Source organism: Sphaeramia orbicularis, chromosome 12 (assembly GCF_902148855.1).
Source record: "Sphaeramia orbicularis chromosome 12, fSphaOr1.1, whole genome shotgun sequence".
NCBI classification, from domain to species: domain Eukaryota; kingdom Metazoa; phylum Chordata; class Actinopteri; order Kurtiformes; family Apogonidae; genus Sphaeramia; species Sphaeramia orbicularis.
The window spans coordinates 17,046,072-17,114,045 of record NC_043968.1 but is presented as its reverse complement, the minus strand read 5'-3'; the positions used below and the strand labels follow the sequence as shown (position 1 = coordinate 17,114,045).

Below are 67,974 nucleotides of genomic sequence, written 5' to 3'. Positions count from 1 at the left end.
TGTCAGTGTGAGTCATGTGAGTAAACCACAAATGATTTATGAGCAGGTACCTAAGTAGAAGAGGACTGTTTATGTAAGATATGTTGTTGCAAATGTGAGCTAGTGGTTCCAACTCAATATGTATTCTAACAGAGGACAACATACGGATTTTCTTAAAACCAGTCCTCTTAACTCTTGCAACCTCAGTGGATTGCACTGGCTGTGAATATTAAAAAGAAAGGTCACAATGCGTTGTATGGAAGCAAAAACTGTTTCAAAGTTGTTATATATTGTTGTCTACACTACAACTCTTCTAATTCATGGCTTTAACTTAAATATTACTTTCCCATGAACTTCCCATTTCCATCATCATTCACAGCATCAGTTGCAGGAGAGTATCACTGGAGAAGCCTCTTAACCTTGAGAAGGCTCAAATGTTCAGTCAATATGCATTCACAGATACAATGCAGTGTACAAAGAAAAGAGGGCATATTTAGATTTGCCTCCTTAGTAACATATGTGTGTGTGCAAATGCATGTGTGCTATGTTTCATACTCCAGCGTAGACACACTGGACCCATCTCTCTCCATTCTGCAGATAGGCCTCTTCACATCTAATCATAATTACAGTACATTACAAAGAGGAGCAAGACAAATAGCCCGAGGCACTGAAGCCGACACTTTCATGACACTGTGCTAGACTGTAACCTGGATGGTCATAAATCCATGGATCCAGTTACTTTATATAATCTGCTTTCATGATAACTGTCTCTGCATCCTATAGAGAATGTCTACTGTTTGAGGGAAGTGTAGCAGACATCATAGTGTCACATTCAATATAAAGGAACAGATGTTTTTGCCTTGTTACACCTGAGCCAGTTCTATTATTTCTTTTAAACTAAAACCAGAACTAGAGGCTGCTGTAAAAGGTGTATGAAAAGGACTTTAGCTAATTCTGGTATTCCTGATTAGCAGCCCATGGAAGCATGAGTTGTCATTGGAGTACAACATTTATTCAGGTAACTCTTTATTTTCATGGAATTTTCCCTCGTTTGCAGTGATGTCATGATAAAAACAATTAAAACAAGAAAAGCACTCGGAGAGCGCAGACCTCCGCCAAGACAGATCTGCCCCCCCCCGATCACCACCAAAATTTAATAATTTCTTCCTTGTGCAGGTATCAACATTTCCTGAAAATTTCATGAAAATCCATCCATAACTTTTTGAGTTATCTTACTAACAATCAAACACGCATGCAAACAAACAAACACATACGCAAACACACAAAGCAAAGCGATCACAGCTAGAAAAGCATTGGGAGAGCACACAGACAAACAAAAAAATCCCCCCTCCCCGATCACCACCAAAATTTAATCATTTGTTCCTTTTGGCAGTATCAATATTTCTTGAAGATTTCATCAAAATCCTTCCATAACTTTTTGAGTTATCTTGCTAACACAGACAAATAAAAATCCCCCCCCCCCACCCGATCACCACCAAAATTTAATCATTTGTTCCATCTGCCAGTATTAACATTTCCTGAAAATTTCATCCAAATCTGTCCATAACTTTTTGAGTTATCTTGCTAACAGCCAGAGAGGCAGACAAACAAACCCTGATGAAAACATAACCTCCTTGGCGGACGTAATAAATATTTAAGCAGGTACCCAAATCTATCTGCTGCAGTACTGTTTCTGAGAAAATGCTGTAATGGTAAAACTGGCTACTGTAGTCATGATGTATAGTCATCCAGTGAGTCTGGCATTTATAGCTTGTAGGAGATGTCTCTGGCACTTGCTGGATATAATTGGAAGGATCAAACATAAAAATACAGCTAGTGTATACAGTAAAACTGAGAATTATTCCATTGTCCTGCATTCTCCAGTGACCGAAGTGTTTGTCTACCTCAGTGAGCAGAAAACAGGAATTACTGTGAGCTGGTGATGGCTGTGGTTGGTTGGTACACACATTGTCTGTACGCTAACTACAGCAAAAGCAGCTCCTATGGATTTGACTGAGGAGTGCAGGACAAAGGACAATCCTATCCTAGTTTTAAAGGAACTAATGGCTGCTTGTTAAAGACATAATTAAGAGAAGGATTCCTTGGCTTTAACCTGTCAACTCAATCCAGATGAAAATGCTGAGACAAGGATTTACTGTAGCAGGCAGATTCACCACCCGAGGAATTCCCAGCTGTGACTCATATGATGGTTTACTCTTGTGTGAGACATTCAGGAGTGGGAGGGAAATCCGCCTTGCAGGAATTTTTCTTTCCCGTTACCGCTCACATGCCTTGTATCTGAGCGAGGAATCCTCAGTTATATGCAAATCAGATCTGATCAATGTCAAGTAAAGAAAGGATGACAATGAACAAAGGCATTAATCACCTCACTATTTCATAACACTTTCACCCATCATCCAAACATGTTGCTGTGAATTTATACCCCAGGTCTTTCTAACTATTTCTAACAATATGTCCTGATTTTCTATGCCCTGATTGTGATATAACACAGCATGTATAGTCAGTTAATTATGTTATAATGCATTTAAATTATTTCATTCGAAAAAAAGAAAGGGTGGGGGTGGCTTGGGATGATGCTGTCTCAGCTGTCAAAGTGCATTGTAAATACTCTTAATCTTAGGATATTGTGAATTGACTGCTGAAGCATATAGAAACGCACTCATGGTCCGGATAACCCAGCTGCTACTTGGGAATATAAAGTATATCCATTTTATTTCTGGTCTGAAGATACCCTGTGGCATTTAAGGGTATGTTGAGCATGTTACCTTTGATGAACTTCAGTGATTCTGGCAAAACACTGCTTTAAATGACAGTGCATTTTGGATGGTACAATAAGACAACAAGCCATGTCGCTATCGTTAAAGCTTCTATTTAGAACCTTTGTGAAATGGTGCTCAGACCAATGCATTCAATGTCAGAAAAAGTTATAACACTGTGTAAAGTCTAAATAAAAAAAGAATGAAATGAATAACAATTCTCATAAACTAATATGTTATCCCCAAAAGGACATCTAAAACATTTCAAACGTCTATATTGAAAATATAAACTTTTTTTTTTATTTTTTATTTTTTTAAATTAAAGACATTTTTAACTAAATGGCAGCAACATATCTATCTATATGCTTTGGAGCAACAAAAAGATGGAAAAGTGGTACTGGAAAAAAAAACAGCGGTACGAATGTTTTTAAACTAATTAGGTTAATTGGCACCAGGTCAAAAATAATACTGTTTATTAAAAAGAGCATTAAAAGAGATTCACCGATCTGCAAATGGTGGATTAATTTTGGAATAATATTCCTAAATGCAAAAATTGAAAAACTTTGTGTATCTCATTATATACAGTAAATGATGTAATCAAAAGTTTTAAAGAATCTAGAGAAATCTCTGGGCGTGAGGGATGAGGCAGAGAATCAGTATTGGATAAGTAATCTTTGGGCCCTCAGGTGGCACTGCATTAAAACCAGGCATGATTCTATAAGGCTCCTGGTCAGGATGCCTCCTGGACGCCTCCTTGGTGAGGTGTTCCAGGCATGTCCAACTGGGAGGAGACCCCGTGGCAGACACGATGGAGGGATTACATCTCTTGGCTGACCTGGGAACGCTTTGGAATCCCCCCGGAAGAACTAGAAGAGGTGGCCAGGGGAGAGGGAAGTCTGGGCTTCTCTGCTCAGGCTGGTGCCACCGTGACCCAGACCCAGATAAGCAAACAAAGGTGGATGGATGGATTCTATAAGGGCTCAGAATACACTTCAACAAATCATCACCTGTGAGCACAGATTATGCCATCCACAAATAAAAGTTAAAACTCTAATATGCAAAGAAGACAGATGTGAACAGAGGTGAAGTGGGAAACTGTGGTTAGACAAGCTGAAATTTGACATTCTTTTGGAAAACCATGGATAATGCATCCTGCAGACCAAAGAGAAGAGAGACCACCTGGCTTGTTATATACTTACAATTTCGTTGTACATATGTATAATGACAATAAAGGCATTCTATTCTATTCTGTTCTATTCTATTCTATTCTATTCTATTCTATTCTATTCTATTCTCTTCTCTTCTATTCTATTCTATTCTATTCTATTCTATTCTATTCTATTCTATTCTATTCTATAAGCCTGCATCTTTGATGGTATGGGGCTGCATTAGCGCCCCTGGAATGGGCTGCTTGTACATCTGGAAAGGCACCATCAGAGCAGAAAGATACATATACAGGTTTGAGAGTAACATATTCTCCTATCCACACTGTCTTTTTCAAGAAAGACCTTGTTTATTTTAGCAGAACAAGGTCAGAGTGCATCTATTACAACGGCATGGCTTAGTCATAGAAGAGTATGGGTGCTGAACTGGCCTGCCTTCAGACCAGACCTGTCACCAATTAAAAACATTTGGTGCATCAGGAAATGAAAATCCAACACTGAAGACCCAGAGCTCTTGAGCAACTGGAATTCTGTGTCAGACAAGAATAGGATGATATTTCTCTCCTAAAACTCCAGGTCTGGATGTCTCCTCAGTTCTCAGATGGTTACAGGCTGTTGCTAAAAGAGGAGTGAATGCAATACAGTGGAACATAAGGCCCTGTCTCAACTTTTTGGGGATGTCTTGTCATAAAATTCAAAATGATCTTTCTTTTTGTTAAAAGAGTATATTTTCCCATCCCAGTCTTTTGGAAGTGGAGTTCAAGTACCTTAAGGTGCTCTGTGAACAATTAGAGGTGCTATATTGAACCATATTCAAACGTGACTACAGCCATCCTCCCAGTGTTTTATAGAACAGTTATATATGCCATATACCTTTGTCCAACCACACTGTATAGAACTAGGAAAGGTGCTAGTATCTTTGTTAAATGGTGCTACGCAGAACCAGCAGAGGCACCATACAGCACATTTCTCAAATAGTGTAAAACCTCAGAATGACAGTGAAATAGCAGTGAGATAATGCAGATTTTCACCTCAGATTCATTTAAACTGTAATGAGTCATTGCCCAAATCAGTTTTGCAATTCATCCTTTCTCCAGTGACAGTGAGGGTTATGATAATGATTCTGGTGTTTAATAATTTGTCCTTTCACTGTCAGCGTACATTATTCACAGATAACTGTTTTTTTGTTTGTTTGTTTTTTTTTAAAATTTTCCCTCAGTCACAGTGACAACAGATAAAAAATAAATGACATTGATACTAAACTGGAAATTGGCCAAGTGTGACTGCAGGATGCTGTTACTCTTCTGTTCCTCCTTCTGGAGTTGTGAAGTTCTGATGTAGATTCATTATCTTTGTTTTAGACGATGAATCTCCATTAGAACTTAGCATTATGATTGGAAATATATTACGCATTAATACCGACCTCTTTGCATCTCTTCAATTACAATAAACATATGCATAAAAACCTCTCATACTACACACAGTTGTCTGTAATCAGACTTAGCCATTTATGATTTTCTCACAGTAGCTATCTAACCAGTCTAAGTGCTCTTAGAGGACAATGCCTGAAAAGAAAATGTACATAATGAATTGACAAGTGTCTTACTTTTCATGAGCTCCTTAACCTAGTGTTATTTATTGCTATGTTTTCTGCCCTCAGTTTGTTTACCAGCCTACCACTGATAAATATTTGCTCTCTCTTCTTTGGCCTCCACCTTAGGTTCACTTGTATCACCTTACCTTGGAAAATAAATCAGCCATAGATCCTGGGAAGAGACATCAATACCTCATATAGTGCTGCTGTCACTCTGAACTCCATATTTCACCCTTAGGTGCCCAGCATTCTTAACAAAGCTTTTCCCGAATAGCGTCTTGCTAAAGATTTGACTCAAAGCAGTGTTTGAGCCTGATGTTTAATTATCATTGATATTCAGTAGTGCTTCTAATTGATGCTCTTATATTTGTGAAGTGATTACAGATCATTATCAGATGTTAGGGAGAAATAGACAGGGGATAAAAGAAAAAGAAAGAGAAAATGATTCCAATTGTTTTTTTAAGCCTCTCAAAAAGATGGTGAGAAGCTGCTGCAGATTTGAGTGAAAAAAGGCTGCAGTGTTCTTGCAGGTTTATGAACACACCCCATAAAAGGAAACAGCCATGTCGGTCATTGCTAAAGCTCTGCAGTTCAGATACACAAAAGCAACTGACTATGTCTCAATGAGCCATATACTCCATGTTTACATTCATTCAGATTATAGATGGTATGTACAGTTGAAGTTGTTAAAGTTGAACACACTGTCTTCTTTCTTTATTTTTTACTACTTTTACTCATCTCTTTACCCAACCTCTGGCTGACAGGAAGGGGGGAAAGCAATTAACATCACTGTCACTATCCATCTATTATCTTCTATCCTAATGGAGAGTGACAAATTATGGAGCGCATTATGGGATGCTATGGCCAACCTCCTACAGCCTCCTGTGTGTATTTGTGTGGAAAAAATGGGTGGAAAAGAGAGAACCAAAAAGAGAATTGTGAAAAGTAGTTTCCCCTTTATGCCCTGATAGTGATAAATGGATGAAAACTACAACTAAAGCTGTGTAATTTTTGTTGCTATAAGGCATTAGAAGGACATGATGGCTGATACCTCAGGACCCCAGGAGACTACAGATACCAAAATGCCTGTGTGAAATTGTATCAGTGTAACCAGAAATAAACCTGCCAAAAATGTAACAGTTGCCATTGTAAATGGTTGAATCATCCATAAACAAAATAATAAACAACAACGGGGGGTGACCAGTGTTCATTAACATGTCCCAAATTACTCAGTTTCCCCACATATGTGTCACAAATCAATTGCTACAGTTTACAACAGCTGCTACTGTCAGTTCAAAGAAATTCTAATAGGGAAACATGGATGAAACTTCAGGACAATCAACACAGAGAGGATCCTTCAGGCAATGTGTGTGTATCATACCAAAAGACCAAACTATAATGTCCACAATTAGACTTGCTTGTATACTGATATACATATAACATGCCCATCCAGGATGACAGGTATGGAACTTCCCTATATTCAGTTTTGATGAACATCTGACCATCCTATCTTCTATAAGATCACTCTATTTGATCTCTGCACATACTTACATGCAGTGTTGTGCAAGACACTTCCAAACAGAAATACATTACAGATTACTTGTTACTGTTATTTAAAAGTAACTCCTTACTTTACAATATTACTGTCTCACAATTGTAATGTGTTACATGACTCCTGTATTACTTTTGAGTTACATACAGACACTCATCATAAATGGCGCATACGCAGTAGAATCCAACTCCGCCCCCAATACAAAAGTTAGGAGAGCCTTGGGACATAAATTTGCGCTTCAAAGTACATGTGGATGGATAGCTCAGTAAGAAACGTTACGGTCTATGATGTTTGAATCTCAGCAGGAACACTTGCATTTTACATGTTCAAACAACGATGCAGAGGGTGCCAGTAGATAAATCCGCAGTTGATAAAGAATTCTAACTAATCATAGAAACTTTAGCTTACTTTGTCATTGCTGATCATAGGGATCATGCTAACTAGCTTCTGTAAAGTAGGGTTAGGGTTAGTAATGAGCATATGTCCATGTGGACAATGGACTGTCTTCTGCCGTCTTTATCCATTGGCTTTTGATTCCTTAAGGTCTTGCGGTCTTGCTATTTTTTTTTTTTTTTTTAGCAATTTCATTATGGGAAAAGTATGTTGTAATGCAAGGGGTGTTGAACATATAGTGAGCAAAATATTAATGAAAATTGATAAGTAATGCCTTACACTACTGCAATGTTTTTCAACCTTAGGGTCATCTGGAATTCAAATTGCGTCACCTGAAATATATGCGTTATATACATTATATAGCCTTAATGTCATCTAAAATTAACATTTATTTGTAACATAGTACAACAAACTATTACATGATCAAAAACAAATTAATTTTAGCAAAAAAATGTCTCCGTTTTGAATGTCTGGAGTCGCCATATATTTGTGATGTTAAAATGGGGTCACGAGCCAAAAAAGGCTGGGAACCACTGCACTACTGCATCACAGCAAAAAGTAATCTGTACTGTAAAGTATTACTTTTGTAACATGTTACTCCCAACACTACTCACATATATGCCTGGATGCTTTTGCACCAGAGATAAACTGACAGTCAGAGTTCATTTGTCTCCTAATAGAAATGTCTACCTCAGATTTACCTTAGGCACACTGTAGTTCCTGGTGCGGACCACATATGCTGCTTTTCATTCTGGGAACCATCAGCCTCCAGGTATCCAGCCCCCAATGCCCCCTCCCCCCTTTATAGTTCCCTCTTTTCTTTTGCTTTTCCTTACATTTCACACTTCTTTAGATAAATATCCAGAAGGGACTGTATGTGCAATCTATTTCCCCCAAGTTTTATGAATGACCATTTGTACTATATACCATTCAGCTCTTTTTTATTCCATAGGTCAAGTCAGTAACCTTAGAGTGAGTACATGCTGCGTTGACTGATGTACCCTGGCTATACCACCGCCCACTCTTGCCTCATTGCATTACTTTGCACATGACAAGTCTTACTCCGCATGCACGACAGCACCTATACACCCACGAACCTACACACATACACACAGATGTCATTTGCAATGCTTGAAATTAGAGCACAGTTTGCTAGGAGGAGAGACTCTCAAAGTAGGGATTTCACCTTTTACTTTTGTCATTTTCCTTTGATCGGGAGAGAAAGCCAAAAGATAAGAGGGGGTTAAAGCCCTGAAGCAACCTCCTTCATCTTCAGGTTCATGCCATACAGGACAGTTTGGTCCTTGGTTCTATCACTACTTTATGTAAGGCTCGAAGTACAATATCAGCTGATAAATAAATAGAAACTATGACAATCAGACAGGTTTAAAATAAGCAAACACACAAAATCGTGAGTATTTGCGTCATTCATCTCCAAGGAGCCAAATGGCGTGACATTTTGGCATTTGCGGGTGGTTTGCAGAGAAAAGTATTTGCTCTCCTTGGGGTTTGGAGATGCAGCACATAAAAGATCAAAGGGGTGAAGGCTGTTGTCATGGAACTCTCCAGGTTTGAGAAAATGAATAGAATTCAAAAATAGCATTTTCACTGGCTCATTGACTGTTTTTATTTTATCCTCCACTGTGGTCATTGTAGCTCAGATGTAACCGCTGATCAAAAGCATTCATTATGTTGGTGCTGTATTTCAATTTCAGACATAAAAAAAAAAAGTGTTACAAGAAAAACGCTGAGGCTGCTATTATTACTATCACTGTGATGACTAAAACATTAAGATACATCCACATTTTCAGCTCTTTTACCAGCAAGCAAAAAAACCTCCTGATGTACACCAGACTGAATTCATACCACAGACATTTGACAACATTTAGAAATATTTGCCACATTTGAGTTTTTTCCTCTGCCTCAGACTCCTCCTACGTTTCATAGAACCACCCATCCTAAATGATTCTCCTCCTCTCATCCTCCTGCAGCCTCCTCCTCCTCTCCAACCCTTCACCCTGTGCGTTAAGAATTCTAATTAACCTTACTTTAACCTACTGGGCTATTTCAGAGGCTATCTGTCTTGTTACTTAACACCATTCAACAGTATCTCAACCCTCACAAGCTCTTTATAAGACACTGGAAACACAAGTCACACATGAGCCCACTATTTACCTGAATGAACAGCAATTATACATTTAATATCATTACGTGCTATTGGGGCCATAGTTTTAATAGAATGTATGAATGAAAATATCACTGACAGAGATGTGCAAGTTACTCAAAAATGAACTTATTACTCAATGACAATGTAATAGTACTCATTATTCATACTCAAAATAAATATACAGCCCCACACTTTAACATTTTGTCAGTCTACTTAGATCTGATGTATTTCAATCCATGACTGTAAATGAAAAAAATTCACTGATGTTCAGACCTGGACATTCATATTTAGGTTCCACTGACCACGTTTTATGGACATATAATGATACTGAACTTAGACCTGAACATACTGAACCAACCCCAGACCATAACACTGCCCCCATAGGCTTTTACTGTAGGGACTAGGCATGATGGGTAATCACTTCATCCACCTCTTTACATCAGGATGGAATAGGGTCAGTCTTGGCTCATCAACCCACAGGAGCTTCTTCCATTGAAACACAGCTAAATGTTTATGGTGCCTTGCTACGTAAGCCATATTTTAATGATTATCCTCACTGATAATTGATTTTCTTGAGGCTGCACATGTGTCTAGTCCCAGTCCCTTGAATTCTCTACTCATTATGCATGACAAAATGTTCTTTCACTATTAAATATAGCCTGAAGCTGTAATGTGGATTTTCTTTTCTTTTTTTTTTTTAAATCTAATTTAATTTCACCAAGTGTTTAAGTGATCTTCAGTCATGATCTTTTTTTTTTTTTTCTGACCACATTTCTTCTTTGAAGATAATGGTTGACAACTATCATCCAAGGCTTTAAAAAGGCATTGAACTGCTTTTTTAACACAATTTTTTGTATCTTCAGCGTCTTTCAATAAGTCGTCTGACATTGTTTTTTAAGAAATGAGAAGCTACTCATTGCATCAGGTAGGGTTCAGTGACTTGGTTGCAGATGAAACCCATTATCACTGCAATAATTATCCAGCATGAGGCTCTTACCTATTTGCCTAGTTAAATCTAAATGGGAACTCTTTTTGGCCAGGCTGTGTAGTTCATTTACTTGGGGCATTTTATTTACTTGCTGCTCAAACACCTAATACTCTAAGAATGCAGACTTAGCAGATAACATTTAAAGTAAGCAACACAGAAGTTACAGAGCCAGTCCTTAGTATATGCACCAGCTGCTGCTTTAAGATAAAATGTGCCAGACCTGTCTATCACTTGATATGAGGCCAAATTGCTATCAGTCCTTGATGAAATAGCATGGCACAAAAGGCCATCTACACCAAGATCAATTCATATCCCACTCCAGATAAGACACACACAACAAGGACATTATGGTAACCAGATTTTGCATAAACATACACAAAAATATGACTGAAATACTATGATTGGTCCAAACAAGTTAATTTTCTTACTGTTACACAGAAATAACCATCAACTTTAAGATGTAAACTTCAACTGAAAGAGGGCGGTGAAGAAATTTCAGAAAAGTTTTGGTACAGAAACAAATTTGTAATGTTTCCTAAGTGCTGTTAAAAGTTTGACATGACCCCACTCATTTCAGTAGTTAATGTATATTGCAAAATAAAGGGTAAAAGGGCTAACTCACTGTGTTATACCCAGAGGGAAATTTGGTCTCTGCATCTTACCCATCCTAAAACACACACAGTGCATTATCATTAGCACATAGTACTCATTAGGAGCAGTGAGCTGCCATCAACGCTGCTCGGGGACAAACTGGAGAACTTCAAAAGCACCGTGGTCAGTATGTGGTGGTTTATATGTACAATACAACAGCTATGTGTTTTCTTTTTGTCATGTTGCTACAGATGACCTCTGTGCAGTTTAAGTAGTTATAGAGTGGATTTGACAGATTAAGAATTCTAAAGTAATTGTTAAATTTCTAATTTTCAGTCCTTCACCTACTTATTCCTGTAATGTCTAAAAAGTCCCATATTCATCTATGTCAAAATTCATCTCTATTGTGTTTCAGGTCTGTGGCACAAAATAGAGGCAGTGAGTAAAAATATAAACTTGCTCATGCTCACTACTTCATCTTGTGATGTAGTTTGTCATCATATTTGAGGTGATGCTCTTGCTCCCTCTTTCAGTTTCTAATAAAAGATAAGTGACCATGAAAAACTAGATCTAAAACATGCATTATCCCAGAGGGTGGATTTTCCTTATGGAGGAGACTGATCTCATGAAATGGTGTTGTATGTCACCCCAGTTCTTATGGCATTTGGCGTGCTACACGTATGCATATTCGATCTTTTGTGTGTTATTTAATGCCATTTGATCGCGTATCGATTTATACCAAGATCTCTGGTTCACATAACCCTAACCCTAACCATCAGTGCGTAGTATTTGACGCACTGATTCAAGATGGACAGGGGGCTACTAACGGCGTGAACATACACGTGGAAAGCTTATAATATGTACAGATAACAGATTAGACAAAGAGATTAGACAAGAGTCATGACATCACATTGTATAGAGACTTATTTCAACTTATCTTGGGTCTTTTTAGATGTTTACAGTATGTTGATAACTAATTTGATAATTTATTGTCGTTAACTTAGCTGGATCTCTATATGTGTTTATATGAGAACATGTTCTTCTAGCTTTGTGTAAATTAAAACACAGGACAGACCATTTTCTTCACAATCAACTGGTAAATATTGTGTTTTATTTTCTCCTGTTTGGCTGCAGTGTGCAGGCTAATGGCTAACACTAATGAGCTGGTCAGTGCAGAGCTGGATCAGGAGGATAAAGTGTGAATGCAGCCTAACGTGTGTTACTTTATGTATTTATCATGTGTTTACAGTAGGTTTATGCTGTAAACTGATCTGTGTTTAGCCATTTACAACATTTGGTGCTGAAAAGTGACCTCTCAGTGTAACATAAGGTATTTGTGACAGAGACACAGAGAGCTGCTCAGACAAGTGTCACAACCAAAAAATTAAATCTGTGCATTATCAGCACATTTACAGAAGTCTTTAAGATGTGCTAAATGATATAGATTTAACTGTAAGTGTTTTTATAAGATGACCTCTGCATGTGCTACAGTACAACACTGACTCTTGTGAGTCCTTCACACCCTCTCACTTCAGGAGGAGTTAGAGTTAGAAGTAATTTATACCTCAAAGCTTCATTTCATATGAATCATCAGCATTGTTCTAAAGTACTTATTCAGTGGTTTCCAAGTTATGTTCAAAAACAAGTAATTATCTACTTCTCAAAATACGTTTTTCAAATACGTGTGTGTATAAGGTATGAGCGGGAAGATGAGTGGAGTGGGTAATTACAGGGAAAATAAAGCAGTGGATCTCGGTGCATTCTAAAGCAGACCTTGCTAACAAACCCTTTTGTTTTTTATGCATGAAATTATGCGCCCACCAGGCCGTATAATTAGAAATCAATTAAACTCCATATCACACGTCCAACTAAATTGCTCAAAACAATTTTGCAGTATATTACCAGTGTACTACCCCAGGCTCTAATATAGAGAGGTTTGGGGAAGATTGTAAGAATTTCAAGTTCATTTATAAATGTTACAAAAGATGTGCATCTTATTAGGCCATCAATACATAGGAGAATTTGTAAGGTTTACACTACTTATGTTGACTGTAATATCATAAATTGAAATGTGTGTTTCAACATTTATGGGAACATCAGTATCCATTAAAAAAAAAAAAAAAACAATAGTCAATTTAAGAGTCAGAAGACAGAGGGTTAAGCATAAACATGCGTGCAAATGTTTGTGTCTTGGATGAGGGACAAATATCGACAGCAACACCTAAAAACATCCACGCATATTTTTTCACACCTTTTTAAATTATATGAAATTATATTAAATCAGATACATCCCTAATGATATCTTCAGAAAATAATTTGCTACTGCACTAACAAACTGAGTCATTCTCCTAAACTGACCTTCATTGTAAAATTAGTAGAGCTTCCATATATAAATAAATAAAACATATTTTAATTGACTGCGTGGTAAAGCAGCAGCCTGAAAAGAGGTACTCAGCTGATGGATTTCCATGCCATCACCAGTAATAAACAGAATAAAGGGTTTGCTATGGGAGTGCAAGGATGAGCAGTTTGTGTGTTTGGATGTGTGTGTCCTCCCTAAAAATATACTGTGTATACTGTGTAAATATACTGTGGAGAGAGAGAGAGAGAGAGAGAGAGAGAGAGAGAGAGAGAGAGAGAGAGGCAAAGCCTGAACATGTTCCAGATGGGAATGTACACATGGTGCGTTTCATAGCTTATTTATCATCATTTTACTAGAAACAATGTCATGATCCTCACTCTGTGCATAACATTAACCTCAAAACTTTGTTGTGTTGAGCACAGAACTTGGAGATACCGCCATGCCTAGAATGCCACTTACTGTATTATGTTTAATATTTTGTATACAAATGTTTTGTGACCCTGGAGGAGAGAGAGCTCCAACATACTGTAGGCTGTTCCATGTATACTGTATGTGTTTTTTTCTTTCTTAAATCAACACCTGTGGGACAGTTTGCTGCATATTGATTGCAATAGACGACAGATTGCAAAACTTCTTGTGGCCAATTTGTCATTTATGATATTGAGCTATGTCAATAAAATTGATTTAATCCTCTTGTCATTTATTTTCTCAAGGATTCTCTATCTTTCCACTCACCCTCTTGTTTGATCGACCTTAGAAGGAAAAGAAGGATATAAAGGGGGTGGGGGTGGTGTGAGTGTGTGTGTGTGTGTGGGGTAACTTCTGTCTCCCCAGAGCCTGGATAAAAATTTATACCATTAATTGAACTTGTGTTTTTACAAGGCAGGAACAAATCATCAGTCGCTGAAAACATGTATTTGCATGAACTTGTGTTTGTGTGCAACCCTGACTGGATATGACTGATTTGTCTGTTTGGTTTTTATTGATTTGATCTCTCAAATTTAGCAACAGCTGCTGGACAGAAATGCAAATTGATCCACATTTTATTAGACTGAGTAAGAGGGACGTCCTTCCACTGTTCCTTCCTCACTCCTTGAGACTGCTTCTCTCGTGGAAATGGTTATGATTATTTCCATGAGCAGAGGAGAGGAGTGCTCATTTGCTGCTCCCCATAATGGCCCTTCCCTTGTCATGCAGAATAATATAGGGTTTTTTGGGGATTGCTTACTTGGCCTTGATGTCCACATTGACTCTTTGAGCCACAAACTTTTTTGGAAGTAATCTGGCACTGATTGACATCCTGAAAAAGGTACAAACACAACAAATTCAGGGTTCATACAGTAACAGTAGTAGTTTTAGACACTCATATCCCACACTTATGCATTCCACACACAATCTAATGATAAAAAAAAAAAACTCTTAACCCTCAATGACCTAAATAGTCACCAGCGACCATAAGCATCTACTGACCTAAAATGTTTAATAACTTTTAAACCACTAATCCTGTCAATATGTGTAAATTACTCAAATAAAAACACAGTTTGTTAGCATTTCACTGACATCAGAGTTGACCCATTTGGACATTCAGAGGCTCTGTAGTGAACATGAAGACAATATCATGCTCTGCAAAACTGATTCACCTTTAAAAGAAATACTGATAAACTGCAGTGGTTGTAGACACTTGTTTTTACATTCCGTTAATGATATATTTTGTAGAGAAACTCATTTTTCTACAGTATTTCAATAACCTTTGATTTAACTCTGAGCTTTTGTGAACATCTACATGGATTAAATAAAGGAAAATGTTTCCTTTTTATGGAAAAATACAAAGGATAAAATCAGTGGCGGCCGGAGAAATTATTTTTTGGTGGGGCACAGAATATAAGTTAGTTTTTGGATGCACTATAACCACATATCACCAACAGGATATGCCAAAGCACATGCACCACTATGTTAAAATATCAATTTAAATCAAACTAAAAATTCACAATATGTGTTTTCAGAAATTTTTGTATGCATTTATTTATTCATTAATTTATTATAAATTAAAATATGCAATTTTTCCATGACTCTATTGTTAAAGTCAGGCATGTCCCTGAGAAGTGTCTTTCCCCTGATGATATGGCCCATGCATTTAGACCAGAGGTGAACGTAGTGCAGGTAGATTGCATGGCATTAAATTAGCCTATGGGCTAAATGACCCTACGTTCCTGTCAATATTCTAGTGTAGTGATACCTGAGGCTCTCCTCTCTTGTATTGAATGGGCTTCTAGTGCGCATGCGCCATTTAAAACACGCATCCTTGTGGTAAAGAGAGAGCCTTGGACGCATTTTTTTGCGCCCTTAACAGGAAATATGTCACTTGACTGCTCACTAAATGACCGAACAAATTTTAAACTAGAAAAGCACTCGGAGAGCGCAGACCTCTGCCAAGGCAGATCAGCGCCCCCCCCCATCACCACCAAAATTTAATCATTTGTTCCTTGTGCCAGTATCAACATTTCCTGAAATTTTCATCCAAATCTGTCCATAACTTTTTGAGTTATCTTGCACACGGACAGACAGACAGACAGACAGACAGACAGACAGACAGACAGACAAACCAACACCTGCAAAAACATAATCTCCTTGGCGGAGGTAACTACACATGAGGTATGTACGGGCTGTATCATGTGTAGCTCGTTTTTATCTTCATGTGAGACTTGCGGTGGCGCACCAGCGCCCTCTATTGACGAGCCACCACTGTTAGGAGGATAAATGGTGATTAAATGTACAGGGTGTCCCATAAGTCTCCATACATAGGAGACATAATGCATTCCATACATATATGGTTCTAACATGTATTTCTTTATATTTCTTCTTTATAGTTCTTCAGCAGTGGAGGACACGCATTGAAGTGTGTTCCTGACAAAATGGCAGTCATATAGAGCATATTATATAAATAAAAATGGTTTATATCAAGAAACGTTTATTTTTCCTATGTATGGAGACTTATGGGACACCCTGTAGAGAAAACTTGATTTGGAAGTCGCCACAAAAGTAGTTCTAGGTCTTTAAGGGTTAATCCAGTTTATTCCTGCTCTTAAGGGGGTGTGGCTGTGTGAATTATAGATCTACTGAATCCAAACATTCACAAAAAGTTGATTGGCTCCTTTCCTAGAGACTTCATCTAAAGTCAGACTTTAATAAACCAAAGTTATAAAAGGAAATTGTGAAGTGAAAATACTGGCTGATTATTTGTTATTTCGTGTTCATAAGTTATGTAACAGTGTCCCTGGTTTGTGGTTAAGATGCAGATCCAGGATCAGTCCGACATCCCTCACTAAACTTCTTCCCAGGAGCCATATTTCATCCCTCACTCCTACTCCTCTTTGTTCCTCGTCAGTCTGGGGTTGTGCCAGAACACCATCCTGCATCACTGAGTCTATGCGCCTGAACCCTCTGTTGCACGGAAATGCTCAGTATTGTCTGATACCGGCCTACTATTGATTTCATTTTAGTCTACCTTAGTCCGGCTATCCCCACCCCTCCTCCTCTTCCTCCTCTTCCTCCTCCTCCTCCCATCACACTCACGCTTCCCACCTCCCCTCAGCCTCTCGTCTTTCTTGGACTGCAGCAGAGGAACCGCTGCATCGAAGAAGACAAGAAATCTCGGCGCAATGCTTACATCTGTGGTTCTGTAGAAAAGGAAGTCGGAGGAACGGACACCTCAGATTCAACCAAGCAGATAGAATGCATCTGCTCCTCTTTAGGTGGTAAGTGTTTTTTCTTTATTAAAATTCACCGAACTATAACTCACTGAGGATCTTCCTTTCTAGCGTTAGAGAACAACGTAGATGGTATCATTAACCAGCTTTCTGGATCATTTAAAATGCAAAATGGAGAAAACGAGATGTCGGATTCACCTGGTACATAAAAAAACGCTCTTTGTGGAGAGATCCATGAATACGCAGCCGGTGCGCATGATTGACGGAAAAGTTATTGGGGAACTTACGAAGTTGTCCAGCATGGGTATCACTAAGCCCAAGTGTAAGGATGAAATAACAAATTTACAATCACAAAAATAGAATAAATTACAAGTGTGTTCATGATGGGAAGAAATTTGAAGTCATGAATTGTTAAATCAGCACTTTTTAATCCAATAAAGTTTATGGATTTCACGGAAACCACCTGAAAGTGCCAACAGTGTTATTTTACCGGTCGTAGAGACTTTTAGGATCTTGTGGGTGTGTGTGTGTGTGTGTGTGTGTGTGTGCGCGCGCGCGTGGTGCTGATGCTGATTCTGGGAATGATGGTGAGGCTGTGGAGGTTCGGGTAGGGGGCTGGCGTTCTGACGTGTTCAGTGGTCTTAGAAGAGGGGGAGTGTTTAGACGCGCACGTCCGTGGCAACCCCGTGCTTTCCCTCCGCTCAGCGTGCCCCCCCCCCCCCCCCCCCCCCCCCACACACACACACACACACACACATACACACACACAGACAGTGGCTGAGTGAATCTGCAGTAAGCTGCGTAGAGGGAGACAGCAGCTCCATCCATTACTCCGGAGTCAGTGTTCGATGCAGCCTCCACAGTCATCTGACTGTACCTCGCACTGTGCCGCCGCTCGGAGAGGGAGGATTGATTCCCGAGCAGCAGGACAGGCCGAAATCTAATTAGCCTATGGGACGCGACTTGCGTCAGAAGACTCGGCGGTGATTGATGTTCCTTCCTGTACGTGGTCTGTGGGCTGTGATCAGCCTGTGGAGCCAGTATGTAGCCTGCAGTAGGAAAAGGTGCGAGTGAAACAAAGCGGAGGGAAGCTGCCTCATGACGCTGAATGGAAAGTTTGATTGGATCAGATATGAAGCGGTGCCCAGCTGTTTGCCTAAATGCAGTTGCTCTCATTGTATATCAGTGTAGTTTAAACAGATATCTGCCAAAAAACCCAAGGCATTAAATTAATGTTTGCCTGAGGCCTCTTCTATAGCTCAGTGTTTGCTTTAACGCAGCAGATGACAACAGCAGGCGTCTATTCAGTCTATTTAACCAAGTCTTTTGTTCCTTGTTATCTCAGCTTCATTTATGTGTGATGGAAAACTAAACACTAAAGACAGTCTGTTGATGGCTGGCAGGGGTCTGCAGGACATGTCCTCACATGTACCAGGGCACCAGACCAGGATGCAGCCTGACTGTCAATCACACTTGTGTGTTGTTTGTTAAAACTGCATTTCAAATGAAGTAAACCATCACTGATAGTGACTGGAGTCTGGAGAAACATAGTTTCAGTGAATATACAGTATTACACCCAAATAAACTGGTTGCATTTAGACTTTGTGAATGCGAAAGATCATCACAAGAACAATTTTCCAAGTTAGGCATTTTTCACATTTTTCAGAAAGCAAAATTCATTATAAAGCTAAGCCCTGGTTTCCCTTAATTTTCAGACTGGTTCACTGTACATTAATTTGGTTAAACTTTGTGACTTTTGCACCACTATCCTCACACTTGTAGTTTCTTTTTGATGCAAAAAATTGCAAAGTAAGATGAAGAAAAACAAAATATAAGGAATACAGATAAAATGTAAAAAAAAAATATAGGAATACATCAACTGTAGCGGGCACACAGATACACAAACACACACACTTACTTTCAAATTGCATTCTGGGCATCCACACAGGGACCCCCACAGCAGCTGGCTGAGCTCCAGCCGTCAGTAAACCCTCGCAGTCATCATTATGTACAAGCAATCAAGCAGCTGTATGTGTGTGTCTGTAGTCAGATGTGTGGACAAATGCAAGTCTAATGTACATTAGAGTTCAGACCTAAGGATAGAGTCTTAAGATACAGGTACATCGTGGTTATAGTTAAGGTTCGAGTAGGTGTAGCAGATTTAATGTCCCTTAAACACATGGAAACACAACATGCTTGTGTGTGGGTGTGGAGTGAGAATACAAATGAAGCCCTGTGTCGTCTGGTAGTTCCCTCATACCAATGCATTTGTGAATAGGATATATGAATTTATGTTGACTCTTCATTTGTGCTCTGTGCATCTGTGCGCTCGAAGGCACGATCTTCCATAAGTAGTATGTGTTTATTCATTACTTTCATCTGAACCTCTACTCCAGTGCTCCCCCGGCAGTCATACAGTTTCAACAGCCTCTTGAGGCTGCGTGGTTAAAGTGCTTGTTCATCAGCCTATTTCTCCCTTGGGAAAGCAGAGCAAGTGTTTCTAATGACTTCAAAAGTTTATTAGAAGATGTTTTAGAGTTTGATCAACCATTATGCTCTTTTTAAATCAATGAAATCTACTACTGTGGTGATAAAATATGGCGCATTTTATTACCTCGGCTAAGTGTGTCTGTCTGTTTTAGCATGATGAAGCAAACATGAAATGTGTGTTGTCTTTTTTTTGTCTTCTAGTAATAATTTGTGAAATGTACAATATTCAAAAAACAGATTGTACATTTTTAAATAGCTGATAAGTTAAAAATGGATGAAATGAAGGAACATCACACAGTCTTTGAAAGACAGCTCTAGAGCTTTAAATGTGACCAAATTTCTCTCTTGTTTCATCTTAAGCTAAACCATTTTATGAGAAGTTCTGGATGATTCCTGTTGGAGCTTTAAACCTCTCCTGTGTAGCATCTGCACAGCCTGGCGTGTACTTTTATTCACATGATGTGCAAAGGCTCAGTGTGGCCATCTGTGGGCATTGCGGAAAGGCAGAAAGCCTGTAAGGCTCTGCACACACCACCACCATTTACATATTGTCGACCAGTATGTCGCATGCACATTTACTTCCCTTTCTTCTTTTTCTAGTTGTATTTTGCTAATATAACAAACCCACACCAAACCACAATTTTATTAATTTTTTTGTACTGCCATGTTTGGGTGTGAATGCAACAGTTTTCTGGAAAAAAACATAAAATTCTGTGTCACCCTGCACAGTATGAAATCCATGGAACGCACATGCAGAGTCTATGCATGTGTGCGTATCGATACTGCATTCGTGTGTGTTTCCGTGTATGATTAATGAACGTAGCTGGATGGCATCAGCAGGCCATGACAGCACGACTGCGAGGAAATCATTTCTTCTCTCTTTGTGGACTGCTGATTCAGAGCTCGCAGGAATTTTGCTGATTACTAAAATCACATCATAAGGGTGCTGTTGTAATAACCCCAATCTCAGCATCACAGCACAACGCAAGAGGAGTCGCCATCAAAAAAGAAATAAAAGCAGCCATAAAGGATATTAGCTTGCCTGTTTATGGGGGGAAAGGCCAAGGTTGTGGGTTGGTCGTGTTGACTTCTTGTTTAACCGCACATGTTCCTCGCATCAGCAGTATGTTGCCTGAAAAAGAAGTGGATATTGACTTTGAAGAATTATCTCTATAGCTCAAACTCGATAGGAGACTTCTAAATGTCAGCATTAATGACCATTTGCATAAGGAGGAGAACGGTTAGCGTATCGTGAATAATGAAATGTCAACAGAGGAGGAATGTCTTTCAGATTCTGTGTTGCCATCAAGATGATGACTTTGAAATTCTTGCCACACTCAGATGAGAGAGCCGGGAGAGATGGAAGAGTAAGAAAAGAAGAGGTGAAGAGAGATTGACAGGCATACAGAGGAGAAACCACAGATCAGCATGGAGCTGGTGAATTGAGACCAAGGATTATACACAGACCTGGCAGCCTGTTATGCACCATTATTCATTTTCCCTCTATTATAGAAATTCAGTGCACCGAGTTGATTGGCTATTTTCTTCTTGGCCATTTGGTGCAGAAACTTTTAGAGCACATCATGAGCTTTATCACAGAGTTTTGTCTTTAGTCTCAGATGTCAAGCATTCAGTTCAAGGAGCTGCTTGAACTGAGGGGAAATGAGATTGGTGACGGAGGAAGAAATAGCACACATAAAGTCAGTTTATGTGAAATATTTGTTAAGCACTCAAGTGATTATTAGACAATCCATTATATCTGAATTCACCCTTCTTATACCTTCTTTTTAAACCAATTTTTGCAATTTTTTTTGAAGTCCGAATATATGTTATGAAAAAATCTTTTATAGAAGTTTTCTTTGCTCAAAAAATTGTTTGCCAATGTGACTTACTGGGACTGTCACATTTTACAGGTTGTATTAATTATACATTTGATATAGAATAGACCTGTAACCAGTTTAGTAATTTTTTTTTATTACTCAGTTTCCTTCATGTTAAGTTTTGGAGCTTTTTAGTATTTTGCAATTTCAAAGACAATTGCATACTTACTGACAATGCAACAGAATACATAATGTTTCAACATACATTTTACTGTAAATTGCAACTCTTCAGACAAACTTTAATTGAAAAATATCCCTGTCACACATGTTTTTATAAACTTAGACAACAACAAAAGATCATGGTCATGGCTAAATGAAGGACTTCTTGGCTAAATGTCATGCTACTTCTGCCTTTGCTTCAGGGTGAGGAGTCATTAACTGCATTGCTGCACAAGGTCACCTGCTGGAGAAAGCCTTTTTCCTGATAAATGTCAGTTTCATATAACGAGCGCTGTATGTGGTTGCAGTGCATTTATTTGAGTTTTGCTTGTACAGTGCTGAAAAAATAAAACTACATTCAGTCTTGAAAAAAGTCCCAATTGTGTGTCACAGCTGCAAGAAAACTCACTGTTTTACTAGAAGGACATTGATGCAGTTGAGAACACAGTAGCTAAAAGTAGGGTATTTCCGTTATTCCGTAAAAGCTGCAGAGTGGCTAGACTTTGTTGGTTGGCCAGCCGTTTAGAATGTATGGCCAGAGGGAGTTATCTCATCATCTGTCTGTTCACAAAGTTAGTTAGAACACATTTCTTACTTCATTTCATTGCTGCATTGCACCAAAATCTCTTGGTGCTGCTTTGTACCGCTGTGGAGCTCCAGTGCTTATGTTCAAGTGACAGATCCCAACTGATGTTTTATCTAATCCTGCAGAGCAAAGGTGAGCAGAGACACCATACATCAACCTGCCACGGTCTATTTGGGCACTTAACCCAGTCTCAACACCTTAGTATATGCTTTCCTTTTCAGGGGTTGCAGATACATATAGACTAGCATGTTAAAGCTATGACGTATTAATGCTTATTAGGATTAATTTTGTGGGATATAGCAGAAACTACATCATAAAGTCAGGGATCTATCAAATAAAACTGAGTTTTAATGTTTTTGTCAGTGCAGTTGTACGTATTTGCCTATTGTGTGGCCTGTTCTTTGTAATTGTCGTGTCAGGAAGCGTGTAATGTGATAGCCTAAAGCTCGCTGGTGTTTCTCCAGTGGCAGTTTCCGGGCTGGTTGACTGCTGCTTGCAGCGCTGCAGACAGACGGTTCTGGCCTGATGTGTTGACAGGTCTTCTGAGAGGCCATGCCAGTGTCACAGCAGAGAGAGCCCTAAGGGTGGTCAGTCATATGGGCTGACATGAAGCAAAAATGGAAAAAAAAAAAACAAAACTTTGACAGAAAACATGTTCAGAAGCACAAGAGCCACATTGTCACAGATGTAGAAAAGAACCAGACGTTTTTCCTTGTTAAGGCAAAAAACAGACATGCGTAACTTGACGTCATCATCAATGGTTGAAGTAAATATATCATCCTTGTGTCTTTTCACATGTAAACTTTAAAAAGTACCAAACAATGCTGCAATGCAAAGATTTGTAGTGTTAATTTATTGAAAATGCTAAAATGGTGTTATTGCAGATCAACAGTACCATATTCATAATAACTCAAAATGATTACATATTTTTAGAAAAATATTAATGCATTTGCTGCTGGTATTTACTTTCTTGTGAAATATGTACTGAATTTGAGGATTAAAAAAACCCACATTTTATTTATCGGGTAAAATTCAGTATAACAGATGAATCGACAAAGAACTATAAGATCTAAAACATAAAGTTGTGAGTTATAACATGGTCAGCAAAGCAAAGCTGGTGTGAAAATATCACCTCTTAGTGCTGAATTAAAAAGAACAGTTTGTAGGTGTTAGCAGGCATCCGTAAGTTAGACTGAACCCTTTTCGTCTGAAGCCAGAGGTCACTAATGTCAGCTTTGTGCTTTCATAAAATGTTTTAAAGAGGTCCAATTTGTGAGTGAGAGGGTGAGCCAGTGATGCACTTAACCATTACCTTTTGTAAGCCACCGCAGTCAGAGACCTTGAAGTCCAAAGTGGCATCGCAGTTGCTGATGGGGTCACTGTGACTTTTTTGTCTGATGCTTTTTATTGCTGCATAGAAGTGCAGGGGGTTACAGGTACCGTTAGTTTGTCAGTGATGTAAAACTGCTGACTCTTGACTGTGGAACCGGCTGAAACACCCGCTGAGGGCTGGTTCATTACAGTACATGATGAGACCCCCTGCAGTTATGTCAGCTAACTAATAATGAGGGAGTGGCATACATGAGTGGGGTGAGTGCTAATCATTGAGACGTCCTAATTCAACATTTGTCTGCCTTACTCTGAACGCCACAGTCCTGGACATGGTCCAAACATGGACAAGGACACAGTTTGTATTTTAATGGAACTCTTGGCTGAGAGCACAGACCTCATAATGGATGTTACTGCTGTTACTACTACTAATAATGGGATATGTACTGTTAAAATGTTGTCACTTTATAAATCTTCATTTAAATGCTCCAGCAGCAGTAGACTCAAAACACAGAGGAGATACAGAATGATTGTTTTGCTCTATTTTGTAACAGCATTCCTCTCTTTTATTTCGCCCTATGATATGCCAACAAGTTACCTAATCTTGCAATTTATTGAGCATATTTTTATTCACCAAAGTGCCCCTCCAATATGATCTCAGGTAGTATTCAGACTAAATGAGTTGACAAGTTCAAGTTTGAGCAGTTTGGTCCAAGTTTTAATTTTCCTATGAGTAAACCTTAAAGGTGGGGTCTGAAATCTTGGAAAAATGGTTCGAGCAAGCTACATTTTGAAAATACTCAATTCAAAAGTCCAAACCCCTTTCTTCAGACGTCCCTCCAAAGCCATGCCTCCAGAGTGGTGGCACGTGCAATGCCTGTTCCCAAGGGTTCACTAGCACTGCACAGCAACAATTCGCCGGCTCTGCTCTGCTCTGTACCTGGGTTGGGCTCCGACACCGTCTACGGTCCAGTCTGGCCGAACCATCTCCAACACCAGCTGAGGCTCCGTCCCCTGCTTCATTCCCATACGCCTCGGGCTCCTGCCCCGGCTGAGCCTCCGGCTGGCGTATCCAAGCATAGCTCATTCAGTTTCCTCTAACACCTCTGCTCTTCCAGAACAGCCCCAGTTCATACCTATGTGACTAACGTTACATTTCCTAGTGGTTTATGTTAGTGACAAAACAGCTTGCTGGTGAACTTTCCATCCTAATATAACTAATATAGCCAAGCTCTGGCTATACTTCCTGTACAAGTGCTCCAGCCTCTGGGAACGCAAAGAGGGGCACGTGCAGAGGGGGGAGGGGCAAATGGCAGTTGAGTTTGATAGACATATCACTGTTCAATCATTTCGAGTGGGCGCTCAAAATGATTGAATGGTGTTTTTTCAGTCCTGCCCATTCCACAGGTGACTGATTTTTTACATTTTTGTGTTAGAGCATTTAATTAATTAGTTGTAATCGGGGTGTGAAGGGGATTTGAAGGAATATAATAAAAAATGCTCCAGAAAAACATCTCAGACCCCACCTTTAAGTGGGATTTAGGATAAACATATGAAATGTCATAGCATGAGGCCTGTTATAGCTCTGGTTTATTTCACAGCAAAACAGGGTCAGAAATCTGCTCATCAATGAATTCATGCTGTATCAGTTTCAGAGGGAAATTTGGCGGTCTCTGTGTGAAAATGTTCTTTTGAGTGTCTGTCCTGCGTGCCAAGAAATAGTGCAGTCAAGTATACGATATGTGACAGACAGCTTTTAGTCAAACTAATCTTGCTTTTCTCATTCTTTCCCGGCAGGCTGATGGTCTCCTCTGCTGAGCTCTGACAGGAGTAAGGATCTCTCCAATTTGATATCAACTGTCTCCATTTCAGCGCTTTGTAACATCTCCCATCCAATGGAATTAGACATCATCACTTACTCATTAGTGTTGTGGCAGATGACTGGATTTTAGCATTTGACTGTGAACTGGAAAACTGCCTTAAATTTATCTGTCAGAAACTAGGAGAACACAAAGATAAAATAGGTAGCTTACATCTATTGGTCCTTGTCGGTTACAGGCTCAATAGAGTTGAATTAAAAGACATTTAGTCGCAGCTATTTTTGTGCCAAGATGGATGAAACACATAACAACAGGACTTCCTTGGTCAAAGGTGCCAAGGACATAGCTAAAGAAGCCAAGAGGCATGCTGCCAAAAACTTCAGCAAAGCTGTTGATCGTGCCTCAGATGAATACTCAGCTCATCGCAGCTACAACCGCTTCCAGAATGAGGACGAAGAGGAGGACTACAATTCTTACACTCAGCAAGACGGTCACTACGCTGACAATGCAGCCAACGATGAGGACGGGGCCTCCAGTGACGCCACAGAGGGTCACGATGATGAAGATGAGATCTATGAGGGGGAGTACCAGGGTGTGCCTGCTTTCAATGATGGGAAGCCGAGGGATGGACAGGTGGCTCTGGGCCAGCCGGTCTCTGACAGCCTAAAGAGCCACAAGGAGTTAGAAAATGAGAGACAGGCCGACGAGGAGGAGCTGGCCCAGCAGTACGAGCTGATCTTGCAGGAATGCGGTCATGGGAGATTTCAGTGGCAGTTGTACTTTGTGCTCGGCCTGGCGCTCATGTCAGATGGCGTGGAGGTGTTCGTAGTGGGCTTCGTCCTACCCAGTGCGGAGACGGACATGTGTGTCCCCAACTCTGGTGCTGGATGGCTTGGTAAGAGTTTGCATCACAGTATAAATTCAGTCTCTACAGTTTCCTCTTAACAGTAGCTTCTTGAACCCAGTTTTGTCCGGCACCTGAGGCAGCCACAGTTCTGTTTGTGTTACCATGGTAATACTACACAATGCTTGTGGCAATATAAGCCTACATATGACTAGAAGATCATCTGCTAAAAACTCAACAAAACCTTGTCAGACAACAGAACACAACCCAAACGTTAAGCACTTAAACGGGCAAATATCTAAAAAGAGCTAACAGTCTGAGACCAGTGTATGTCATAAATAATTTCATAAAACAAAAGACAAATGAGACAAATTGTGCAGCGCTAAGCTAACACTTGGCAGATCCAACAGTACAAGTATTACTTCTCTACCGCTAAAACTCACTGAATGAGACAAATAAAGGCAGTAAGCGGTGATCATGAATATTGTCTTACCTTTATTATTTTATGATCATGACTTGGTTTAAATGAATGAAACCTCACCTATCATCCGTTGTTTTGTTTTATATTGAAATGATTCCCACTGGAAACAAATAGCCCAGGGTTTAACAGGTTTTAAGTCTTACACCACTTTCACACCTATAAAATACTCACCAACAGGCTCACTGTGGATGGGTACAATCAGGAACAATCAGCACTGGGTTAAATGACTGCAGTCGTCACAGGGATTTATCAACTCCAGCAGTGATGGAAACACATCATCCAGCTGTATTATCATTTTACCTCTTTTCCAGCACAACACCATGACACACAGATGAGGCCCAGACATAAATATAAATCAAGAACTTTATTTATTGTTGGTGATTTTGCTCTTTGTATTGTGCAAATGTAACTTTGATAGTCAGGTGAAATAGCTTCCTGATGTGAGGGGAACAATGCATTTTTTTTTTTAGCTAGCATTTAAAGTGACAAAAAACTCTAGGTAATGTAGAGGATATTAAAGATATTTTGTCAAGGCAGTTTTCTTTTACGTGGAAAAACAGCAAAATATATGCACACATTTTTGGTTCATAAACAATATTGCAGTGACTTGATAAACATATATCTATTTCCAGTATTATTATGTATCCATGTTACCAAAGAGAGATTCTCATGTATAGAAACAGAATGGTACACAGGAACTCATGAAATTCTCTGAAGACACTCAGATAACAGAGGATAAAGCCTGTAATTTTCAGGAAAACTGTGTATATAACTAGATCACAGAATACTAAGAGTAAGAGAAAGCCAACATGATAGGAAACAGTTGTATCATTGTCCAGTGACAGAAAGAGGAAGCAGGTTAGAGCCAGTTGTGTATTGATTTACTGAGTGAAATCTAAGAGCACTACACTTCATCAAACATGTTCAGAGTCTGTTTGCAAACTGCCTGTTATTTTGACTCCTGGCCCAGACTTGTGCACTGTCACACTGACAAGTCATCCTGAGTAACAACTGGAGTCGTGACAATGTGGAGATGTGATTTTGGGAACGTATAGAAACTCAGGCTACGTCCTGATGACAACGTTCGTGGTATTTTTCTTTTGCTGATTCTAATAATAATAATAATAATAATAATAATAATGGATTAGATTTATATAGTGCTTTTCTATGAACGCATACTCAAAGCGCACACAGTGGATCCATTATTCATTCACTCTCACATCCTCCCTCTGGTGGTGGTAAACTACATATGTAGCCACAGCTGCCCTGGGGCAGACTGACGGAAGCATGGCTGCCAATCTGCGCCTACGGCCACCACCAAACATTCACACACATTCATACACCAGTGTGAGTCGCAGCACTGGAGGCAAGGTGGGTGAAGTGTCTTGCCCAAGGACACAACAGCACATGGACAGAGCAGGATTCGAACCGCTAACCCTTCGGTTATTGGACGACCCGCTCTACCAACTGAGCCACAGCCTCCCCATTTTAAAAGTTTTGCATCCATACACGTATCATTTCAAGAAATATCTGCGTCCAGGTGGAAAGGGGAAAACTGGGTTAAAACTGTGTAACCACACCTATATGTGGCACTGTACACAAACGCAGACAGAGCTGCAGGATACACTAAAATCACAGAAGAATGCAGTGAGCATGCACATGAGGTTGCATCTGGGGTTTTCTTGTTCTGGTCACGTGGTACTTTGGCATCATCATTTCCAAAATTGGTGTTTTGCCTGTCCATATGGCAATGTGAGGGCAGTGTTGGGAGATTTTTCTGCTCTGGGACCCATTCTCCAAAAATACCATTTCAGAGCACTGACAACACTGGTGTCATGTGGACGAAAGGCCGAAACTTTTGTGGATTGACATAATTCCGTTGTTCTGTGTACGGGTGTCAATCTGTCAGTGTTTTTTTTTTTTAAGTGAGTCTTACCAAGCTATCTATCTGTCTCTGTCTGTCTGTCTGTCTGTCTGTCTGTCTGTCTATCTATCTATCTATCTATCTATCTATCTATCTATCTATCTATCTATCTATCTATCTATCTATCTATCTATCTATCTATCTATCTATCTATCTATCTATCTATCTATCTATCGGAGACGGTTACTCATTCCTGTTTGATCCATCTGTCCATTTTCTGAACCTCTTAGTTAGACTCTTCCGATGGTTCCAGAGGTGCTGAATCCTGTCCCTGCCACCAACAGGCACCTATTCATTCTCACATTCACACCTAAGGGTGATTTACATTGAGCAATTAGTGCATGTCTTTGGATGGATGGAGGAAAACACTGGCAAAACATGCAAACTCCACACAGAAAAAGCCATGCTGGTTGGTGCCGAAATCCAACTCAGGATCCTGTGAGGCGATAGTTAAAATCACTGCTCCACTGTACTGCCCCATCACAACCATTTTAGATGTAAATCAACAGCAGAATTACAGAATACTCCTGCCACCTGCAGATACAGATACACAACCTCGATCATTCTATCTGAAACACTTGGAAAAGCACATGATTTGCATTTTAATATTTTCAATTTTTCAAAAATTGTCTCTATATTTGTTTAATTCTTGATGGAAAAACAGCTATTGTAATTGAAAATTGGCGACATGCATCTGGTAATGTCATTGAGTGAAGAAAAATCTTAGAAGGAAGGTCCAAGTCCAAGGTTTCCAAAGTCTAGGGTTTGTAGTCTCTTCCCCGCTCTGTTTATCTATACATTTTCTTTCTTCGTCTTTTTTTCCTAGCTCTTCCCCACACTCTGTTTTCTTCACCTTGACCTTTCTTAGTGCACCCTGACCACTTTCCCTTTATGAGGACTGTGCACATCTAAAAGTGACATCCTAACCAAGTGTCAGTATGTGACAAGTTTATAGTAAGAATATGTAGTAATGAAGTATGAAATTATATAAATGTAGCTGAAGTAAGCTTTACTGCTTTACTTTCAGTTTGTGGATATGAGGTAAAATATGTAACATTAACAGACTGAACTCAAACACCAGAGTCACTGTTTGATGAAATTATTGATCTTGTGATAGTTTTCTCTTAACAACCTGCTAATGATTGTTAATTTTAACATGCAGGGCTGTGAAAAGAGTATTTCTGGTTGTGGTGTTGACATTTTCAACTCTAGGCTGGTTGTGTTCGGAGCTGCTGGTGGGTTGTCATGGCACCAGGTATTTGGATACATGAGTAGGAGGTGTGTTAAGCTACTGTAGATGGATCTCTCCCACACTCGGAAAAAGTTGTGTTTGTGTATTGAGTGACATAAATATCATAACTATAAAATGCATTTTACATTATCGGTTTTAAGTTGTGACTATACAATGATGATAAGAAAATGTGTGTGTTTTTATAACCTAAATTAGGACTTTAATCTTGTTGGACAGGAATGGAATGGATGGTACTGTGTATCATTCACCTGTATTTCACCCGTATTCTGACTCATCTCTCGGTGGAAAACGGCAGAGAAAGAACAGACAGAATGAGTCATTTTACCAGTTCACTCACACAGTGCATAAAAAAAGGATGAACACAATTATATTTGTGTGTGTCCTCAGTTAAAATAAATAAATAAATAAATAAAATGAATAATAAATAAATAAATAAATCTCTCTGACAGTGAGTTGTGTTTTACAGTAAACATAGTTTCTGTGTGAAGGTCATTGATTTGTTAAGTGATCACTAGTGGCCTCTTTACTGGACAAATGGCTGCAAGGGAGTAAGAGACCAGAGAAGACATAGCACATAGACCAGCACAGTCAAACTGGACTGGATCACTGTTGGTTGAATTCATACCAAATTGGGTTTATAGATTGCCAGTGACCCAGAATAGATCTCATTACATTTTGGGAACAGTAGTTTAAAGTTCACATTTTTTAATGAATTTAAAAAAAAAAAAAAATGTCCCCCATTTACTTATAAAATTTCAAATATGAAATTTCAAATGTCTGTAGCAGCAAAAGTATTGGTTGAATTCATATCAAATTTGGTTTATAGATTTCCAGTGATCCAGAATTGATGTCATTATATTTTGGTAAAAGTAGATGAAAGTTAAAATTTTTTATGAATATTTTAAATCTTTTATTTTTCCCCCCCCCATTTACTTATAATGGCCGAAACTTCACATGTTCGTAGCAGCAAAACTGTTCGTTGAATTCATACCAAATTGGGTTTATAGACTGACAGTGATCCAGAATAGATGTCATTACATTTTGGTAGAAGTAGGTGAAAGTTTCAATTTTTAGGATGTTTTTTTTTAAATCTTTTTTTTTCCCATTTACTTATAATGGCTGAAATTTCACATGTTTGTAGCAGCAAAACTATTGGTTGAATTCATACTAAATTTGGTTTATAGATAGCCAATGACCCAGAATAGATGTCATTACATTTTGGTAAAAGTAGGTCAATTTTTTATGAATTTTTGAATTTTTTTTTCTTCTTCCATTTACTTATAATGAGTGAAATTTCAAATGTCTATAAAAACATAAATTTTGTTTCAATTTACTTCAAACTTGGCACATATATAGAGTCAATTGATATGCTGACATCAGCACACACATAGACATGATGACATCAGCTGGATTGATGCCAAAATAGGCAACAATACGTGCAAGTGGCGGAGTTTGTTGTGTCTTGCACCACTTGTTTACTTTGGGTTCCTTTGTGACAATAATAGTAATAATCATCATCATCATCATCAAGCTAAACAGAATAGAATAAAAGCTACCATAAAATCTGCTAGAATATAATAAAATAAACCTATGAATATGTACAGTATTGCACAATCTACAGCAGCAGGAACAGCCTAAGGTGGTGGTGCATGTAAGCAGCAACATGAGCAACAGCAACAGTTTACTGGTGGGAAGAAAGCGACAACAGTGACTGTAATTTAGCAGCATCATCAGCATCAACAGGTCATCAGCATCATGGCCTGTTGTTAAGGTCGAAGGTGGTCAGTATATGAGGGGTGGAGCAGTTCAACAGGCTTTCTTTTTTACTCTCCATAGGTGGAGGCTGGCTCATGTTTTATTAGTTACACTATTGACTTAGTATTATAGTGGACACTGATTAGCCTTCTCCTCATAATGCAGATATGTGCAACACGGGTAAAGAGATACTTTAATTATCTGCCTGTTAAATATTCTACTGTGCACAAAGATTAACAGCTGGCTCTATTCAGTGCTAAAACTAACTATCTTTATCTGCACCTTTAAACCTCTCTGATGAACATTATATTTGGTTAAACTGCACTAAATCCAAGGTTTAAAAGCTTAACTCAGTTTATTATTGCATCGTACATAACCTCTTAAGTATGGTGTTGTGTGATGGACTAGTGAGACTAACAGACTGCATAACAGTGAATGACAGCACATTTTCTGAGTTGAATACATTTGCTGCAAGACCGTTGAGAATATATTGAGAAAATGATTATTCTAATGCGGACTCACCCAAGGGCTCTTTTTTAGTGTTGAAAGAAGTGGATCATATGCACCATAGAAGAATACCATCAATTAACAGATAAGATATGACTTTTTGATCCCACTGTGGGAAATTTTGCAGTGTTGACAGCAGCAAAAATACACAAAAAAGTACACCGACAGGCAGAAACATTCAAGAGTGAACAGGAAATATAAAAGACAATCTTCTATTTGCATTATTTGTTCTGTACATACATATTGATTACACATTTGCATATGCTTGTACATGATGTTGATGTGATATACTGTGAACTGTTGTATAGTCTGATGGCTGTGGGAAGGAATGAGCTGCCAATTTAACTATTTAAAGCAACATTATATCCAGATAAGTCACAAACCAGGGGAAAATCTAGAAACATGATAAATGCGTATGTACTGTTTGGTCCCATCATGCTCTGTGGTTTGTAGAAAACTACTGATCAAGTCTAGTTAGTCTTGATTTTGGACTAAGATGGGAAGACAAAATAATAAAAATAAGTTTGGAAGAGGGCTCCATGTTGATAGCAGGAGTTTCTATCACAACTGGTCTGTGTTTTCATGAGACCAGTGACTAAAGTGACATCTGCATTGAAATATATCGTCATTAACACCAGAAAGGTTGACAGTGTATGTGTGATCTTTGCATATAAGGAAAAACAGAGGACCAACTCCTGCTCAGGTGAATAAGGACATCGATGTAGGACATGACCAGACCGTGTCAGCAAAAACAGTCCGTCCACGGTTCCATATTGAGGTTTATTACAGTAGGTGTTGTGGTGAAAAAATAGCTCATTACAGAGACGGATGCACATGTGAGAGTTCAGCTCCTGCAGCAGCGGCTCCGGTGTGCAGAGATGTGGAAAAAGTGACATGTTCAGATGAGTCACCCCTCGCCATATTTCCAATAAGTCAGTAAGTGCGTGTGTGGTGACCATTAAAAGAACAGGAGAGGCCCGAATATCAGGCCCCTATAGGGAGGGGGTCCAGTACCTCTGTTCTGCTGTGGGGGACATTTTACCGCTGTTGTTTGGGTCCATGTGTCCCTTCGGGGAGAGGGGTTAGTGCAAATAGGTAAAAGTTGTCCTGAGTGATTATAATTAGTGCTGTCACAGTATTGAAATTTTATTCAACTGCCATAAAAATACATATAATTAATGATTTTACTGTCTTCTTTGTTAAATTTATGTCACAACTGCAGTCTATTTCTAGTAATAGTTTAATTAGTCACATACACCTTGTGAAGAAAAGACATTTATAGGCATAGAGGTGTGAAACATATGAAATGCCTTTTGTTAAATAAAAGTCACTGTTCCATTTACGACAAAACTAAACTATACAGGGTCCATTGGTAAAATATTCAGCCTTGGTACAAAATTAAAACTAGTAGTGCCAGGCATAACAAACCCCGCCCCTCGCACATATTTCGCTCATTATAGGTAAATAGGAAGAATTTACAAATTCATAAAAAATTTGAACTTTGACCTACTGTTCCCAAAATGTAATGAGATCCATTCTGGGTCACTGGCAATCTATAAACTAAATTTGGTATGAAATCACCCAATACTCTTGCTGGTATATACATGTGAAATTTCGCCTGTTATAAATAAATGGGAAAAAAAAAAAAGATTTTAAAAATTCATAAAAAATTTTAACTTTGGCCTATTTTTCCAAAACTTTAGTGAGATCTATTCTGGGTCCCTGGCAATCTATAAACCAAATTTGATAGGAATTCAACCAATAGTTTTGCTGCTAGAATGTTAACAAAAAAAAAAAAACAAAGAAACAAACAGAACCAAGAACTATACCCCTTGCCTCCCCTTTCGGGGGCAGGGTAATAAACAATACACTATGGGTAAAAAAAAATCCAAATTAAAAAGTATATTTGGCAGATGTGATATAAGTTAAATACATAAACTCTGTTGCTGAAATATTGGATCAGTGTTCAAGATCTAAATGAACCACCATGATGCCCGTTTTCTATCTATAAGATGGTGGCTTTAACAGAGCACCAGTCAAGTCATGGAAAACAATGTGGAAATAATGACAAAATGTTATGTGAGTTTTGCCAGTTTGGTTTTAGACAACTGAATGGATTGTCAGGATTGTGTAAACTATTTACAATTATTGCAAATAACTGTAAAAACATGCAATGAGATACTTCTACCTCTTGGAGCGTTGAAGCTGTTGTTAGTTTTTCTTTTAATTTGTCCATATATATTAAGGTAAACATGAACTAGAAATAAAAACATGCCCGATAACAATTTCAGAAGTGGCATGGTGGAGGCTTAAAATAGGCACTGAAATGCTTCTGTATACATTTTTACTGTATCAGCTTCCTCGGTGTATCAGTTTCTTTTTATATAATTGTAGCTTTCGTTTAGGATTTTTCGCCCCAGTCCTTCAGGTCTTGTCTCCTAAATGCATTTCCTTTTATGAAATAACAGTGAGATGCTATCCATTTATGGGATGTTCCATCTTTTCTTCTCCTTGCTCTTGTCTGTCCTCTCTATTACCCTCCTGCTGTAATCCCCCTCTTACACTCTCTCTGTGTCTCATAGCCATGCAGGCGATCTGAAGATATGGGCTGGAGTTAATCTCTGCAGCATTGTGCTTCACTGCAGTTTAGCCATGGTAGACTGGCTCACGTCCCTCCCTGGAGAAAGAGGGAGAACGCTGCTCGTAGACTTCCTATCAATGCCTTCCCCTCCCTTTTCTTTTACACAACACATGGTTCTAGTTTTTCTGCAGGTATTTCCCTGTCATAGTTGGCATTTGGATGGTATCTGGTTAAACTGCCTTTCAAATCAAACTGAACAATGAGCTAAAACTCTTCTTTCTGCCGCAACATGTTACGACGTGTTGGAGCTCAGTTTGGTGTTACTGTGTAGGTGTATGTGTGATTCATATTATTGAACGTGTTCCTAAGTGACACTGAATATCTTTGATATGTCAAAGTTGTGCAGAACATGAGCTAAGATGAGACAGAAAGCGTGTCTCTGACTTTATTCCACAGCTAAATAAATCAGTAGGTGTTGATGTAATTAATACCACAGGAATCTAGTTTGCGCCCAGGAGGGTCTCTACTCTCCCCCCTCCTCCTTTGTTCTCACTTCCTGTTGTAGCCCAGCTGTCAGTCACACACACTCCACTGGGAATCCTCTCATCTGTTGAAATCCTGAAGCGTTTGCATAATGCCCTAAATGTCTGTGCAAAAGGAACTTAACACTTCATTCAACTGACTGCTGTCTTTCTGCTGGTGTTTCTCTCATCCAGGACACCGTGGAGCAGTGAGGAGAGGAAAACTGAGCAGACAGGTGTCTAGGGAGACCTTCCCTTGCACATAAGAGCTAATTACTGGAAGAAAAAAATGCATGCATGGAGACCGCTGAAGACAGTTTAAGAGTTAGCTGGAATAATCCCTGTGGACGCAAAGAAATGCTGCACAGTGTACCATTAAAGAGCATCGACACTGTCTGCTGGGAGCTGTTGCTTAAGGAAAAGATTAGCACTATAATTCATCTGTGCACTTGGTCTAAGTCATACCACAGAAAGAAATCAGAAATATTTATTTTTTAGGAAGTTTTATTTGTCAAGGTTTTAAGCTTAGCTGTCGCAGAAGCCTTGCATTACTATCTGATGGTATGTTTTTGTTTATTTTTTTGTTTTTTTTGCATGTAGGATGTAGTGTTTTGGGAGTCTGATACACATGCTAAGAGCCAAAAGGCAGGCGATCTTGCTGATTTCTATGTATGGATCTTTAAAGCCTCCAGACTCTGCATAACTGCAGAAGTACATGGCTACTACAGATTAATTTAACAAACAGGGACATGATTTACCGGTAACTGTTGCAAAAAGCTGAGTGTTTATTAGATGATTTTATCTCCATATGCCATTGATAAAAGCAGTTTTCTTTTCTTTTTATTTATTTTATGTTACTGCACAGCTGTCTTTTGAAATTAGGAAATTAGTGTGTGGTAATATGTTAATTGTAGATCCCTACATGAGGCCAAACATTCAAACAGAGCTATTGCCCCTCTGGCTCTCTGCTTTCAACTGACCCTCATAAAAACCCTAATACTGCTGGGCTTTTATGTTATGTAAATGAACATAGAAGCCCTGCGGTATTAGCCAAGCAGAGGTTTAAAGTCTGACCTGCGTTTGAACCCTGCTGTAAATCAAAACTCCAATCTCTGAAAGATTCATTTTGCATCTCAGCTGCCCCATCGCCACCACTGCCCTCCCCCTTTATTACACATACGATCCCATTGTGAGGGGAGTCATAAAATAAATGAGCTGTTGTTCTCAGATACCATCGTCTTGAGTACATGCATTCACCGTGTTATTTGTGTGTAGCTACACCGATCAAAAGATGTCACCAGTTTGTACAGAGCGCTGCGGTTTTGATATTCAGTTTGATACTTGTGAGTTAGCTGTTGTTAGGTGTTTATGCACTGTTGCCTATAGGAGAGCCTCTCTGCAGTAGCTGTGCATAGATACATCCAGTGGCTGTCACCTGTAATGAATCACTAGCTCTCAGCATCATGTCTGCGCAGCTTGATAAGACCCTCTACTCTCAGCATATCTGTCCCATCACCTCAACCGCAGCCAGTAAAAACGGAAGAAGAAGAAAAAAGAAAAGGCATCCTTTTCTCTGCCACGTCAAACAATCGCATCTCCCCCCCTGTACGCATTAGCATTTTTATTAGCACATAGAGAGTAAAGTGGATTATTTACTGGCCTGACAAACCACTATCCCTTTCCACTGCCAGCCTTTTTTTTTTTTTTTTTGCAGCCCTGAAGAGAAATGACCCCGACTTTCTGTGGACAAGCACCAGTAAAAGACGGATGCCTGGACCTTAAAAGCAGGGCTGTGAGGTCAAGAAACATCGGTTACCAGACAGAGTCATTTCAGACAGAATGAAAGAAGCTGGAAGCAACTCTTCATTACACCGCAGGGCATATTTGGTTTACCACCAGAGTTTACTAGAGATGTATCGGGTGCTAGTATTAAATACCAGTCAATAAAATGAATTAAATGCAAACACATCTCTCATGCAAATAAAGCTCCTATTGAAGCACATTATTGCCTGGGCACATTGAGCAACTACAGCAGCTGTTGTAATTTCATCTTTGGCTCATCCTCCAAACACAATGACCATCAAGTTAGGAAATCCAATACTATATCTCTGGACAGTTGAGCCACTATTGAGTTAATCTACAGTGTTTTGGTCCCTTAATCATACATGGTGGTGTGCATGAAGCCAAACTCATTTAATCAATTCCAGCTCTGCTATTTATATAGATGTACATTTGATGTGAACTCTCAGTGTTTTGTCAACAGAAACAGAAATTACAGAACCAATTGAAGTCAGAGCTCAGTTACTTCACTGATGCACTTGGAACATGCCGTTTACAAGTCCAGTGTTTACATTTTAAGGGGATCTAGGAGGATCTCATTGTAGAAAAGAAATGTAATATACGTAGTTAAGTTTCACTAGTGTTTAATCACACAAAATAGTAATTGTTGTGTTTTTGTTGTTTTAGAATGACTCTATAGTGACAGCGGGTCATCATTCAGAGTCTGCCATGGTGTACGCCATGTTTCTTCTAGTTCATAACAGACTTACTCTTCTTCTTTTTAAAGTTTCATAGCAGCATTGAGGTGCATTATTACCTACTACAGTATGTTGGAGTGTAACCCAGAACTGGCAAAAGATCCTCCATTTCTAAAGATGGTGCAATGATGTGGTCAGGTCGAAAACATGTACACATATGAAAATAGATGACAGTAACACTATTTTATCATAATTAATACTTTTTATATTCTTGCTTATTTGAGATTTGTATTGTGGATCTTTCACGAGGTCATTGCTGAGACAAAAGCCACTTTTACACAGAGATCCTGGTGAAATGGTGATCCTACCTTTTTTCTACCATTGACTGATTTCCACAGCCAAGCCAAAGGAGTAACAGAGGTGAGACAGGCTGGACTTTTACACAGCGGACTTGCGTTCCGGAATCAAAGGGGCGGTGATGCAGTGCAGCGAATAGTGGGACATATAACTTGTGCGTCGGAAATACCCCAAGCATAGTGGTGTTGCTAACCTCTCCACAGTCTTTCACCGTTCCACAAATGTTAGCATGGATAAAGTCTTCCGCTCGAAGTGACAACAGCTCATGGATCTCGGCGTCTCCCCATTTCAACATCTTTCACGTTGATATGTTTGTTTACTGTACACAGGCCACGCTCATTTTTAAATCCCCCCAGCACAGGGGTCGCACATGCAATACGTCATTAAAACGTCACACCTTGGTTGCGGAATGAGAAGTGTTCCTTTTACATAGCGTTCTTGAATCATAATTCCACCTTTATCACGGCTCTGTTAATACCTCCAGAGGCGTTACAGAACCACAATAAAGGTGGAACCAAATGATTCCACCATTTCATTTACACAGACATCATTCTGGAATAAAGGTGAAACATTCCCTTAACCTCCTAAGACCCAGCTATGGGTTTTCTGTCCATGTTTGAGGACAAGAGTTTCACAACTTTGTACAAAAAAAAAAGAAAAGAAAACTGTCCACCACAAAGGGCATTCCATATAAATTTTAAAAGCTGCATCTGAAAAAACTGTTGCATCATGATGTTTCCAATATAGGCACTTATTTGATAAAAAAAAAAACAAAAAAAGCTTGTACTTTGCTGACATTTCCTGGGTCTTAGGAGGTTAACAGAGGTGCTGTGTACAAGGGGTTTAAAACATGCCTCAAATAATATACATTTTCTCATGAACTGTATGTCTGTGAAATGTCATTGTAATATCAGAATCTTCAGAGGATTTGACTTGTGAAACATGGGTACAACTTGTTCTTTGGTGACTCTGAGGTGATAGGACTGATCGAAACCATGTTTTCTCATTGGAATGAATGGGACAGGGTCTACCTCTACCCTCCTAAAGGGGCAGAACAGTGGAGAAACCATGTGACACTAAAAGAGGAACTCACTTTATAAGCCCCTTCCTTTCACTAAAATAGCTGAACAAACAAAAAATACATGAACATACGAACATCCATCTGCAGTTCCACCACTAGATGTCACTCAGTTTCACACATTGAACTAGCTGCAGCTGTTGTCTTGCAGCAGTTAAAGTCTACACCCTTTGTAACACACTGTGGTGTTTATGTGGACTTCTAAACAGTATCAGCTCAGGTTAGATCATAAGTCCTGCTTTAATGTATGGAGTATAAATGTAACCGCTGTGAAAATGACCTTGTGTGTGTCTAAACAAACTTCAGGTTTAGTAAACTACTGGTAGTTATTTCAAAGAGGTACTTTTTAAAATGCACTTGATGCTTTTGTGGAATATCTTTTGAATGTAGAGCCATGCTGTTATGGTATAAAACTCAGGTGACATTGTGCTTGTTGATGTTGTCAGTTGAACTACTTGACACAATCACATACAATATATAACAACATTTTTCCTAAAGAATCCAGTGATTACCATTGATGGTAATGTTAAAATTGTGGTAATTAATAAAAGGGCACATGTTTTTGTTGGCAGGTCATGGTTTTGTGTTATGGAGTGGACCTGCTGTATAAATGTTTTTAATGAAGTTAGATGCACGTTTAGTGAGTGAGGCATCAGTGTTTCTACTGAAAGACTGACAGATATTTTTGTCCCAGTAGAGGTCAGATACTATAATGAATACTTTTAGACTCAGTCGATCTGCACATTCTGCATTTGCTTTTTAAGTTATGCATAAGATGGCTTTCTATGGGTCTTTCTGCTGTTGTAATGTTCACATTGCTTACTGCTGTTCATGAACTGAATATCTATAAATGTACGTTAATCTGTTGTTTTGTTTTGTTTTTTATCTATTACCATATTTTTGCCGCTTTCACGATTTGAATTAATGGCATTTTCCTCAATAGAGATTAATACATCTGATTTAATTTAATAAGATTTTGTTAAAACTTATTTTGCCAGCTTAGAAATCAATAATCCTCAAATATCCAGTGTGTGCATATTAGTGTGGATTCAACCACATTCCTCTTTTTCATCTTTGTTTAATGTTCTCAGCAGTTTCAAGCCTTTGAATCTGTTTTTTTCTCCTTTTCTCCAGGCAGCATTGTGTATCTGGGGATGATGTTTGGAGCCTTTTTTTGGGGCGGCCTGTCAGATAAGGTGGGCCGTAAACAGTGCCTCCTGATATCCATGTCTGTCAACGGCTTCTTCGCCTTTCTCTCCTCCTTTGTCCAAGGCTACAGCATGTTCCTGTTCTGCCGCATGGTATCCGGCTTTGGGTGAGTTCAATCCTCTTCTCTTCTCTTCTCTTCTCTTCTCTTCTCTTCTCTTCTCTTCTCTTCTCTTCTCTTCTCTTCTCTTCTCTTCTCTTCTCTTCTCTTCTCTTCTCTTCTCTTCTCTTCTCTCCTCTCCTCTCCTCTCCTCTCCTCTCCTCTCTTCTCTTCTTTTGCGGTAATGGACTGGGTACCATAGAACATCTGTGCCTTTGGTGCTGCCTCGTCGTCCACATTCTTCATTGCCTTCATGCACTTTTCCGTCGTTACTGATCTGACGTCTGGTTTTTCACATGACTTCCACTTTCAGTTTAGACATCAGTGCAACCCGAGGCGTATTACTTAAACAGGAACCATTCATATTCATCATCTCTACTCCTGAGAGCTGTCAAAACCTCAAACAGCTAAACCTATGAATATGGTTTTCTCTTTTTTTCTTTTTTTTTTCTCTGTGGGTTGGTGCCCTGTATGTTCTTGGAGAACTGGGGGTGGGGGGTGAATTATGGGGGGAAAAAAAGAAAAAAAAGGGATGAGCATTGTTTGAAAGAATTAGTATGATTGCTATGTGAACACTATGTGCCATGTGTGTATAAGCACCATGTAACATTGATGCTCAATAAAAAAAATTTTAAAAAAAGAAAAAAAACACACAAACAGCCCAAAAAAATTCTTTTCATGCTACACTGTAGAGAAATTGTAATGTTTACGTCCTCCTGAGTCACATTTAAACAGTTTATTGTCGTTTTCCACCAGTCCTCCCTGTTGCCAGTACATTTCTGTTTTGGCAGTATATTTACCTGATTTGCTCTCAATTCACTTGTCTTTAATTACAGCTGAATAAGCAGCATGTAAGCCTTCCAATGTGTCTTAGTCTAGAGAAAAACCTCCTGCCTTAATACCATCACATTCGATGTGTAATTAGTAGCTTTAGATTTTATTGCATCACTTAATTTTCAACCTGTGAGCAGATGAAAATTTGTGGTGGAGATAAAAGAGATTTATGATTGCACACAAATACTATTCCTTTAGGAGCATTTTTGTTGCCACCAGACCAAACAGCAGTGTGATGTTTGCAAAAAAGAATGTGGAATGTGTGTGTGTGTGCATTTACAGGTGTTTTACCACCTTAGTTCGGGATAAATTCAATGCAGAATAGTGCTGTTGCCAGATTGACAAAATTCTTGCTTGTTTCATTAAGATAGTCCATAGCTCATTAATTCTGGCACGATAAACTGTGTCTTCAGGAGAGTAGAAACAGGAGATTCAAGGCAGTTTGTTAAAGAACATAAATCAGGTTTAGGTGAATGTCTAAATCTGAAGTGGACATACACATATTTCCATGTAGTTGTAAATATGTGCCAAAGACAAAGTCTACAGTGTGAACTAATATATATATATATATATATGTGTGTGTGTGTGTGTGTGTGTGTATATATTTATATATATGTGTGTGGGTGTATATATATATATATATATATATATATATATATATATATATATATATATATATATATATATATATATATATATATATATATATATATACACACACACAGAGTGGGGAAGCAAAATTTACATTATTTTGAGGCAGGGATTGAAAGACAGAGTATGACCAATTAGTTTATTGAAAGTCATGAGAATTTATTTGCCACAAGAAAATTTACATAATAGAAAATGTTTTTATTCTATGTGTCCTCCTTCTTTCCCAATAACTGCCTTCACACACTTCCTGAAACTTGCGCAAGTGTTCCTCAAATATTTGGGTGACAACTTCTCCCATTCCACTTTAATAGTATCTTCCAGACTTTCTCGTAATAGTTTTGCTCATAGTCATTCTCTTCTTTCCATTATAAACAGTCTTTATGGACACTCCAACTATTTTTGAAATCTCCTTTGTTGTGATGAGTGCATTCAGCAAATCACACACTGTTTGACGTTTGCTTTCCTGATTACTCATATGGGCAACAGTTTCTGAAAAGGTATGGATAATAGTGTTAGGTATGATTATGACATCAATATATGTTTGGTTTCAAAACAACTGACGTAGTGCCTGCTGAGAAAAAACAACTAAATGTTCATTGTAAATTTTGCTTCCCCACCCTGTGTGTATATATATATATAAACCAAATTTGACAATAAAATGTAAGTTAAGATTTGAGGTTTTTCTGATTTTCTGATACCAATTAGATTCACACAGATATAAGTATGTGTGTGTGTGTGTGTGTGTGGGGGGGGGGGTCTTATAATGTGGATATACTGCATCACAGTTGGCTCCTCGTGTGTCAGCAAGGCTTTCATCATGCTACTATCCATGGTATTTACATAAAGTTGTCATCATTGTACTTCAGCTTCGAAAAAAGTGAGAGAAAGTTTCACTATAAAGCTGCCAAATGCAGCTTCAAATGGTCTTGTACTACTTTAGTGTGCTTTCTGAAATGGGCTCACTCTAAGGGACATATGTACTAATATTCCCTCAATTGCCTGTAAGTTAACAAGCAGATTTTCTTTTTCTTTTTTATGATATTTTAAAATTGTGGAGCTGTAAAACCAACCAGAGACTGACTGCAGGCACAGATGGGCTGCTGCTGACACCTCAGTTATGATGCAGATCTTTTGTCATAATGTTAAACTCAGTAATAATAAACAGATGACACAAAATATACTTAATCATACCATTACCTACATATCAGTCGACTATATGTTAGTTTTATTATTGCCATTTTCCAGAAAACTTTAGACGTAGCCTCTCTTTCTGTTCAATCATGTAACCAGGGGAAGGGAATGTGGAGATGCATCAAAGATTAAATTACACAGCAGTAATATCCTGTGTGTGTTACAGTATGGTGCTTTTTCATTTTCTTTGGTCAGCAGGCAGCAACATGTTTTCAGATTTTAGGCTGGGGTTGCTGTTTCCTGTAGATAGAGTGTGAAAACAGGCTCAGAGTAGTTTCATTTAGGACTCAGTTGCAAGGGAATTTGTCCTCTTCGTATGATTTTACACATCAGAGCCCAGCGCTCAAACAAAACTCATTTTCCAAAACATATTGAAAAAGAAAACTTTGCACAAAAAACATCAAATAATAGATGCTGGAAAGATATGTTGTTCAGAATTAGTTCACATCATTCTTCTCCGCTTTATTATTCTTTTTTTTAAATGCATGTGGTGTCCAAACTCCCTCACATTTTCCAAATGATTTTCTGCAGCCATAAATCTGTTTTGCGCATCCATAAATGTTTGTCATCGCATACATTAATGTAAGACAAATGAAGGTTGGCTACTGAGGCATACATAGCTAATTATAGTGAACCATATTTGCAGGATTGGTGGAGCAGTACCAATAGTCTTCTCATACTTTGCGGAGGTGTTGGCTCGGGAGAAGAGAGGAGAGCATCTGAGCTGGCTGTGTATGTTCTGGATGATCGGAGGAATTTACGCTTCAGCCATGGCTTGGGCTATCATCCCACACTATGGTGAGTGACAGCTCTGACCTCATGTCATAATAATGCAACACTGGTGTGAGTGCCGAGGCGCAATCTGTCACTAGTGACTTTTTCATTACACAAGGACTGTATTTAACCCTTTATAGAGCACTCATTGAAATACCCTAATTCTAAATTTCAACCTTCGTGTATTATTGGACATCATCATCTAGCTCCTTGTCGGTTGGCATGACAACAGTCTCCCTCCTCTTGTCATAGAACATCCGAGCAGCACTTGCTAAAAAAAAAAAAGTAAGCACATGCAGTAAAATAACTGTTAGAAGATCATAAACAGACAAAATCAGTCATATTCACTATTTACAGCTTCAAAATTACTATAAAATCTCTCTGAATCACTGTATAATGTTATAAAAACCAACATGCTTCTTGACCTCACTGAGGCCTTACATTTAATGTTTGCAGAAATTACCAAAAACAGTCACTTGCCCGATAAAGGTTTAATAATGAGCAGCACAACAGCAAGAGCACCTTCTTAAAAGTGATGACAAAATACTGTTATTGCTCCTTAGTGGCTGTATTGCTAATGAACACAGTCCTAATATGTTAGTCATCGGGACATGAATATTCATACACATTCAAGTACTTTTTAACAAAGATGAGGTCTGGTATTGTGTTTTATAAAGAAGTCACTATTTTGAGTGGGTTAAGGCTTCTTGATTCTTATTTTGTAATATTTCCATTCCTCATTTTTATATCAGGAGAAGGGTCACACCCGTTTGCATTATCATTTTATGATCTTAAATTCAGGTGATTCCTTCATGGATTTACTAAAACAAGGATCAAGCAGCGTAAAGCAAAACCTGTTTTGTAGTAGATGAAAAAAGACAGCGACCAGACCAGACAACTGACAGCAGAATATTACCCTGTGGATATTACACGTTAACCCTCTGAGGCCAACCTGTGGTAGACTTGTTCAAGTGCAGTCCATTTCAGCCTATAGGTCAGCCCAGCATAGGTATTACATAGGTTATATTGTCATTTTAGATCTCGGCACTTGCACAGAAAATGTGTTGTGGTCATGCCTTAAAATAGTTTGGAGTAGAATAGTATGGCACACTATTGTTTTTTCATTTAAATGTAACAATTGGCCATAAAAATACAACTATGACGAGCAAAATACACCACTACAAAATACAATGTTCTTGATTCCCAAGTGTTGACATGATGTAAGTTAAAGAAGAATCCCACGCATTTATACAGTTCCACATGAGAATACTTAAAGATTTCTGCTCTGATATGTTCTTGCAATTTTCCTTTACTTGGTTATGTTGGCGTTAAGTAAGAGAACGTGTGTGATATTTTAGTGACATCTACTGCGGTGTCAATCAAATGAATACCCACCCACCCTCCTGCTACGGCGTCTGTAAGAGACACACCCGTCTCCCTTAGACTCTAGAGGTAAATTAGCAGATGCCAACCAAGTAAATCCACTCCTCTCCTTCTCTATCATGGCTGTAAGTCCTTTGTTAGAGTCAGTTTAGTTAGGGGGATAATAAATCTGGCCCTTATTTAAACAAAGTTGGTACCGTGATGTACCTTGAATCTGGAGATCAGCTGCAACAAAACAAGAAAAGACAGAAAAAAGAAGAGTAATTCTGTTTTGAGTCACTGAAACATGGTGGAATTCATGCATAGTGACATGGTCCCATTGTAGATATAAGCGACTCACCCTGAAGTAACTAAAGCAGACCATTCTCATTTTAGTGGCATTATACACTAATGAAAACAAAGTTATGAATTTTACATTGCATTCCTGCAGTTAGGTGCTCCTAGATGCCCCTAAATTGTACACACTGGACCTTTACCTAAAAGGTATCAAGAGCCCATTTCCCTCTGTTAAATGGTAAAAAGACTAGACACTTTTAGTCACCTGACCATCCAATGACAGTCAAAAAATTACTTACTGATTACAGACTTCTAGATAAACAGTTTTACACACCCAGAGTAAAGGTGTCACAGTTTCTGAAGTGTCTCAGATCAGAATTATGAGGCGCTCTCATTACACCTAAAAACATTTCCACATCCAGAATCTAGTTGTATAAGGCAAGATATATGTATTGTATGTTTATATTGTACATGGGTGCATCTGTGACTCTGGTCCCCAAAAACAGGACAGAAGGGCTAAAAATTCAAACCAGATGTAGACTAATGCTATGAAGCAAGTTTGGAAGCACTTTTGGTCTATTTTAAAAATAAATATTTACTGAGATAAAAGAGAAACTATTTTTAAAACACATTTTTATGTGATTTTTTTTATACAAAAATCTGCATGTAACACGGTAAAAAGGACACAAAAATTATGTGCTACTATTTTTTCAAATATCTTTTTATTCTCTCACAAGTACATTTTGGGAATCAAACTAATTATACAAGGCAGAGTGTTTCACGAAAATGACCGCTGTTGCAAAATCACTCACGATTTATATGTGTTTAAATGGGCAGGTTCCGCATGTAACGCCAGTGGACACCATGGGCTACACACAACACCTGGAATGAGACTGCCGATTCATGAAAAATCTGCATGTCATTGCACTGACACCTAGGTAGCTTTTCTTGTCCCAATTTTGGTCCTGTTTTTCAATTCATTCATTTTGGGATGGCTCAGAGCAAGAGTATAATTTTTTTGCATTTATCTGAGGTCATCATTAGGTACATCCTGGGGGGAAATATGTCTAAATTTCTCTTTTATTATTGGGTCTAAAAAGCTGGTAAAGTGCAAGGTACCAAAATAAACCCAGTTTCATAGAAGCACCCATATATGTATTACATATCAGTAGGCACAGAGGTGACGCTTATGAAGACTGAAATGCAACAGAATACTGCAATGTAAGAATTCTGGGACTTAACGCACATCAGCTAAAGTAACACACACTCAAATCCAGCCTCTAGGAGCTTCCCACTGTGAGTTAACGTCTGTCAGGAATCACTTGCATCACCAGTTTACACATTAATGCAAATAAAGTTCGTCTCTTGATGAGGGTCCCTGCCGTCATAATGCAACACTGGTACAGAGCATGCAGTTAGCTTTGGAAATAATCCCCCTTTATGCAGGTTATTTTAGACATCAAGACCCTCTGGGGTGCATGAAAACACAAAGCAGGTGGCGGTGTGTAGGTGGAGGCGCTGACAATAGCTGCAGCAGAAAAAACGACAAAGCAAAACGCCTATATGATGAGCAGCAACAAAAACCTGTCTCCAAAATCCTTACCTGAGCAACATATTCACACAGCGTCTGCATATTCTGCATTTGTTTATTTCAAGAGGCTTCAAGAGTGAAAATCTGATCTGTATTTGTGTTGGAAAAAATAAATGAGCATCTGTTATAACAAAGCTCATAAAGTGGATGTATTAGAGAGCAGGAGGATGACAGAGGAGGTGAGTGTCAGAGGATAAGAATGAAATGAGGAAAATGAAATCAATTTGGTGTAGAGGGGAGTGGACAGGGAAAGAAGAGCAGAGGAAGAGATTAGGAGGACAAGGGGGAAGGAGAGGTGCAGAGTGCACTTGATTTATGTGGTCTGTGTCAGGGATAATCGAAAGGTGAAGGGATACAGCAAAGGGCTTAAGGGGAGGAGAGAGAAAACAAAGAGGGAAAGGAAAGACGCAGAGGAAAGGGTAGATGAAGATGAGTGAAGAGGAGGAGTTTCTTTTTCACCATATGGAGCTCTGTGTGCATCAGATGTAATGAAGTTTCATCTTGGCCCCTGGCCATGTGGAGACCGACTCTGCCAGGAGCAATGCTCTGAGAGCTAAGGCACCACCACAGATGAATAGAAAACAATGGAATAAAACAAACTGTTTAGACATAAAGGATGGAGTGTTGATGATCAAGTTTGAAATGTTATAGAAGATACATGAAGAAATATGACTGAGCAGGTAAAAAACTAAAACGTCATGTAGTTGGCTGTTAATGAGTGGCCTTTCAGAACCCTGCAGGTAATAAAGGAGTTTTATTTTTGTATCAAAGTGTTTCAGACGTGTTTTCCCTGTTGTATTTTTGCCCTACTTACTTTATGAACATTGATGATTTTTTTTTTTTTTTTTTTTGTGACACTATTGTCTTTTTGTTTCACATGAAAATCCATCTAAATCTCAACAAAAACTGTTCAGACATAAACCTGCATTCTTTCTGTTCACAACTGAAGCTACAAAGAGATTTCAGTTCAGTACAGATTTATTTGATTGATTTATTTGGTGTATTTTGGTGCCAGAAACAAAGCTGAAAATGTATAATGTATTGTTTTATAGCCACATCACTGTAATTTTCAATGTTTCAAGATGTTTTCTCTAAGTAAAAGCATAAAACTAAATAAATTGCCTGTCTTTTTATGACAATTGATAATTTAAATGCCTCTATTTACCATTTAATACAGAATTGCTAAAATAAATTGTTGTTGTTGTAAAAACAAGTCAGTTTGTGTGGACTGGCTCACAAGTTTACCAAAGCAGTGTTATTACTATGAGCAGAGACAAGTTCCTATGTTAAACCTTTCTGTGTGTCGACGCAAACTTTATGTGTGAGTGAGAGTGCCAGCCAAGGCTCATAATTGAGGTCAATTGATTAGACGCCAGTGTTTTAACACATTTTTTCTCCAAGAAGCAGTGGTGTGTGGGTAATAGGTTCCGCCGCAGTGCTCTTTGCATTGACTGGTGGACAAAGGCCAGATAACTGTGTGTGTGTGTGTGTGTGTGTGTGTGTCCGTACTTTTCTTTTGTCTTTTTTCATTGTCTCAAAATTACAATATATTAAAAAAAAAAAAAAAAAAAAACAACCCACCTTGCTGCTTACTGTACCTGTTTGTACATGGGAGTGTGTCGCAGTGCAGGAAGTACACTGATTTTTATGTATACCTTTGTGTGTAAGTGTGCACACCTCTGCTTTGCATTGAACAATGCCAAGGACAATGAGTGTGCATGTGTGTGTTCATATATATGTGTGAATATGAGTGTGTGTGCTGTGTATGTGTGTCTTATGCTCACTTACTGTAGAGGAGGGACATAAATCTTGCTGAGTATCTGAATCAGTCAGCCATCCCCTCCAGTCCATTATAGCTATAATCCCCCTAATGAGGTTTGTACTGGTACAGGCTGGAGCAGCCCCACGGGCCGCAGACACACACTCTGACACACAAATTTTACTATTTCCTCACTAACATACTTTCTTGTGCAGATTCAGCTGTGTGATTGAAATTCAGATTGGGTGGGCTCCAAAACCTCAGAGTGCTTTGTCACAGTGTGATGCTGTAGGAGTTTAGTGATTTACAAAACTTTGTGTTCAAACCTTCCATACAGGTTTAACACAATGAGCAAGTTCAGGAAAGTACTATTAATTTAATCATTCTCATAACAAAATTTCATATCCACAATCCAAATGTTGTACTATAAAGCAGTGTTTACTGTACTGTATGCAAAGGCAGACGTATAGGAAATGGACTTTTCCTCTAAAAGCAAAAAGGTTATCAAGACAGTATACTTATTCTGCTCTTTAATGTATTTGTATAAATGGACTGTTTCCCAACCTTTTTTAGTCCAGTGCACATCGTTTTATTCTGTCTTTGTCATCACACAACGTCAGGTAAATGGATGTAACCTGATTTTTCTATTTCTGTGTATTCATTCCAAAATTTTTCAGTGTATTGAATTGTCTGAAAGGCACAGCTGCTGTATTTTTTTTTTTTTTTTTGTAACATTTTTTAGATTGTAAGAATGTTCATTTCTAATTTTCTATTCATATAAATATTTATATAAATACCAAATTTCTTATTTTCCTTTATATTTTTACTCTCACTTGTGGTTGTTTCTACCTGTCTTTCTCTTGCACTGGTGTGTTGTACATTGCTGCTGTCAACTGTGAAATTTCCCCACGGTGGGATCAATACAGTCTTATCTTATCTTATCTTATCTTATCTTATCTTATCTTATCTTATCTTATCTTATCTATTATTGATCCAAAAGCCTCATTTCAACAAAATTTAAAGTGTCAACACACAGGCTAATTAATATTACAAATCAGCCATTTGATTATTTTTATACTTTCTGAAATTAAGTGGGTAGAGTTTAAATAATGCTCATTCAGTCTTTCATAGGTCACAAAATATTTTTGATGTTATAGGTGATTATTTGCAGGATTTTCCAGAAGATGGAGTACAAATGTTTAAAAAAGGGTGAAAAATAGGCTAAAAAAAAAGCTATTGCTACCTTTAATAATTTATCAGTCTTTCAAATGCAGATTTTGCCTCAGCACTCTCTCTGGTTCTGAAACATGTCTGTGTACTCTCGAAGCCATAGACACACTCCAAAACGACAACCTAACAAACACACAAAACTGCTTTAACAGCAGCAGCAATTGCCTAAACAACCATCTGCCCTGGTTTCATCCAACCAGCCTCCTCATTACCCAAGTAGGTTCCTCTACTTCCTACTGCAGTTTTAAAAATGTAGAAAAAAAAAAGACAAACTGTGTGAGAAATAAATGACACTGGGGCGATGTATAGTTGACCTGTAGGTTAATTAGTTTCAGTTTGAGAGACGAAAACATTTTACACACTACTATTACAAGAACAGTACAGGTGCACAGAATATGTCTGGTTAGTTTACTGGGTTTGTAATGTCACTGATTTCTTGCTACATTATTTCTGGCTCTGTGTGTGTGTGTGTGTGTGTGTGTGTGTTGTTTGTTCTAATGCAGGCTGGAGTTTCAGCATGGGTTCAGCCTACCAGTTCCACAGCTGGAGAGTGTTTGTGGTGGTGTGTGCGCTGCCATGCGTCTCTGCAGTGGTGGCTCTCACTTTTATGCCTGAGAGCCCCCGCTTCTACCTAGAGGTAGGAGACAGATTGTATTATGAAAGCAGCAGCATCATGTCTTTTAATACCAATGAATAGACATTACAAAAAAGACTGGAGCATTGCCCAGAATATTTAGTTACATTTGGGAGATAGTTGATGCAGTCATTTTCATTATAGGTTCCGTGGCTGCACTGGTCAACACTTCATACTGATGTCTTTTCAACATTTCTTTCTTTCTCTCTAGACACAGATAAAAAACTCTGTAAAAACTATAAAGAAATAGAAAATAAGGAATGCATCTCAGTCTTGGAAAGTCTCTTATACAAATGTCAGCCAATAGATAGGTTTCTGCAGGAGAGGTTTTCAACAAATGTCAAAGTGTGTGAAAATCATCACAGTGTCCAAGTAAGCACATGAAGAAATATATTAAATACAACACAAACAGCTCTGACTCTCTAGAACCACATGCAGTATCAACATAATCTTGGAACTGTTGTGTTTTCCACAAAATTTTTTTCCTGGGTTTTTTTTTCCACCTAAATTTTTTTTTACTGCCCCCCGACAAAAACACACAGTAAATTTTTTTCCTGTTTTTTTTTCCCCACTGAATTTTTTTCCTGTTTTTTTTTCCCCTAATTTTTTTCCCTGGGTTTTTTTCCCCAATAAATTCGTTCCTGTTTCTTTTTCCCACAAAATAGTTTTCCTAGTTTTTTTCCCACCCTCAAGTCTTTTTTTTAATGTTTTTTTTCCCCACAAAATCTTTTTATGGTGTTCATTTTTCCCATTGCCAATTTGCACACACACACACACACACACACACATGTTTTAACTCATTTTTTAAATACTTTTGCTGTTTTTATAATGCTATTTGTGATGTAATTTTATCACATCATAAACTCAAAAAATGAATTATGAGAAACACATGAAATAAGCTTCACCACTAAAAAATTGTTTCTTTGTTAAAGGTTTAATGTATAATATTTAGTCACATCTATTGGTGAAGTTGCAGATTGTAACCAACTATCCCCCTTACCCCCCTCTGTTCCTTTTGGCCACTTTTTTTACTGCTTCATTAGTGTATTCTATTTCTATTATTTCTTGATTTTATATCTTCACACTTATTTTCCTTACTTTTTCAGGTTTTTTGCTAGTGTTGTTTCAAAAGTGTTTTGTACGCAATTGAGCTACTGTGACCAAGTAATTTCCTTTGTGGATCAATAAAATTTGTCTAAGTCTAAGTCTAAAAAAATTGTGGAAGTCTCTTGTTAATCCATTCTGGTCTTTTTAGTTAAGGTTATATTAACTCCGGTCCGCACTCAAACATAGTAGGTGACAGTAATTCAACTTAATGCTGGATTCAACCTGCTATAAAAGGGGCAAAAAAGGAAAATAAGTCTGTTTTGAGTTACTGCAGATACCTAATTTATCTATAAATATTAACAGCTCATTCTAAGGTTAGAAAAACACGCATGTAATTTTCTTGTCATCATACACGAATAATAACACATATAAATCCACTTAAATTTTGCACATTAGAAATTGAAGTTGACAAATTGTCTGTTCATAAACACCTTATATCACTAATCTTGATCCATCTTCAGTTTGCCCTGAACAACAACCATTTTCAGACCATTAATGTGCAGCTCACTTTCACATGAACTGTACAACCAGATTGAGCATATCAGTCAAGTTTCATCAAAAAAATGCACATAGCCTGAGAAACTGTAGTCAGTACTAGATGATTGATGGAGTCCTGTTGTGCATACGCAGGTACATGTGTCTAAAGTGTCTGGTTTTCTTAGATGGGTAAACATGACGAGGCCTGGATGGTGCTCAAACACATCCACGACACCAACATGCGCGCCCGCGGAGAGCCTGAGCGAGTCTTCACTGTGAGTATCTGCTGTTTCTGCACTCGCATCCATACTTTGTGCTGCAGTCTGTGCCATCAGCAGGTGACAGATCAGCGTCTCCCCCTGCAGGTGAACAGGATAAAAATCCCCAAACAGCTGGACGAGCTGGTGGAGATGCAGAATGAGTCAGCCAACCCCGCAGTCAAGGTCCTCTTCAAGATCAAGTCTGAACTCAGAGGAGTACGATGCTGTTTTTTTTTTCTTCACCTCATTTATTTTTATAATGAACAACTGCATTTGTTTGTATGTGAGTTAAGTAGAAATTTGTCCCCCCTTATGATAGATCTGGTTGACTTTTATGAGATGCTTCAACTACCCAGTGAAAGACAACACCATAAAACTGGCTGCGGTTTGGTTTACTTTATCTTTTGGGTAAGAGACTCTTTGCAAACTTTTCAGTCATACTCCTTCATCTGCACATCCTCACCTCGATGTTCTGTCTGTGTTCTCCCCTTGTGTTAAATGATGCCTTATAATACCTTCAGTGATACTTAGCTGAGTCACCACTACTTCTGAGCTTAATAACAGAGTTTCACTGAATCACTTAGAGCTGAGGCAGATGCCCTTTCATTTATATCATACTGATGAATGCTGACAGGTTAGATTAGAAAGAGAGAGCCTATTAAAGAGAGGAAGTGTTATTTGGCACTTTTTCTGGCTTTAATTAATTACATTTTGCACATGCTCAAAGGTCCATCACTGAAAATTACTCAAGACTAAAGTAGGCGACATTCTACTACAATAAAGTAATTTATTCTGTTTCACTCCTACAGTTTCCGTGTTAAAAATATGTTGCCTTTGCTGTCTTTGTTATTCTTTTTCTGAACTGCTTCTTTTTCCCAAAACACAAATCAGCAATTGTTTCCTTTCTTTTGAAATGTTACTTACTGGTGCATAACCAACCTGTTTTCACATGTGCAGTGTGCTGACATTTACACACATTTAACTGGCTTGCAAACAGTGTAACAGATTTAATTAAGATGATGATAAATTCACTCCGAACTGAGTATTGCAAACTCTTGAACATAATCTCAACGAGTTATGATAGTATAACTAAAGTGCAGTGCAAATCCAGGGTAGTTTCAATGGCTTCAAGAATGAGCTTTAACCAGGGTTTCTGCCGGTATCAGCAAATCTAATTTACTGCATTTTAATGCCCTTTTTAATGCCACTTTAAATAAATTTAATGCCCACGTCCAACTACAAATACAGTTTTATATATAGTTTTATCACGGTTTATCATCAACAGGCTTTAACCATGTTCTGAATAGCTCCTCCTCCAATCATTTCTGCTGAAACTTGCATTTTCACATTTCTTCCCACATTTGCTAATATTCCCTCCACTCTTTCGCCATGACATGAACACGCTCACAGCATGTTGCATTCCAAGCTTCCAGTATTGTGACTTTGTGTATCAGCCATAAACAATAGCCAATTAAAGGGTTCCGCCTGTCAATCATCACACTACACTTCTGATCAAAATGATTAAATGTTTGTATAATCAAAACAAATTGTGAATAGCAATGCTTTTTTCCATCAAGTGTATTTAATTTTTTAATGCCTCTGGATATCAACTTTAATGCTTTTTAATGCCATTTAAGGCCTTAATTTTCACTAAATCTATTTAATAACTTTTAATGCTTTTTAATGACCTGCAGAAACCCAGTTTAGCGTACTTTTTACTTTTGGTGTGTTCAGGTACTACGGTTTATCTGTGTGGTTCCCTGACGTCATCAAACACCTCCAGGCTGATGAGTACGCCTCCAGAGTGAAGATCTACAACAACGAACGTATTGAAGACTTTACCTTTAACTTCACCCTGGAAAACCAGATCCACAGGAATGGAGTCTTTCTAAATGACAGGTAACCGAGAAAAAACAAGTGAGAAATTATTAGTTAGGCTTTTGCTTCTTGAGCCAGACCTGAGAGCCTTTCCATCTTCTAAAGCTCTGTGGTCAAAGCCGTCCCGTTGTGGGATGGCAGTACTGTTCCTGTGAACAACACGCCACTGCAGGTAATATTAATCCTACCTCCTTTATCACCACTGCTACCAGGAAATTAAATGACTTATCGCTCCCTCTCTTCCCTTCTTCCTCTCTGTTACCCTCACACACATCTGTTCCTTATGATTCTCACTTACACAAAGGCCAGAGAAAAGATGCCCTTTTATGCTATTTTTGTCCTTTCCATTCTCACTTGAGACCAGAATGCATGTTTTTTTTTAACAGATTAGATCAAGGCCAGTGATACTGTCTACAGCAGCGTGCAACAGATTACAAAGATCAATAACAGCCTGACATGGTAAAAGATGACAATGCTGGTGTTTTCTTATGTCACAGCTGAACGACTAGAATCCAGCATCATTTAACAGAAAACATCAGTTGTGTAGTGGAGACATGAAGACATCTTTGATACTGTAATGTGTGTGCAGGGAAACCATCATTTCGGCATTCTGGGAAAAAAGTGACTCAGCATTTCTATAATATTACGTACACGACACACATTGTTTAGGCATAGAAAAAAATTAATTATCAACACCTTCATTGTACAGACATTATTTTACCAGTTTATTTTCATTTATTGGTGCATCAGCTTTCAGACCTTTTATCTGTGTGCAACATTTTTATTAGGACTTCTATGTAAATAAAGTAAAAATTGAATTATTGTGATTTGTTGCGTCCACAGGAATTAATAGAGAAGAAAATTTTAACAATGTTGCACATGTTTGAGTGGAAAAAGTATGATAGTGTAGCTGAAAGTTAACTGCTGGAATAAAATGTTTTTACCGCTTCTCATGAAATAATTGTAACACTGTGAATTATTCTTGATAAAGTGTATCTTGGACTCAGTTTGTAAATATTGCACTGGGTCAAAGTTGATTACTGATGTGTATAAATAGGAATAAAAAGAGGAATGTATCTGAAAACAAAATCATTCCAACTATATGGGCAACATGAATTTTAGTCGCATCTGTTACTATTATCATTACCCCACCCCCAAAGGGGAGGCAAGGGGTATGGTTTTTGGTTTGGTTTGTTTGTTTCTTTGTTAACATTCTAGCAGCAAAACTATTGGTTGAATTCATGCCAAATTTGGTTTAGAGATTGCCAGTGACTCAGAATAGATGTCATTACATTTTGGGAACAGTAAATGAAAGTTTAAATTTTTAATAAATTTTTAAAACCTATTTTCTTCTCCCATTTACTTATAATGGGTGAAATTTTACATGTCTGTAGCAGCAAAACTGTCAGTTGAATTCGTACCAAATTTGGTTTATAGATCGCCAGTGACTCAGATTAGATGTGATTACATTTTGGGAAAAGAAGGTCAAAGTTCACTTTTTTTTAAAAAAAAAACTCTTTTTATTGAAATTAGAACAATGACAATATAAAAAAGTCTTAAAACTGTCCAATATATGTGTGCCAGAACAAGAACATTACACTCGCACTCACATGTACACATACACCAAAAAAAAAAAAAAAAGAGGGAACAGGAGGACTGTCTACTTACTTAACATTAAAGTAATCTATAAAGGGCTGCCAAATTGAATAAAATAGCTTTACATTATCTTTTAGTGAAAATGTGATTTTCTCCAAATGTAAGTGTTGCATAATGTCTTTCATCAGAGCATGATGAGTTGGAGAATTTTTGTTCTTCCAGTTTAACAGAATTAGGCATCTGGCCAGTAGTGTCACAAACTTCAAAACACTTTCTTTAGGACTAAGGTCTACTCCTGTTGGTCCCACACCGAACATTATTGTTATTGGGTCTGGAGGGATCTGTCTCTTAAAAATCTTAGACAAGGTCTGTGAAGTATCAGTTGAATAGGTGGTGATGTTGGGGCATGTCCAAAGTTCACATTTTTTATGAATTTTTAAAATCTTTTTTTCTTCTCTTATTTACTTATAATGGGCAAAATTTCACATGTCTATAAAAACATCAATTTTGTTTCAATTTACTTCAAACTTGGCACATATATAGAGGCAACTGATATGCTGACATCATCACACGCACAGACATGATGTCATCAGCTGGATCGATGCCAAAATAAGCTACAATACATGCGAGGGGCGGGGTTTGTTGTGCCTGGCACCACTTGTTATTTAGATTTTTAGTGGTAGGTTTACATTTTTTACACTATTTCCTTTTATCTGCTTTGTCTGATTTTGCATATTGTACCAAAAGTGGGAGATTTCTTGGATTTTCTTTGGATTTATATCTGCTCACATTGTTATTGCAACAACTATCGCTGACTGACTTAAATAGATAAATCCTTGTGATGAGGTTACTCACAGACAGAAGTTACCAGGAACATTTTTTGTGATATCATTTTGTAGTTGTAATAAATATGTGAGTTATGTCTGTGTGTGATTTGTGCACCTCCCACCTCTTTTCAGGTTCATCGGTATGAAGTTTAAGGCGGTCACGTTCATCGACTCCTCTTTCCTGAACTGCTATTTTGAAGACGTCTCCTCAGTCGGATCCTTCTTCAAAAACTGCACATTTGTAGACTCCTTCTTCTACAACACAGGTCAGTCCACATCTTCAAAATTCACTCCCTTCCACAGTGTTCGTGCTCAGAGGTATTTCCTTCCGCGTCAGAAAATCCCATTATAGAGTTGATGCCTTACACATAAGTCTCACTCAGCCTCTCTGTCTCTTTCTGACAGTTCATTTTGCGTTCCCCTGCCTCAGAAAGAGGAGAACAGGTTTAAGCATTTATAGCTTTGCTTTATGCGACTAAATTGCTGCTTAACCTCTCTGCCCCTGTGCAGATTGCCTTTCTGAACTCAGGTTACTGTAGTTAACTAAGAAACTGAGACAGGCTGTGCTTCAGAGCGTTGAAAATACAACAGCACAAAGCCACCCACAGTGATGTTTTTACTCTGTGTAATCACAGCACGTTGTTTCTATAAACACAGCGGAGCCAGGACATATGCATAAACAGCTCATCTGTCACTTCACACCTTTAAAAAAAAAAAGTCCCACAGCATAAAAGTGCAACCCAATCAATTCTGACAAAAAAAAAAAAAATACAAGCAGAAAGAAAAGAAATGGCAGAGAGGCATTTTAAATGTTTGCAGAGAACTGGAGCTGAATCAGACCTTTTGGGAGCACTGGAGGAAAAACAGTTCCCTCCAGCACTCAGGAAAGCGCTGAACGTGGAAACAGTAAGGGCACGTCAGGTTGCTGGTGATGCGTCATGGGAAATGAAGTCTCTTTGCCCCCAGCAATGTGTCCCTAGAGAAAGGAAGATAAAGTGAGGACAGAGAATTGGAGAGAGGGAGGAGGATCAGGTGATGTTTTCTCATTAAAATACACAGATTAGACTTGAGATGTGTTTTACTAAATGAGTCCTGTACAGCTGTATGGCAGCAGACACAGCTAAAAAGGAATTACTTTTAAATGCCAGTAAGTAATCTGTAATGGATTACACTTTGGAAGTACTAGCATAACACTGGTGGTAATCCACAGGTCTTTAAAATATGGTATAAGTAACAATGCCTTAAACACACCACTGCACTAATATGCACTTCATCTGGAAGGAATGGAACAAAATTTTAACCCTTTCATGCATAACTTATGAGAACCTTAGGCAAGATTTTTTTTTTCTTGAGTGTTTTTATTCCCCCTTAGGCATGAAAAAAAACAATGTAATTGATTTTTTTTTATTCATGGAGTTACAAAAATGTCCATGCATTTCATTTTTGAAGTAAAGAAACGTGTGTTTAAAACCCAATATCAGAAAGTACGGAAGAGAATTAGGGCCACTGGAAAAAAATACAATAAACTAAGGTCCAATATGTATTTCTTATTATTATTATGAGAAAAAAAAGTCAGAATTCTGAGATTAAAGTCAGAATTCTGAGAAAAAAGTCAAAATTCGGAGAAAAAAGTTAGAATTCTGAGATTAACGTCAAAATTCTGAGTTTAAAGTCAGAATTCTGAGATTAAAGTCAGAATTCTGCAAAAAAAAAAGTCCGAATTCGGAGTTTTAAGTCAGAATTCTGACTTTTTTCTCAGAATAATAGTAAAAAATATATATTACACCTTTTTTATTTTCCAGTGGCCCTAATCCTCTTCCGTAAGAAAGTGATATGAAAACAATGAATTAAAAACATTTTTAATGCTGCTAATCTGATGTTTTCTCACATTTTAACATGTTCTTATGCTAGGTATTACTCATTTCATGGAGATAACATGCAAAAAAAACCTTTGTGTCTAACAAAAACAAGTGGTTTACACTCAAACATATTAGTGCAGATCAGTTTTATCAAGAACAGCAAAGTAACAGTAATGGTATGAATGTCAGTGTATTATGGGATGATGCATAAGTGTCCACTGTGTCAGCTGATATGGAACTAAACCAACAAAACTCATGAATATACAAGAGAACAGCTGGAGAATAACTGTCCACTGGAGTGACCAGTATGCATGAAAGGGTTAATTCAATGTAAAACTAACATATATAACAGATGCTTATTTTTCCCAAAATGTCTTATCTGGACCTTTTTCTTTCCCAAAAGTCTTTATCCATTGAAAACTTATTTAGACTTAATGAGGCAGCAGAAACATCATACATAAAAACAACATGTACCATAAACAACACAGAAGACATTTAAAAAACTTCACTCATGTTACTGAAAACTGGAAAAAAATACATGAACTTCTTTTTGAGCTTTACTGAACACAAGCTGTATCTTGAATTTTTGAGAACTGTACCTTTGTCTCTAACACTTACAGACATCGATGATGCCAAGCTAACAAATTCAAGAGTGATCAACAGCTCCTTCCACCACAACAAGACAGGATGTCAGATGACGTTTGATGACGATTACAGCGCCTACTGGGTCTATTTCGTCAACTTCTTGGGGACACTAGCTGTGCTTCCTGGAAACATAGTCTCTGCCCTCCTCATGGACAAAATAGGACGCCTTAGCATGTTAGGTATGACATGACACACTCTGAACTGCTGCTCTGACTTTTTCTTACAGCTTTAAACTGCAGCCTTTTTTTTTTTTCAAAATGTCTCGTTATCCTCAGATGGTGGCATTTGGGTGCTTCAATGAAACTGGGTTCATTTTGGTACCTGGCACTTTGCCAGCTTTTAAACCCAAAAATCAAAGAGAAATTTAGACATATTTCCCCCCAGGATGGACCTAATGATGACCTCAGATAAATGCAAAAAAAATATACTCTTGCTCTGAGCCATCCAAAAATTCATGAATTTTTAATAAAATATTGGGGCTGAAAACAGGACCAAAATTGGGACAGGAAAAACTACCTAGGTGTCAGTGCATTTTATCTGGAACACAAAGCTTGAAATGGTCTTATAAAGTGCTATAAATAAAGACACTGTGTTAAATTTGTCAATCCCAGTGGTTTTTCTAATCCAGACGTGTGTTTTTTATCAATCAGCAGTTTCATTCCATTGTGTCCACTGGCGTTACATGCAGAACCTGAACATTTAAACACAAATAAATTGTGAGTGATTTTGCAACAGCAGTCATTTTTATGAAACACTGTCCCTTGCATAATTAGTTCAATTCCCAAAATGTACCTGTGAGAGAATAAAAAGATATTCCAAAAAAATAGTAGCACCTAAATTTCACGTCCTTTTTACCGTGTTACATGCAGATTTTTGTATAAAAAATAATATACAAAAATATAAAAATGTGTTTTATCTGAAAAATAGTTTCTCTTTCATCTCAGTAAATATTTATTTTCAAAACAGACCCAAAGTGCTTCCAAACTTGCTTCATAACATTAGTGTACCACTGGTTTGAATTTTTAGCCCCTATGTCCTGTTTTTAGGGTCCAGTTTCATAGAAGCACCCATTTACGCTCATGGTGATGTAAATCAGGCTGTTTTGTGTGTGAGATGTAAAAGATGTGTCGTCTTGCGTCCTGCAGGGGGGTCCATGGTGCTGTCAGGGATCAGCTGCTTCTTCCTATGGTTTGGCACCAGTGAGTCCATGATGATCTTCATGCTCTGTCTCTACAACGGCCTGAGTATCTCGGCCTGGAACTCACTGGATGTGGTCACCACTGAGCTGTACCCAACAGACCGGAGGTGAGCGCATCATAATTAGTGATGTGCAGATCGATACTGAAATATCGATATCTTCTATACCAGATCTTTACACTCTAGAACCGATTCACAAATCAAAATATCAACATTTTTGGTACTTTGGTCATTTGAGGTCATGTATATCAGGAACACAGTAGAAAGTAGCTAAACTATTGGGATCTTGCCCAAATGATACACAGTTGGTGGGAACTACTTCTTCTTCCGCCTGGGTAAGTGTGTACTGCGTCACACTTCTCAGTAGTTCTTTCCAGCCCTAAGGTACGTGGGAATGACTGCCTCCTCTGTACCAGCAGAGAGAGTCTTTTCAAAGACAGGAGAGGTTCTGAGCAAAAAACCGAACAGACTAAAGGGGAAAACACTAAATATGCTAATATTCCTTAAGAAAAACTTGTGAATAAAGGAAAGTATTGATATTGGCTGCTTTTGTGAAGTGTTACATGTTCAGTATTTTCATGTTTCATGTTAACACATTCATATAATGTGAATTATTATGCAAGTTTTCATTTTTATAATACTTCTTAATAATTAAACAATAATTATTCTCATGTCTTGTATTCTTGAGGAAGTTATGATTTGAAATACACTATTTTTATTAGATTTTTCAGACATTAAGTGTATGAATTTTACTTGGTATCGGATCAGAAAGGAAATCCGTGGAATTGAACGTCGCTAATCATAATGTCCACTCTCAGCGCATAAATCACTGTTATGAATAATATAAAACACTTGTGATTGTAAGGTAGATAGTATTATTAGACTCCCTTCACCACTAAGAGACATTTACAAGAGGAGATAATGAATGTGATTTAATGCAGGAGATGGAAATCAGGGAGGTTTTCACGTGTCTAAACCTGTACTTTGGACTGAAATCAGGAAGATGTTTTTGACTGGATCAAAACCTTTGAAATTTACATGATTGGAAAAAAGTGAACAAAGCTGCAGATAAGAAGTATAAGTCTCAAACCTCTTCAAAAGGTGTTTCTAAATATGCTAAAGATATCGAGTGTGTTTCATGCAGTGACAGTTTTGCAGAGACAGAATGAAGACCAACACATTTTTTCAGATATGTGAAAATTAATTTTACTGCATCAGAATCATGCTTACAATCAAATTGAGTGCATGGTGATAAACTATCAACTTTGTGAGTGTCACTGGACAAAAATGCCGTAATAACCTTTGAGCATGTTGTAATTGTGGAACAATATTATTTTTTACTTTATAAATCATTTCTAATATTTTAATATTAGAGATTTTTCTTCATCTGCATATTTCTCCAAAATTTTCTGTTTATATAGTCTTTTAAAATGGTGTAGGGATGTGCTACATTTTGTCTCGCTGTTCAACTTATTCCACAATTTCACCCCACTTTGTGAAATACACATGTTTTTACGAGTGGTGCGAACACACTGGTTTTTCAAAACCTATTCTCCTCTTAATTTATATTTTCATTCTCTGTCTTGGAACGGTTTTTGGATGTTGCCTGGTAATATGTTTGAGTGGCCTTGTAAAATGTACATAAACATATCGTTAGCCTCACAGCGTAGTTGTCTAAGTCATATTTTTTTCAGGACGTAGCCAAGAATGCAAAAAGAATCAGTAGTGTTAGGAGAGTTACACAGATATCAGAATTTGGCCAAAAATATGACTTAGACCATTATGCTATAAGGCTAACGATATGTGTAGAGTACTAAGTAATAACAGTTAATCATTTGTCTTGAAAACGCAGACCAACCAGCTCAATTGTCATTTGTTTTCAGATCAATATTATCAAAGCATGTAAAATTTAGCACATTTTATCTTTGAAGCAGATAGTTTTTTGAGAAAAATTTGTACCAACCAACATTATTGGACCAAAAGAAGGCATTAATAAACAAGTGGTGCCAGGCACAACAAACCCCGCCCCTTGCACGTATTGTTGCCTTTTTTGGCATCGATCCATCTGATGTCATCATGTCTATGCATGTGCTGATGTCAGCATATCAGTTGCCTCTGTATATGTGCCAAGTTTGAAGTAAATTGGAACAAAATGGATATTTTATAGACATTTGAAATTTCACCCATTATAAGGAAATTGGAGAAGAAAAAAGATTTAGAAAATTCCTAAAAAATGTGAACTTTGACCTTCTTTTCCCAAAATGTAATGACATCTATTCTGGGTCACTGGCAATCTATAATCCCAATTTGGTATGAATTCAACAAATAGTTTTTGCTGCTACAGACGTGAAATTTTGCCCATTGTAAGTAAATGTGGAAAAAAAAAAAAAAACATTTTAAAAATTCATAAAAAATTTGAACTCTGACCTACTTTTCCCCAAATGTAATCAGATCTATTCCGGGTCACTGGCAATCTATTTGGTATGAATTCACCCAAAATTTTGCTGCTAGAGTGTTAACAAACAAAGAAACAAACAAACCAAACCAAAAATAATACCCCTTGCCACCCCTGCGGGGTAAAAAGAGGAAAGCAAAATGACAATATCGGCTAAATTTCCATTCTATGCATTGGTTTCTCTACACAACTTAACCCATTTCCAGTCTCCTCCTCCTGCATTAAACTTTGTAGTGACTATTTTCTCCTGCAGGTTCTTGTACCTGATTCTCTCCTCCCTCTTCGTTGTTTTCAGGGGCACAGGCTTCGGCTTCTGTAACGCCATGTGTAAGCTGGCAGCAGTGCTGGGCAACCTGATCTTTGGCTCACTGGTTGGCATCACCAAGGCTATCCCCATCCTGCTGGCATCGTCTGTGTTGGTTGGCGGTGGCCTGATAGGGCTGCGACTGCCAGACACTCGCGCCAACGTCCTCATGTAAACCTAAACACAGGACATATGTTTACCAGGTATTTACTGATTAAGCTGGTGATTTATTTGAGCATTACCATTCTTTCGTTCATTATTTGTGCTGTAAGTGCATCATATAGAGGACAAGCTGGAATTATTTTGCTATATCTCAGTAAATACCTGGTAAAACAGGATTAGGAAATGCAGTTTTACTTCAAAAGAGCTACAGATATACAGAGTTAGAAGTAAGTTATGAATCTACCCGTTGTGTCTGTTTTCTAAATCTAAGGGCATTTATGCAGGGAGTCACTCACTCAGAAACCTACCACGAAGAAGCAGACCACAATGAACAGCGATAAGGAACCTCTGTATATCAGCAGCTCATAATCTGCCACAGGCTGTTCCACACATGCAACATGTAAAAAGCATGTGTCAGCGCTGCAAAAGGCTTGGACTTTACAACCTCCCTCCTTCAAATCCTGCTTAATGCAGTCCCTTTTTACTTTATGTCATGTGTGTGTTTGACTTTTATACATCTATTTATTATGAATTAAGTTTAGCCTCATTCATCACACCGCTTGTATGGGTTTTCATGTTAAGGCCAGAAACTGAAGGTGCTTTTCTATCTCACACTGGACCTCTGTTTCTAATGCTGCAATTCGACCAACGGTTGATAATGTTCAAGCCTTTTGCTGCTATTTGCAAGAATGATAAGGCCATAAAAAAGAAATCAATAAAGATACAGTAGTCTAGTCTAAACCGGCAACTTCAGCAGCTACATTTCTAAAGTGAAAAAAAGTTTACATTTTCTGCTTTTTACAGTAAGAGACTTTTGAGATCGGAAACCTTTTGTCTGAATGCTCCCTCTCGTCTGTGTTGTGTTCGTCTTGTGGCGTCGAGCTCACTATGAAGGGCTTCGCTATCTGTTGCAATCTGATCTGTCAAGAAGAATTTATATTGAAGGAAAACCTGCTGTTATAAAAATGCTGCTCCTCTCCCTGTCTTTTCTGTCTGTTTGTCTCTCTTTGGTTTGCTTCGAGTGTATCTCGACCCATCTTGTCACCTGGCCTCTTGTCTATCTCCTCCGGCCTCGCTGTTGCTGCTGCTGCTGCTGCTCCCTTCAAAACTCAAAGGCCTTTCTTAAATGTTGTGCCTCTCTTTCCATCGAGCCCGTCTCTCCTTCCAAACCTTGCTGGAAGCTTTGCTGCTCTGCCCTCTGCTTTTTTGGTCTCATTTCTTGATACTGCAGTGTGTACATGTGCATGAGCGCGTGTGTGTCCTGACTAACCCTTAAAGCCAGTGGCTTTATCTTTTGTTTCATGTTTTTTCTAAACCAATGAGATTTTTTGGTGGATTTGAACCACACAGTGAAGTGAAATTAAAAGCCATGCTTAAAAGCAATAGTTTGACATTTTGGGAAATAAACCTATTTGCTTTTTTTGGAGAGTTTGCTTATCTTTTATGTCTGTTCGTGAAGTATAAGCTACAGGAAACCCTTTAGATTAGAAGCAAAAGGAAACAGCCTCTGAAGTTATAGCTAAATCCATCATGTTATTCTCTTTTAGTTCAGTTTCACCAGTAGATAGGGTATATTTTAAACAGTGTTGGTCTACAAGTTTCTTCTCTACTTGTAAAGATCAAAAGGTCTTCACTAGTATTTATATTTTCATCTGACTCTTTACAAGACAGCAAATACATGTATTTCTTAAACTGTGGGACTATTCTTTTAAGGGATCAAACACCCAAATCACACACGTTTTTGGGTCATATTTACTTACATATATATATATTACCTTTGCAGATAGTGCTGTAGGCCAGTGGAAATGCACCAAACTTGCCAAATCAAGCTAAATTATCTGCATGGCTTTACATGTTTCCGAGTGTGATTTGGGTGAACAGACCCATTAAAATATCTGTAGAAATCAATTTCTGCTAAAATATGTGTAAAAAATGCATTATCATAAATCATTTGTTCAGTAAAATCTCTAAGATGCTGTCATCTGGATTTGTTTGATCATAATTCAAATGTAATCGTTTTTGATTACAGCGTGATACTCGTTGATATTTTGATGTTCTGTAACTCATGTAGTCACTTATGTGACCAACAACATGAAGCAATTTTCTTTTCATTTTTTTAAGGAGTGTCAACAAATAACAAAATGGTTTCCAGTATGTTCGATGCCTTGTATTTGTCGGCTCATCTGCATCTTTCCTTCTCTGAACATTACCACACGTGCTGAACAAACTCACTACAGATCACTGTTTCCAAAATGAGATCCTCTTGCATGTTTGTTACTGAAGTCCCTCTGTTGTGTGTGCTTTTTTCCATTTTGGTGTCGTTACTGAGAAACAGACATGTGATTCCAGGTCAAAGGTGAATGTATCATTCTTGTGTGTTGTCAGATTTATTGTGGACTGGTGTTCATGTTGAGTTGACTTCTAGGTCATTGTGAAAGGGCATGCTAGTGGTGAGATGACTTTACAAAATGTTCACCAGCAGAGGTGTTCAAATCTGCCTTCAGGACGTTCTCCTGTTTGATTATCTCGAGGTCTCTAATGCAGAAATAAAAGCCAACATTTTACCTTCAGATTTGATAACCTCTGCTAAAAAACAATACATCGAGGTGTGTGTAACAAAACTCTGTCTGTCCTTGATATGATTTATTTTGTTAAGAAAAGGCTCAAGTGAATGCAGTGTAAAGGTGGATTCCTCTGGTGTCTACATATTGAATAAAGAGTTTCATTTGAACAGCTACAGTGCCTTCTCTGGTTTATTCAGTTTACACCAGCAGATGGCGCTATTTACACAAAGTACACAAACCTTGTTGCTATTTAATCCATAAAGACCCAGTGCTACTTTTGTGTCAGTTCCCAGATAATTTTTTTGTTGATTCAACCTTTCTTAAGTTATTTATCACCATTTATTATAATATTATCCGTATTTTACATTCTTTTCAGTGAAAACAGATATTTTCCAATATTTAATTCACTGATCATGCAGATGTTCATTAAAGCTCAGACTAAATTCAAAGGTTATTATATCAGGAACAGAAAACTGATGAAAAAGGGACTTTTTCAGGAAAGATAACAATAACTAAAAATAAAACAAGTGTGTCTATCCACTGTCATTGATCCAACTCCGTGAGTTTTACTGGAGAATCAATGTTTTAGAAGATGACAGTGTTTCCACGTTCACTACAGAGACTCTGAACGTCCAAACGGGTCATATCTGATGACCATGAAAAGATGACAAACTGCATTTTATACCAATTGTTTGCATGCATACATACATACATAAACATATTCATAGATGCTTACATACATACATAAATACATACATATATACATAAACAAACATACATACATAGACACATACAGTCACACACAAATACATACACACATGCAAGCACACATGAACACACACAAACATACACACATACACAAATACACACACATACATACATACATATATACACATATACATACACGCATACACGCATCCATAAATAAATACTTAATGCTTACATACATACAAACATACATACATACATACATACATACATACATACATGCACACATTCACATATACATAAAGAAATATTTACAAACATAAATACATACTTACACACATATATTATGACATACATATATACATACATAAATAAATACATACCTACATGCATAAATACATACATACATACATACATACATACATACATACATACATATTGCATACATACATACATAGACACATACATACATTCATACATACATACATACATACAAACATACATACATACATACATACATACATACATACATACATGCATACATACATACATACATACACACATGCATACATACATACATACATATACGTATACATACATACACACACATATACATACATACAAACACATGTACATACATATACAAATACATACATACATAACTACATACATAGACACATACACATAAACATACATACATATATACACACCAACATGCATACACGCATACACGCATGCACGCATACATACATACATACATACATACATACATACATACACACACACATACATATACGTATACATACATACACACAAATACATACACACAAACACATGTACATACATATACAAACACATATATACAAAACTACTTACATAGACACATACACATAAACATACATACATATATACACACCAACATGCATACACGCATACACGCATACACACATAAATACATACATACATACATACATACATACATACACACATAC

At 38.0% G+C, this 67,974-nt stretch overlaps 1 protein-coding gene across 1 annotated transcript; it reads left to right on the top strand.

Annotated features, from left to right (window-relative positions):
• Positions 1 to 17,002: 17,002 nt before the first annotated feature.
• LOC115430548 (synaptic vesicle glycoprotein 2C-like) lies at positions 17,003 to 66,447 on the top strand. Its single transcript, XM_030150622.1, has 13 exons — positions 17,003 to 17,321; positions 25,515 to 26,432; positions 40,449 to 40,629; positions 43,943 to 44,094; positions 50,813 to 50,946; positions 52,713 to 52,802; positions 52,893 to 53,003; positions 53,107 to 53,195; positions 54,522 to 54,686; positions 57,221 to 57,354; positions 59,568 to 59,771; positions 60,738 to 60,897; positions 63,540 to 66,447. Exons 2-13 carry the CDS (start codon positions 25,829 to 25,831, stop codon positions 63,721 to 63,723), a joined length of 2,208 nt encoding a protein of 735 aa, XP_030006482.1. The 5' UTR covers positions 17,003 to 17,321; positions 25,515 to 25,828; the 3' UTR covers positions 63,724 to 66,447.
• Positions 66,448 to 67,974: the final 1,527 nt, after the last annotated feature.

Coding starts and splice junctions, on each gene's coding strand:
- LOC115430548 (XM_030150622.1), top strand. CDS start 25,829: ATGGATGAAACACATAACAACAGGACTTCCTTGGTCAAAGGTGCCAAG. Junction 50,947..52,712: donor GCCCCCGCTTCTACCTAGAG/GTAGGAGACAGA, acceptor TGGTTTTCTTAG/ATGGGTAAACATGACGAGGC. Junction 53,196..54,521: donor TGGTTTACTTTATCTTTTGG/GTAAGAGACTCT, acceptor TGGTGTGTTCAG/GTACTACGGTTTATCTGTGT.